This window comes from Chamaea fasciata, unplaced genomic scaffold, assembly GCF_029207755.1.
Source record: "Chamaea fasciata isolate MVZ Bird 193981 ecotype frontalis unplaced genomic scaffold, bChaFas1.0.hap1 SCAF_5, whole genome shotgun sequence".
Taxonomy (NCBI): Eukaryota; Metazoa; Chordata; class Aves; order Passeriformes; family Sylviidae; genus Chamaea; species Chamaea fasciata.
Genome location: NW_027094090.1, coordinates 72,562,847 through 72,634,935, shown reverse-complemented (window position 1 = coordinate 72,634,935; position 72,089 = coordinate 72,562,847). Strand labels below are relative to the sequence as shown.

General features: G+C 38.5%; 1 protein-coding gene and 2 long non-coding RNA genes across 3 annotated transcripts; 1 reads left to right on the top strand and 2 right to left on the bottom strand.

Annotated features, from left to right (window-relative positions):
• Positions 1–18,899: 18,899 nt before the first annotated feature.
• RERGL (RERG like) lies at positions 18,900–27,041 on the bottom strand. The gene is made up of 5 exons (XM_066184439.1): positions 26,756–27,041; positions 26,595–26,651; positions 24,284–24,357; positions 22,229–22,377; positions 18,900–21,121 (listed from the first exon to the last, which is right to left on the bottom strand). Exons 1-5 carry the CDS (start codon positions 26,871–26,873, stop codon positions 20,839–20,841), a joined length of 681 nt encoding a protein of 226 aa, XP_066040536.1. The 5' UTR covers positions 26,874–27,041; the 3' UTR covers positions 18,900–20,838.
• Positions 27,042–36,011: 8,970 nt separating this feature from the next.
• On the top strand, positions 36,012–43,819 carry LOC136290316 (uncharacterized). The gene is made up of 5 exons (XR_010721087.1): positions 36,012–36,378; positions 38,361–38,436; positions 39,262–39,367; positions 39,877–39,944; positions 40,753–43,819. It is a non-coding gene; the product is annotated as an uncharacterized lncRNA (long non-coding RNA).
• Positions 43,820–54,719: 10,900 nt separating this feature from the next.
• On the bottom strand, positions 54,720–55,676 carry LOC136290315 (uncharacterized). Its single transcript, XR_010721086.1, has 3 exons — positions 55,644–55,676; positions 55,501–55,565; positions 54,720–55,393 (listed from the first exon to the last, which is right to left on the bottom strand). It is a non-coding gene; the product is annotated as an uncharacterized lncRNA (long non-coding RNA).
• Between the last annotated feature and the right edge of the window lie 16,413 nt (positions 55,677–72,089).

The window sequence follows — 72,089 nt, the reverse complement described above, 5'->3', positions numbered from 1 at the left end:
GGGCATAGTGATCTGCAGCAGCTAGGGCCATCAGTCACCAAGACATGACAGGGCTTTGTAAATTAGGCATTTTGGAAAACTTTTTTTTTCTTTTCTTGCTGTATATAATTTTTCCCACTATCACATTATTTTTTTGTTGGGAAAAAAAATAATCCAAACTATCCACCCTTTTCATTTTGGAAGACTGCTTTGCTACTGTATATGGGTAGGTGACTACACTGAGGAATTTTGTGATGTCCTTAACACTGATATAATCCTCTCTGCGGATATGCTTATTCTGCTGTAGCAGGCTCCACCTGGAGTCTTACCTGCCAATAAAACTCCTAGACAAGAACAGAGTTGGTAATGTGCCCCAGTTACCCATCTATGAAATGAAAATTATGGCACCTCCATCCCTCACAGAGATGTCATTAGGATTAAATGCATTATGGACTGCGAGGCACTCAGGTATTGTAATGTAGTCCTGGAAGTATAATAAGGGACAGAGAAGGGAAAACGTGTGCCTCTGTAAATCATGGCACATCAAGCTCATGGGATGCAACCAGCTGAGCTCAGAATGAGTCTTGGATGTCACTGGCCCTGTTTTCATGGGAGTTTTTTAGGCTTTGAATCCTTCTCAGAGTTTGGAGAGTGAGGCAGAAAGAAAGTTGGGATTGGCTTCCACCTGTATCTGATGCTTTTATTTTAATTCTTAAAGAGGGTAAGGGAGAGAGTAGAAGAATTTCTGATTGGCATATCAGTTGGGTGACCTATAAGAAAGTATAAAAAGCTTTAGAGGAATATTTTTTAATTGAGGGATATTCTAAGGACAAATGTAAATCTTAGTGACTCAAAAGTTTCCCAGCCCTTTGGGTAATGCACTGGAATGTTTCCCACAGGAACTCCAGTAATTCAAAACGCACAAATTCAGAAGAGATACGGAGAGACCAGAGAGATAACAGTGTGTATCCCTGGGGGCCTTGGCTGAGCAAGCCACTAACAAACAGATCCAAAAGATAGGGAATGCCACCATTCTGATAGTAACAACATTGAAAGAAGGGGGAAAGATTTCCTCTTCTTTCGATGAGGTGAGAAAACCAGTCAGCATCTCAGGAGGTGAGGGTTCAGACAAAGAAAGGATGGGAAGTTAGAAGGCAGAAGAAATTTGACTTCAGAAGAGACAGTGGGTTAGATGATTCTCCTCTCTGTAGTGTTTACCAAAAGAAAGTGTTTGTTGCTACATGTAAATCCCCACTATGATATCCAACTCATTTGCCCCCAATTTTCTCCCCCTTCATTGACCTGACTTGATAACTCAGTTAAGATGAAGATGTTGGCTGATGGCACTTCTCTTTGGGAGCTGCTCTACTCTGCCTTGGAGCTGCAGAATAAAGCACTGTGTGTCAGATGAATAACTGTAATTATCAAAGGCAGATGAGAAAGCAGGAGCACATGAACTTTAATGTAGCCTGTTCTTCTCCACTGGTGTCACTCCATGAGACTTCTAGATTTGAGACTCATCCTAGTTTTAAGGCTTTCAAGTGGGTAAGGATTTGCTGGTTGAATTTGGTTTGAAATATTTTAAAATTAATGGGCACCAATTATTACATAAAGGAAAAATCTGTGAGACGCTAATAAAACAGGATTGCAAATGAGCTGTCCTTTGCACCATTCACTGGTCTTAGTGGAGCAAAAATACAAGATATGTAAGCTCACATTGCAGAGGAGGCCTAACCCTTTATGACCTTCTCATCTGTCCTTGTTTTCTTCTTATTTTGTTATACTCTTCAGCTGCCTGTTCATATTTAGATAACTTCATATCTGGATCTGATCTGCATAAATAAAAATTTCTGTCTCTGCTTTCTCTTTATTGTTTGTATCAAAATGGAAAGTCTGCTCTAAGTGCACTGCAGTTCTGGCTCTCACCCCCTACTTGGGCAGATGAATGCTGAGGCTCAGCCCTCCTGCCTGTCTCCAGCTCTGAGGATAATCCTTTTAAGTCGGGTTTGAAGAGGCAGACTTACTTCTAAAGTGTTTGCAAGTGAGGGAGAGGGAAGGAATTTCAAGGCACAAACAAAGGAAGGCACCTGCTTGTTGAGAACAGCAGAGGGGTTTGGTGCTGCTCTCCAGCCTCCTGCAGCAGCAGTGTAAAGCCTGGAAACTCTCATTCTGTTTTATCACAAAATCATGGTTTTGGGTTGGAAGGGACTTTAAAGACCATCTAGTCCCAATCCCCCTGCCATGGATATCTCTCACTAGACCAGGTTGCTCAAAAAGCAGATTTCAGCCATAAAGGTTTTCCCAGATGGGAAGTGCAAACAGAGATTCAGTCTCAATAATTGCAGAGGGAAAGTAGTTCCCATTCTGGCACTTTGGGAAGACTTAGGGAGTGTGCAGCGAGAGCTCACCAAGACCCTTTGCAGCGCAGGTGGCCAGAGCATGTGCCCTCTCTTACTGTTCCTAAGCTTGTATGAAATTGGGGACTGACACTTTAAGCAGGTTTGTTTTGTTTTGTTTTGTTTTGTTTTGTTTTGTTTTGTTTTGTTTTCTGCATGTCAGGAGTGGCTTAATTTCATTATATTGTGAAAAGATTTTGATCGTTACATCCCCACTCCTGAGTTAAAATTCGTGAGAGCAAGTAAGACGCTGTTCAGAAAGTGGTTCAGCTCTGTGTGTGTGTGTGTTTGTTTCGGTGCCTGGACACGACTGTGTGCTGAAAACAGGAATATAGCAAAACACAGGATGTTTTAGCCTCAGCAGTTTTGATGCAATAGTGTTAAGCTTCTTTTATAAGCTCTGTTTACGAGTAAACTGAAAAATGAATTTTCATCCTGAAAAACATACTGCCTGCAACTCTAAATTAAAAAGACAGGCAGATTAACAAAGGAGATTTGTTAATCACCAAACACTTCTCCTGGGCGGAGTTTGACACCACTAGCCCTTTCACCAGTGATTTTTACCACATCTTGCTTCTCCAAATGCTCAAGATGCTGTTTTGGGGGTGTTCTAGAACACAATGAGCTGTGACAGACAAATCAGCCCTCTGGACTCGTGAATTGTTTGTTTATGTTCAGAATTCACCATAGTTAGACAATTCAAAGTAACTGTGAGCATTTGCAGGTATGAAAGGTGTTGGGTAAGACGTCACGGTGTGAACCAGATATTCTCATTTTATTTATGTCACAGAGTAACTGAAAATGTCATTGATGTGATGTATGTAATGTGGGTAGCCAGGACATCTAGGCAATAACATCTCATATTAAGGATGTGTATTTTTTCAGTTAATCAACCAGCAAGATGTGGGTATACCTCATTTTTATTAGCTACTCTTCTCTTTAATACTTTTTTCTTTTCTATTACAATGCAGGACAGCTTCAGTATACTTATGCCTTATATGCAGGCAAATGTACATGCAGCAGAGAGAGTATATAAAAGTGATAAATTGTTAAGTGCTTATATTTAAGAAGAAGGAAAAATATCCTCATCAGTTTCACCAATGGTGTCCCCTCTCTTGAGGGGATGAAAATGAAAATGAAAAATACAGTTTAAGAGGTTTTCAAAGTAGCCTACTGATGTTGCACACACAGATCCTGGAAGGCAATTCCTCCTGTAAGTTCAGGGATCCCTTCAGCTGCTCATCTTGCTTCCACTTTTAAAATTTATAAACCAAATCAGGTGTCTGGCTCAGTGCTTCGGTGTGCTCGGAGTGAACCATGCCAAATGTTTGTGTTTTCCTTTGTCTCTGTGGTTTGGCCCAAAGTTTCACTGAATCAGGAATGTGTGGCTCCATTCAGCCATTGTTTCTGAAGGACTTGGTGATCTGTTTTGGGGGTTTTAATACTAAAAGTGTGAAAGACACTCTTTTGAATTTGTGTTTTGTTGATTTTCGGTCATAAACTGTGTGTTGTCATGTCAGTTCTGAAGAATAAGCATGTTTTTTCTTCACAATGAGGAAGTGCATACCTTGAAATTATTTTTTTAAAATGCAGCCAGTTACTAAAAAGACTGAAAGGTGAAATACTAGAGAGTATAAATATGCAAAAGATATTTTCCCAAATATTTGTATTAGTGTTTTAAGAACCTGATAACTCCCATGAACTGCGCCAAGAATACAAATTGTATAACTAGCGTATTCCAACCTCCAAATGCCTTTCATGTCAGTATGAGAGATACCATCAGGCACTTTGAAAGCACCAACCTATTTATAAAGATACCATCAAAAACCTGCCTGATGCTGCTGACTTATGAATCAATTATCTGGACTTTGCCAATGATATATCTGTTCTGAATTTTAGAGCCATATGTTTAGAGCAACACCGTACACAGGTAGGCTATTCAGCATCCCAACAGGGCTCTTATCTTCATGTGTAGGCCTGTCAAAAAAAGGGAGAAAAATATCCTTACTGTAGGACCTGTTTCCCAGAAACACTTTGTTAAAAAGGGAAAAAAAAGAAAATTGTGGATATCAAGTTATACATAACTAGAGGTAGAAGAAAAAGATTGATCAGCAGTGTGTATGGGGTTGTTGCTGACAGCAGACAATAAATTTAATTTATTTGGAAACTATCGAAGATGGTCAGTCAGATTTGTATTTAAAACCAAGTTTGCCTGAAGTGGTTGAATGACTTAAAAGAGAGGAAAGGTTTTTTAGAGTAGAATTTAAGCTGCTGTGGAAAAGTATAAACAATCCAGCTTGGACACTGAGGTGAATAATTCTGCATATATTTTTGTGGGCATTGAGGCCCAATGAAGAGTTTCAACAACCATCTCAACAAAAATGTTGTGGCTCTTTACCCTTCAGGCACCTTCATTTCCTGGGTCCCAAATCCCTTTCCCTTCATAGATACACTTGTGAATTCAGAGCCTTTATATTGCTGTGCTTATGCTCTGTTACAGTGATGCCTTAGGATTTTTGCTTTTATATTTTTCATCTATTTGTAATCCTGCAGTTCTTTAGTGTATAACTCTAAACTCCACATAGAGTGTTGACTACTGCTTTCCCATTTTGGTCAGACACAACAATTCCTCTCCAGGCCTGGGAATGAAGGACACCTCACTGTCTCAGGCCCTGAGAAATGTAAACAAAATTAGCTGGCATGGAGCAAACTTGAGGTAAATTACTTAATCATCTGAAGCTGTAATTGGAAGATTAACCCCCAATAGTCAAATGGTCCAAACGTATGAAAGTGTGAAAACCCGTAACACGTTGTCCATTTTTCGGTGTAGCCCCTGTTGTGGCTTTTATATAATAATATAAAATTAGCTATAAATATAATTCATTAATTATATAATTAATCATATAATCATTTATATAATTATTTATTAATATATATTAATATATATTAATATAACTGCTTTTTATTAGCTTGATTTTGTCTGACCTCTGTTTTTAAGTAGTCCCAACAAGGCATCAAGAGATCTGTTGCTGCTTTGACAAGGTTGTGTTGAAATTGTAGAGAAAGGGTGTTTGTCAAACCCTTTATGTGCAGGAGCTTACAACATCACTTGTTACTTCTTGCACTTTCCTTAAAGCTGGGGGCTCTGAGTTATGCCTGTTACAGATCTGAGCACCTGACCCTGGGCTGCCGAAAAAGAACAGGCAAAGCAGCTGAGATTGAGAGCAGAGAGTGGCACAGGCTGCTGAAGCGACTCATCCAAGGTCACTCTCTCTCTCTGTTTCAGTTTAATTTGTTTACTTCTCTGAGGAGATTACGGTGTTGAGCTGTTAGACTGAATATTAACGTTTCCTGAGTTCTCCTGGGAAGTCTGAGTCGTTACACACCAACAACCAGAAGTGACAAAGCTGGCGCACGGTACCAGCCCACAGGAGCCTCAGCTCATCTCCCCTCCTGTAAGAGTCATGTCTGCCCTTTATCAGCCAGGAGAACATCCTGCCGTGGTACCCAACACCACTGGTGCTGTTTGCTGGCAGAAAATGAAACTTGGAATTTCCCTTGTTTCAGAAGGAAGTGCAGGATTGTGGGTAGCTGGCAAGTGAATGTATGAAAACCTGGCAGGTTTTAGATTGGACTTTCATGCATGGCACCCAGCTGCATTTTTCTCAGGTTACTGGAGATAATGACTGTACAGTTTGAGACAAATTTTTCAGAGAACAGGTGTTTTGTGCTTTGGAAAATCAAGCCTCTTGAAAAGTATAGCAATTTGTATATCAGCTTACTTCGCCCCCCCCCCCAAAAAAAAAAAATAGACACATAGAAGTTGTATCATCAGCTCTTTCAAGATCTGAGTTACTGCTTAGGCAAAACTGGTGAGTTTTTGTGTATTTTTATTATTGATAACTATATTTGGGATGAGAGAAGAAAATTACCTGAAAATAACCTGTAAATCTGAATTTCTTTTACGAATATAACAGCTAATATTATAAAAGGCACATGGGCTCATGCTTGTAAATATGAACTTACTGCTAATTTGAGGCAATTGATATTTGGATATGAATTGGAAAATGCGTCTTGAGTGAAACTTGATCTTTCTAATCAAACTAAGTGATCTTAGTTTCCTGGAAGTTTTATTAATTTGATACTGGAGATGATACTCTCCTTATCCCCACAAATCCTGAAAGGAAAGACATCATATAATCCTATCCAGATAGCATAGTCACAGTTTCTGTTTCAATTGCATAAAATATTCCACAGCTGGGAATTTTAAAGGTAACCTCTTGCTAAAAACAAAACAAAACAAAACAAAAACAAAAACAAAAACAAAAACAAACAAAACCCAACAAAAAACAAAACAAACAAAAAAAGCCAAAAACAAAAAAAGGCAAAAACCATCCAACTATAAATGTTCTCATCTAGTGACATTATCATATATACGCAATTCATCATTTATTTTGAAATAAGATTCTTCCTAGTGGGTGGAGATTGTCCACCACAAAATCTATTGTGGCTATAAATAAACCCTCTAAAGGGATCAGAAATGGTCCCCAGGTCATACCTTCAACCCTTCTACACAAATATTATGTTTTGCAATAATAATGATGAAATATTATGATACATATTATAACAATATTTCATTATAATGCATAATATAATAATATTTATTATTCTTATAAATCACTTTGGGTTTTTAAAGGTATGCTTGTTGTATGAGAAAACAATGAGTCCTTTTGCTGGGTGCTCTGTAGCTGAGCTCTATCCAGAGTCAGCAGGAAGCTGCAAGGGCTTTAGAGCACCTCTGCAGTCTGGCCTCTTAAGCACTTATGGATTTGAGGAATTAAACAGCATCAAGCATAGCAAATATTGACCTCTCCTCAGAAAATATTTACCATCTCATTTATTGTTGTATGTCCCCTGCACTAGGAGGATATGTTAACATTAGCAGCTATGATTTGCTAGGTGAACTAATGTTCTAAATTGACAAACTCAGCTATTTGTTCAGAGGCCCCTCAGATTGATTTCTAGATGCTTTGCTCATTGTCAAGGCATCTGTTGCAAATGTTGCTGTAGTTTTAGGTACTTCTGATTTTATAGAATAATTCTGAGCCTCATTTATTTTATATGAGCAACTTGACAATTTTGTGAGTAATAATATGGCAAGTGTTTGTATATATGAGCTATGTTGTGAGCTGAACATTTCCAAGCCTTGTTTAAAGAAACATTTTAATTAGCACACAAATGTTGCAGACTGGGAAACTGAGGCATATAATTGTGAGGGATTCACTGTAACAGGTTTTCACAGCAGCTAAAATCCCCCTTTTCATAAAGGAGGACTTAAGTCACTTGCAAAGTGGGTGTTGGGCTTCCATGCAGTCAGGATTTCTGAAACACTTCTTTTCTGCATGGAATATGTGTTTCCTGATTTCCAGAACCTGGACCTCCTGTGTAACTAATATATATTTCCCTCATCTCTATCTCTGCACGTTGTTAGAGCTCCTACATAATTCTTCTGTAAGTAGTCAGAAAGCAGAAGAAAAATCTTCCTGTTGTAACTTTTTGTTCTGAAAGAGGTGTTCTGAGTTTGAAATTGGAATAAGCACCTAGTTCATAATTTAGCATTCTTAGGTTGTATTTTGACTCATCTTTACCGACCCTTCTGTGGGACTTAGAGAAAGCTGTAAGAAAGAATTAGGAAGAAGAGAAAGGGTCAGTTGATGGAACCTGATCAGGCCAATTCCTTTGCTGTGATTTGAAGTGAAATGTAACCCAAATGCCAAAATCATCTTGCATTCTCATGCTATCAAGCTTTGAAAGCCTGACATAAGAACTGGTCAAGATATCTCTCATAAAATGATTTATGCTTTGCTTCATAAAACTTGTCTGATAAAGAAAAAGAATGCAACAAGGCTTAACAAAAATATTTACAAGGACGGAACTATTTAGACTTCTGTTTCTGTCCCAAAGTCTTCTCTGAAAAGAAAAAGGGTTGTTCCCCTCAACCTCTCCCCAGGTGCATGGAAAAGGCGTTTTCTTCCCTAAGGAAGAGCTTTGAAAAGACTGTTGAAGTGATTCACAGAGACAGAATCAAGAACAAGTTGGTACACACTGCAATTATGGAGAGCACATGCTTAATGGTGATAGACTATTAAGTTTTATTATCTGAAATCAGTGACATTTGCAATAATGATAATTAATAGCCCAGTTTCTTACTCATAATATTTAAATGGAGCTTTATGGCTCAACTATCTAAAGTAATCAACTTCCAATTGTGCCTAAATCAGAAGACTTGGGTGATAAGATGTGCATTCAGCACCTCTCGCTTACTACATATTATTATGCTGTAAATAACAAAAAAACAAATCTGAACATGGTTTACCCCAAATTACTCAGCAGTCAATAATGAAAGCCCCACTGAAACCCAGATAAAGTTTTCCATAATGTCGAAGGAAGGACTGTAGCTGTTTCTGAACCTTCATTGAACCTGAGTTGTGCAAGCCAAAGCACAGCACCTTTACACCAGTTGATAGATTTTCAGTCATCCCAGCACCTGGGGATTGAGTGTCTCACCACCCAAACTTTGCAGAACACCTTTTCTAGGTGTTGTGCCACCAATAATTTCCTTGGTGCTCACATCTTTGCTGGGAATCCTGCTTTCAGTCAACTGAGAGGGGGAAAAAAAATGAGATTCAAAGCTCCAAGAATAATTCAGGTGAGAAGAGGCTTATGAAAAAATGGGTACAGCAAAAGACAATTTGGAAGAGTCCTCTCAGAAAGGAATGGTGGGCGGAAGTGCCTGTCTGTGTCCTTGTCACATTTGCTGGGGACTTGAGAACTTCATGTCATTTTAAATTGTCTGAGGAACCTACAAAAGCTCTTTTGATGCAGCAAAGCTGATATGTTTTAAGAAGTCACTGGGAATGCTTTTTCTGAATAGAAATGTGACATTTTAAGAGCCCCTTTTTTCTTTTTAAACTGCAATCATGCTTTTATCAAAGGCTTCCCTTAGAAACTGTTTTATTTCTTAATACTCACACAGACAGCATTAACTGGTTCTTTTAAATAGTTTAAAAGTTAATTTCAAAGGAAAAAGTGTTCTGGTTTTTGGGAGGTTTTTTTTGTTGATGTTTGGGGTTTTTTGAGAACAGACAACATCCAGAACTGTATATTCAGAATTTACTGAAGACATATCTGGATTTGATGTAAGCAGAGAATATCATTGAAAGAGATAGATAAGACCATTTGTAAAAGTAAATGAAATAATTTTTAAGAGGTAAGGCACTAATTGACTTTTTAAAGCCATTTTTCTCAAGGGAGTTAATATCCACAGAATGCATGAAAAGAACTTTATTTTTTTTCCCTTCACCTTTAGTAACCTGGCATCTTTTTCATTGTAACTTGCCTGTGTGTTTTACACCTATTTTAAGTAAATTAAGGTGAGCAATTCACAGAAGTAATGCATTTTCTGTCAGGCCATTACCACTTGTTTTCTCAGCATGTTCTGCAGATCCATCTAAAGATGTCATTACAGAAATCAATTGGTGTGCAAGGTGGTCAGCATTTACTGACAACAGATAGTTAGAACTACAGTAAATACAGGGTTTAAAGGAGGCACTGGAGGTATGTCTTTGCACTATATCTGGGTCTGTTAGACAGTGCTTTGTGTTATAGGTAGGTGGTGAATGTCAAGGTTTGCTTTCATTCTAGATATTTCATGCTACAGTGCCTGTTAATAGCTGTGTGCTTGGCACTCCTGTCAATTTTGTGTATTGACCTCTGGGTCTGCTACAGAAAATATGCTATATGCCAAATGTAAGTGGGGTGGGACAAATGTCAGGGCTGAAGTAAAAGCAGAGTTACCCTACCACAAAGGATTTTGAATATCATGCAATAACAGATTCCTATTTTTGCACTGTTTAAGAAATACACATTTAGACAATTTTCATCTGGCCATCTTTAGCTTCCATTAAGAGCACAGCTGAAATTCTTTATAAATATCTTTCCAACATGAAATTGCAAGGAAGAGAAAGAAATTTGTAGCTGTCATATGGCCAGACACATCTCCATGATTATTCCTAAGGACTTGGCAGTTTTTGTTGGCATTGTCCAGCCAGGGGGCGCACAGAAAATCTCCTTCTGTTACTGGCTTTCTTTTAGACAGGCAGAAACTTCCCAGCAGCTCAGAGCTTGGAAGCTGTGCTATCCCTATGGCAGCTCTGAGAGGTAAATAAAGAGAGAGGGTGTATGGAACAGAATCATACAAGACAGGAGAGGACAGGTTGGACAGGAGAGATGGAAATCCAATCTCTCATCTAGTCCAATCCCTGCTGCATCTGAGGTTAATTTGGAATCATTAACCTCCATCTGAGCTTAATTTGGAATCATAAAATGGCCTAGGTTGGAGATCATGTAGTTCCAAACACCCCCTGCCATGGGCAGGGACACCTTCCACTAGACCAGAGTTAGATCCAGTTGCTTAGAGACTTTTGCAGCCAAGTTTTGAACACTTCTAAGAACAGAGGTTCCAACCTTTCTGGAAAACTTGTTTCAATGCTTTAACAACTCTCAACTTATTTCCATGCCTCCCACTGGAATTTTCCTTACTGTCACCCTTATTTGTTGGTCTGTATCCTTCCACTGTGCATCCCAGAATATGCTGATTCTCCCTAGCCCCCTGGCTGGTAGCTGAAATGGGCAATTGAATCCCTTATCCTTCTCTTACCCTTCTCTTCTTCAGGTTAAATACTTCCATCAGCCTCTACTCACATGTCCTGTGCCTTTATTAATCATCTTCATGACCCTGTGTTGAGTTAACTCCAGCCTATTTCTCTGGAGGGACACAAAGTTGGTTGACTAGTTGGAAAATCTGGATTCAAGTGGGCAGTGCCATCATCCTTGAAGGAAATAGTCAAGGTGTACGCAAGATATGAAATCAACTTTAGAATGTCATTTAAATTTCAAAAAGAAATATTCTCCAGGTTTACAGCTTGTCCAATCTCTTTGTTCCCCTCTTCTCAAGTGCCTAGGAGGAAAATGAGAAATCCTGGGCATCAAAAATTGCAGGTTCCATTCCTAACTTAGCTTTCTCTGCTCACAGAAATATCTTTATAAAATGAAGATCCTTTAGTGACAGTGAAATGGGGACAAGTTGAAAATTTTAATATTGAATAGTTAGAAAAATTGCCACCAACAACTGGTTATTTCAATAGAACATTTTTTTTCATTATTAAAAATATTATTGATTTCTGTTAGGTTTTTTTCCCTGCCTTTGGAAAGTACAAAGTCCTTAAATAATTTGAGTTTTCACTTATTTCCTCAGAATTGCGGCATATGACTGATAACTGCCTTTAGAACTTCTAATAGCTAAATTACAATTATTATGCAAAGACCTACAATAGACAGTTATATGGATTGTTAAATGACTTTGCCTTTTTGGCAAACCATAATCATTTTCCTTTATTAGCTGAAGGATTTCATAATTTAAGGGAGATGAGAACCTATAAGTCACACTTTCAAATAAGGAACATGGATATTGCAAACATTAAATTCTCCCATAAAAATGTTAAGGCATCATTAAACTAGGATCAGATTAATACAATTCAGTCAACTCTAGATAGATATCTCCTGTAATAGGCTGAAACAATACCTAGTGATATAGGACGTACAAGATTTTACTACAATCAATTTATAAACCTATAAAACATACAAGTATCACTCAAAGCCACCATTAATTTTGCAAGCCCTGTATTAAATCAAGTGAATTTGGTAAGGGAAAATATTCCCCGCCCTTACTGTAACTTCCTTTCTATTGTTAGCTGCTATCACAGCGTCATACTTCCACCGTAAGTCAGATGAGAGATGCCTTCTGGTAGAGGTTGACCTGAGAATCTGTGCTTGATTTATCCATCTGTTTAAGTGTCTGAAAGATTTTTAAATGAATTCTCAGGGCATAATTTAATTCTCACTTGTAGCAGTGTAAACCTGGAGTCATTCTGTGTTTGTTCCAGAATAACAGCAAGCAGGGTTTGACCCTGGGTTTAATCAAATTAAAAACAAAGACTTGCATCTCCTCTAATCAGCTGGGTAAAGGGAGAGAGTTAGCTGAGGAAAAAGAAGGTTTAGACTAAAGGCTCCCCTCATGTTCCTTCCAAAGGTACAAGGTAGCTCTGTGGGTCTGGAGAAATGGCAATTTCAGAAAAGCAGGGCAGAGCCAATGAGACAGAACTGGAAATAGACAAGTTCCAAAGCATGATCTGTTTATCTCTACAAATCTGACAAGTCCTGGTATGCACAAATAAAGTGTTGTTTTATATATATATGTATGTACGTATACATATATATGTATATAAATATATATATATATGTGTATATATATATATATATATGCACATACAAAGTGCTCCCCTGGTCGAACCCCTGTTTGGGGGTTCCTGCACTGGAATATTTTAGCATGGATTTCCAAAAACACAACTGATATTTTATTGCAAGTGCATATGGAAAGAGAAGAGAGAGGGAAACCTTTCTCCCATGCCACCCCACTGCCCCAGACATGTATCAGTGCATTATGTCAAACAGGGATCGGGACATGATCATAAACTGTACTGTATCTGTTTTATGTATAAATAATCAGAGTCTACTACTAAATTCTTTTCAATAAGACTCAGGGGTTGAAGCAGGACTGAGAGGAAACAACGGAAAGGAGGAAAGAGTGACTTGCCAAGCTGAGCAGAGCTATTGTGACTTCTAGGAGATTTACAGCAGAATAAAGAGAAAATTTCTTTGCAGAAATTGCACAAAAGGTGATACGAGGAAAAAAGAAAAAAAAAGAAAAAAAAAAAGAAAAAAAAGAGTTTAAGTCATTCTGTGAAGCCAGACTGGACCATTCAGGACAGACTAACTTGCATATACTGGCCTTCTTTTTAATATAGGCACCCTTTATGCTTAGAAAGAGAAAAAGCTCCATGAACAATAGTATAGGTTTGTAAATCTGTATTAATGATCCAAAATGTAAGCAAACAGAAGGAGATGTCAAATACAGTAAAAGATGAGTATGGATTAGGTTCTTTGTAAAGCCTTCCCATTTGCATTTAAGATAAGTTATGTGATTTAGTTCAGTATTTGCAGTATTCCCTAAGGTCTGTATAGGACAGATCCCAGACTGCCTCAGTCATTTAGTGAATCATCTAATGCAATTGAATTCTGAGTGACAGCCAAAATTATATGTAGTTAGTAAAAATGTTGTTGTATTTAATCATATAATTGTGCATCCATTTAGATCAGCCCAGCAATCACAAGAACCCTTATCCACAAGTACCTTTACCTATGTGACTCGTGGTTAATAAGTAGGAAAGCTCACTCAGAGGGCATTCTCAGGCAGAGAATCTGAAGAATAAGGCCTAGCTATATGCCAGCAAAAGATATTGCTAAAAATCCATCGTTGTAGATGAGGATTGTTTTTAAATTTGGCGGGTTTTTTGTATGCAGCCACCTCATCGCTAAGTAAAAGATGCTACCCAGGTGACATCTTATGTGAAAGAAACTATGAAGCAATTTCTGTTATAGTTTACCCATTTAAATATTTAGGGGTGGAAAAAAGTGGAAAATAGCATTTCAAACTAGATACCCACTATACATTTTCTGAACCGCCCTGCCAGCACATTCTCCTCCAACAACTTTTGAACCTGTGAGTGAAACTTGAAAGAGGAAGTGAAGTTTCAAAGTGCATTTTCTTTAAGATTGTTGAAAAAAAGTCTTGGAATATAAGGCAGAAACCCTGCTTGGCATTTCTAGTAAGGCAATCAGCAGCATGCATCTGCTGGGCTTCTCATTTTGGTGTTTGGGTGTTGTAGTGTTGTAATAGCTGGGGATGTGTTCAGAAACCAGTGTCCTTGTGGCCTCACCTCACTGTAAAGGAAACAACTCACTGAACTCTCTGAACAACTTTGTTAGTATAGTTAAACTTCCTGTTTAATGGAATAATGTGAATTAGAGCCACTTGGTGCCGAATCCTCCAGCTGCAGAGAAGGACATGCAACAGCAAAGGAAGGGACAAGTGGTGCAGAGATTTGGTGCTGTCTGTTTGCAAGTAATGAGCTTGGTTCATTCCATATGGCTGGTAATTGCTACCAGAATAAGTCACAACGTGAGCTAATGGCTTTGCTCACACACAAATTGTAGAAACATATTTTCCAAGTCAGAAAACAACCGATTAGTTGAATCATGAGCTTGGAAGTCGAGAGACCTGATTCAGCTTTCTGCTCCACCTTAGGTTTTTGGAGTTACCATAGTCAAGCATTTAAAATATGCAGACTGCAGTGAAGCATCATGGTCCGCTAGTTAGTTTTTAATGAGCTAGCTTGGAAGCAGACTGTGGCAGTACTCAGTTAACTTATCCTCAGTTTCATTTCCAGTTCATCCATTAATTTAACTTGTGACAGTTGGATTTCAGGGTGCTTCATGAAGTTCAGCAGGGATCAAATAAAATCCAGCACTCTGATCAATCATATGAAATAAATTTAGCATTAAATGACCCAGTGGTCATCTCAAGTTAGATGTTAATTGTCTAACCATTGGGACTCAATTGACTTTGTAAAGTAGGACAGATGGGCTCTGTAGTGCAGAAGATGAAGGACAAAATAACTGGCAAAGAGCCCCAAGAGGCTGTATTTGGAACATGATTCATCTCACCTAACTTTAGAGATCCCCAACCCTCATTACCTTTAGAGTTGGTGGAGACTTTAATGCCTTTTGGAGAGTGACTCATCTACATGATTTGAGGCATCACCTTGATAAAGTAAATTGTTTGGTCGAAAGGCATATGGATGAGGGGGGAATCTAGAAGCAGATCTATGTACTGGGCTGGGCAAACCCAACCTCGGGGTCTTTTCAGGAAGTGACCTTGCTTATTTAGAGGTTGATGCAGTGTATCTGTACTACAGCTTGCAGAATAAGAGAAGAAACACTCTCGCCCAAGCCCAGCTTTGCTCCCTGTCATGTCTCTCTGTCATGCTCTGGGGATAACACCTTCAGGAAGCTGTAGAAAGGCAAGGTGGAAGTCAAACCTATGCTCAGACCAATAGTTGTGTCTGGGAACAGGGTAGAAACTTTGGATATGCCACTGGATATCTTTCTTGAGGATATTAACATGCATGGAGGGTATGTTAACAGGAAACCTTTCAGCACCTTGGATAAAAGAGCTGAACTCTATTTCAGTGAAACAGCCGAGCTCAGGAGTGTCAGTTGTGAAAAAAAACAAACTATCAGCACCTGCAGTTTTATTAATAAGGATTCTCTCAAATGAAGCCTATGAGATGTCACGTTGTTAAGCACAGAAAAATCGATTGCAAAATTTTACAGTATTGGAAGGCAGGAGGGGCTTCACCTGTATTTTGTGATCAGTGCTCTTGGATTTATTAACAGGGATGTTTCAGTCGAGGAGGGATGAAGTGTGAGGAAAACGCCACGAGAGGGAGCAGGAAAGCAGTCAGGTATCTCAGCCTTATACAGCTGGTTACTTTTAAAAGGTACTCCACAAAAGTTTGTTGAACTCTCAGGGAGGTCACAGCATCTTTAAAATGAAGTTTATTCTGGGAGGGAATTCGTCTGGAAAGCTAGAAATTGCTTTGGGGGAAAAGAAAAACATAATTTAAAAAAAAGACAAACCAAACAAAACACACTGCAACCAAAAATCCGTGTGAAGCCTACTTAAAAAGCTGTGTTTATTAAAAACGAAATTGTCACCCAGCACCACAATGCCTGCCGTTTTAAGGTCAGGTGTTCTAATTTCCTCTTCTTTTATATTTATTTCAAGTGATAAAATTCATTATATGGTATAGATAGGATGATACTTTACTTCTCTATATAAGCAAAGGAGTGTACAAGGAGAAAGGCCTGGTCAGAGATCGCTCTTCTCCAATTTTCTTGTTTGTGGTATGTATTTCTCACTACTGTTAGGACACCTCCCTGGAAAAAACTTTGAATATTTCCCAGAGGTCGGCAGTAATTAAATGCATATCTGAACTCCTAGCCAGTCTTGAAAAATGAATGTGGCAGTAAATGGCTCAAGTCATGTCAAATATATAGGGCTAAATGTGGATATTAATTATATAACCAGAGAGACTCAATTTACTTTGCAAAGCAATTAAAAGAAGACAGAAATTTACAGTCTGTTTCTGGAAAAGAGTAATGCCTGTTTAAAAATAACTCTCTACCCAGAATAGTCTTCCTGTCTCTCATAATATCCATTATGGAGGGGGAAGAATCCAAACCAACACAACAGAAGACTTTGGCATGCACAACACTGCTTCTTTACGAAAATATCAAGTTTTAAAACAATAGTTGACAGTTAGGTGCCCAGCTGCACTTTTAGGGATGTAAACAAAGGCTTTGCTTTTCAAACTGGCTGAAGAGCACACCAAAACTTATCTTCCCTTGTTTTCATTCCCCATGGGCACATTAAGGATATGAAGATGCCTGAGTTCCTACGCACAGGAGGTTTTTAACATACAGTTTAATATTGCTCTAGATTTTTCTAGTAGTCTTTCTGTCTGTCTGTCTCTCACACTTTTCTTTTTTTTTAATGTTTTTCTTGCTTCAGTGTGGATAGGCAAGGGTTATTTTCCAGCTGAATCAGAACTGGAGTTTGTTCCCCTATCCATAAACAATGCATGAAACCTCATTAACCTAAAGCACTTGTTCCAACAGGCATCCTGACAGAAAATTAACATGTTCTTGGATACTAACTGCACTATAGTTCTGCTTTGAGTGGTTTTCATATTCCTCTTATTTTTGGTGTAGGCTCTGAAAATACCATTGAGTGATTTGGGTCTGGCTGATGGTGAAAGAATCACAATTATTCAAGCCAGTGGCCACAACATCTGCCCCTCTCTCTGCCTCAGAGATGGAGAGAGTGCCAGGATCAGACACCTTCAAATATCCTCAAAGCAGTGTAGTCAGAGAAAGAAAAGCATCAACACTCCCTACAGGACTCAATGTTCTCCTGTCCATCACTTCAGAAACCAGATTCTAGCAATGGGCTAAAAAAGCCTGTGGTAGTTACGTTTGTCTTCAAAGTACAGCATGTTTGGTTGGCCTACTCAATACTGCACTTAATTATTCCTTTTTTCCAGGAGTGTCATGCTCTAAGTTTTCTTGTGACATTTTCCCCTCTGCCCTGTTGTGAGCATGACTACTGTGGGATTTCCTGAAAGAGTTTCATGCATACAGACAAGACAGTGGGAAAAGGAGCTGAGGTGGTGTTAGTCTAAATTGTTTATTTCAAAACTAGAGTGAGAAAGAGCTTCAAAAATCCCTGGAAGTGCTCTGAGAGACAGCATTTGGGATCCGTGAACTATTACTTTTATACTTCAGTAGAATCTCCTTGCTTCTATATCGCTGTTTCCAAAGTAAAAACAAGTTGAAGACAGGGAGAAAGAACATCAATTCTGAGTGCCTTTCTCAGGCAAAATTCTACTGACACTAGGAAGTTCATATAAGCAAGGATTTCTAGGCATGGCATCAAGGAATTTTCAATTCTTGTAACTGAAATTACAATTGAAAAGAAAACAGCAATTTCAAAATCTTTTTGTGAGAAAGGATGGGGTTGTATGCTGAAACAATATGTGGCAATACAAATTGCTCCACTTCCATACTCTTCAGTGAGTCTGATATGCTCTAGGTGATGTCACTGTCAAAGCTGAGAACCAGACATCATTTGCATCATTTACTGTGTTATATAAGCAGGGTTCTTGCTAATTTCTTGTTTGCAATGTGGCTGTGCCAGTTAATATATTTCCTTCTCTGTTAGAACTCCAAGAACACTTAGAAAAACATATATATCTCTATCTATCTCTATCTATCTATCTATCTATTTATATATATATATATCTCAGTCTTTTAAGTATTTTTAAAGGTCTTCATTTTAAAAAGTTATTTAGAAGATACATTTAGAATGGGAGAATTGTGCATCAGCTTTAAAATTCTGCATTCTTGTAAATCTGCACCTAACAGTAATAAAAGACAAGTGAAATCCCAATGCTGAGAATACCAAATTAGTCTGTGCTGGGTGCTTTAGTATGCTTAAGTCTTATCCATCCTGTTTCTAACTCATCCAGCTGCTTCAGGTGGTTTGCAGGTGAGCACATGGCCCAGATGGCAGCTACTCTCTGCTGCAACACTTGCTCCACACAGCCAAAAAGACTATGGGCTGTACCACAGGTTCCATCTATCTGAAAACCCACATTCCCAGGAATATGAACAAAATTAATTTGCCTCTCTGTAGCTGTTTTGTAGTAATTTTTAAAGGATAAAGCTATTTTTTAAGGGTCTCTTCACTGCTTAAAGGCACATGAGGGCTTCTTCATTGTGCTCAGCAAACACAGCCAGAGGTTCCCTTTAGTGCAAGTGGCTGATTCCCAGATTTACCTTCTCCAGTTTGAATTTCAGATCTGCACAGTGGTTCGCTTTCACAGCAGTCAAAACAAAAGTCTGTTGCTTTATACCAGAGCAAAGGGAAAACAGAAAAACACATCCATCTTATATCCAGTTTATTTAATACCAGAGTAGTAAATACAAATAAGACTTCTGGAATCTGGCAATGCTAGAGGAAGATAAAGCTACAAATGACTTTTAGTGCTTCTGGAATCCTGTGTGGGCTGGGAAGCTGGAGGGTGTACAAGAGTAATCTGCACCTTCAGTCTCACTGATATTGACCATACGGTTAAAATACAATGCCCCTGATATGGCAGAGCAGCATCTGCAGAAAAACAAAGCAACCCTGTGCCTGTCAACTGAGAACTATGGTCCAATATTTGTAGTCTTATAACAAGTGAAATAAAAAAAACAAGTGAAATAATTTTTTTTTCTTAAAAAAAGAGAATGTGATCTTTGGTCAACACAATAAAATGTGCTTTAGTAGTATTTTGCAACCCTACTGCTAAGATTATATGTTTTATGTTGTCTTATGGGTGAACACTAAGAAACTGAAAGTAATCTTAGGTAAAATTTCAGAGCAGAGGTAGGCTTCAACTCAGCATCCTACAAAGACTGAATCCCAGCTGTCCCCTGGAGTGGGTAGGAGGCAGCAATTCATCTTCAGATCACTTCCTTTTCATAATTTCTGTATGAGCACAGCACTTGCAAACACACTGGGCTAAGCCCTTATTTAGCTGTCTAGAATAAGAGCTCTGAATGTCAACTGACAACATATTTACACCCATCTGATGTTTAATATCCACCTCTAAAAAGTGTAGCTAACAGTACTCAGTGCTCTCTCCAGTGGCATTTCAATACCACAGCGATGAGTAGTTGTGAGGACATTGGTTATTAGGAGAAAACACCCTCTGTGAGCACAGGCCTCACCAGCAGGCTGACCTTTAAATACAGGCAGACATCCTAAAGAACTTGTGCTCTTTGCCAACCCATGTGCTTTCCAAGCTTCTGCTGCCATCTGAGATTGAACAGTCACATCCACCTGACAGATACTGAAACTTTTGTCAAAGCTCACAAAAACTGTTCTGTGAAAGGGATCGACCCAGGCCTTCTGCTGGCCCTTGCTGTAAAATTATGTCATTCCAAAACGACCTTGCCAAAACAGTCCAGTGCTCACTGACTAACATTTCACTAACATTTCAGTTCCCACACTCCTCAACCCTCTCAACTTTCTGTCATCACTCATGGAATAAAAAGAAAACAGATTCTGAAGCAGGAGACAATACTGCTTTATATATCTGCATCCCTACTTCTGGTGACTCTGCAAGGCAGCTTTGCAGGTAAATACCTTTTGTAGATTTGGTGTCTAAGCACTTAATTCATATGAATTTCAGCAAGTGTAAGGCACACAAGGACCTGAGTTAAATACAAATACATTAAGGCATGAAGCCACAGTATTTTGCTTTTCTTTTGTGCAAATGTTCTTGCACACAGACACACACACACCAAAAAAAAAAAAAAAAAAAAAAAAAAAAAAAAAAAAAAAAAAAAAAAAAAAAAAAGAAAACCCTACTCAGAATTCTGAAGTAAGATTTTGATCAGCAAGGCTGAGTTTACTGGATATTATGTGGCACTTAGGGACATGGTTTAGTGGTAGTCTTGGTACTGTTTGGTTAATGGCTGGATTTCATGATCTTACGGGTCTTTTCCAATATAAGTGAATCTGTGAAATAACTGTTTATACTTCAGTTGCACCTAGAAGCTCTATCCAAGACCATATTGGTGTTGAATGAATACAGACTAAACCTTTCTTCTGGAGCAGCTTACAGTTTAAGTGGCACAGGCCTAAACAGCAAATCTGTAGCAGAGCTTGAAATAGAAGGTCAGGTCTTCTAGGTCTAGACCATTCTATCTCTCACCTTTGGTTTCTACTGTCTTACTCCTCCAGACAGTGACCTTTGGAGGAAATTCAGTGAATCCCAAGAGCTGCCTCTGCTCCATTATTTCAGCTAGTTCCAACTTCAAGGCTAACCATCTCTTACACAGATTTCCTTCTCTTTCCAAACACGTTGTTGATTAACTTGGCCATTGACTTGGAACCACTTGGCCGTCTCTTTTCCTTCGCTTTGAAATTGGAAGTGATACTCCTCAGGACTTTGGTGAACATTGCCACAACTTCCTGATAATGCTCTGCTGCAGACAGTTCACAGAATTGGCACTTGTTATCTATTGCCAGCTTCTGTCCTTCATCCCAGCCAACTTCCCTCATGTGGCATAAATCCTGTTTATTGCCAACCAAAAATATTGATGACTCGGCCATTCTGAAATGAAAAAGGATCCAGTTAGAGAAAAGATATGTGCAACACTGTTTCATATGCTGTGCTATATTCAGTGTGTATGAAAAGTATGTATGTTCAGGATAAAAGACATTGCAAAAAAACCCCAAAATGAACTAACCAGCCTCTTCAACTTGTCAGGAAGAATTCTAGTTTTCCATTTGGCAAAGGATTTTCCAGACAAGCTATTCTCTACCAGTAGATTTTAATTTTGTTTTCTCTACTAAAAGAATTAGTGCATTTTTCAATCCACTGCTATTTTCCTTCTCTGTGCTGCTGAGTATATTGTCAGCACCTGGACTTCATGAAGAAGCAACCTGACCATTATCTCCATTTGCAGGTAACAGAACAGAGTCCAAGAGATACATCAGTGTCAGTGGCATAACTCAGAAGGAAACACAGGAAATCTAATTCTGAGTTTCTGCTAAAATTATTCCTTTCAGAAATTAACCTTCATTAAGGAAGGTCAGCAGTAAAACAGACAGAAAAATGGGGAGTTTACTCCATTTCTGATATAGGTAAAGGATTTCCCTCTTTTATTTAGAAAGAACCTCAGCTGACTGATGCAGGATTACACACCACCATCCACCTGCAGTTCTGGCGATTTTTTTTTTAAAGTACTTTCTTTCTCACCATATGGTCACTCATGCACACAAATGATGTTGGGGTCACTGCTAAAGGCAGTTTAGGAGATATTTGTGGTATTACTTTCCTTTCTTGTGGGAAATGCTTTCTTCAGCCCCTATATTTGTGCACCTCCATTGGTAATTGAGTGGGAGAGTAAAAGCACAGACTGACTATTCCAGATTTTTTTACCCATGTAAATCACAGCAGATTATGGCAATAATTTAAATATTAATTTTGCAAGAAAACAGAACACAAATTCTGATGTACTTGGGTCTGGATACAGTAAAATAGATTGCAATTTGCCACACATTTTACCTTCAGGTACCTTGTTGTTGGCATTTTGTTACATCACTTCAATGCTGCTGGATTTCAATTGCTACTAGGACGGCCTGTAAGCTCACAAAAGTGTTCTCAGCTTTTCTCTATGTTTGCTGAGGGGAAAAAAAAAAATGTAATGCCACTTACTTTTTACAAACTCCTGTGTGAGATTCTCGGATCCTGTACAGCAGTGCTTTAGCAAATGCAAATGATGCTCTGTCGCTGATGTCATAAACGATGATAAATCCATCAGCCCAGTGGAGCTCATCTGTGAGGGAGAGCTTCCCCTGCTGTGGCTGAAAGAAGTTCAAATGCACAGGGAAAAAGAGTGTTACTCTGGTCACTTCATAGTCTTTTCTCTGTCACTGTGAATGCTAGAGCACAGTAACTTTCATTGTAAAAGATATTTAATAGGTCTAGGTGCTGGCATTGAGTTCAGGCTAGTGCTGCTCCAAAAGCCTTATAAAAATAACCAACATCAAAGATGGCACTTTGGACCACTGACAGGCTCATTATGAAACATTTACACTTTGTTTAGGCAGTGAAATTCCACAACCTGTACAGTCATTGCTTATGCTTAATTTTCTGCAGGGTTACATGAAAATGAAACACACAGGAGCCATCAACATTTGTGTGTTTTGTGGTTATAGCTCTGGTTTGCATGTTCCTAATATTCTGACTACAGTTAGCTTAATGATTTTCTTCATGTTTTCCTTCCTCTTTGAATTGTTCCAGTTTCAAACACTAATTACCCATATGTTAAATTTCTGAAGAGCTAGGAAAAAAAATCTTCTTTCAGTCTGCAGTTGAGTTTAACAAAACTAGTGACAAAAGTCACTTGAGTGATAATAGGGTTATACTAATCCTTGACTCTCTTCATACCAAGAAACTGCCACTCTTCTGATTTCCAGAAAGCAACAGCTGTAAACTGTCCCATTAAGCAAAGTAGTGTCATTTCAAAACTATTTAAAATTAGCTTATCCCTGCACATGATTTGGCAGCAGCTAGCATCTATCTAAATAGATATCTAAAATAGATAAAATACTGGAAGCTGATCAGAAAAAAAAAAAAAATTACTTTGCTAAACAGCTAAAGTTAGGCCGTGTTCCTAAGGAAAAAACTAGTACAAGACAGCTCAGAGAGCACTAGCACAAATGTGCCCAAACTGTAGCAACCAAAGTCTCATAATTTCGGTTTAATCTGTTTAACCCTATCTAGCTGCCACCCCCAATGTTCCAATACCTTAATAAAGAGTAGCCCCCGTGTCAGGGGATTTAATATGACAGGAAGTGGAAGTTGTAGGCAAGCTCAGGAAAGGGGTTTTAAGGTGGAAGCAAGTCCAGAAAACAACCTCTGAGAGGAGTATGGCAAGGGAAGACTCCATCCCGTGGCATGACCCAGTGGCTGTTTCTGGATCCTCACTGCACTGGGACAAGCAATGCTGTTTGCCCTAACACTGGTTAAGTTTTTAAGTCCCTGAATTGAAGTGTGGGTCAGACTTTCTGTGGTTTGGCTTTCATATTAGCATTCTCTACCCAAGTTTGTAAGAGGCAAAAGCTGCCCAAAAGGGGGCCTGGAGAGCCAGTGTGATCAGTCAGACCTAGGTCTGCGTGTGTTACACAGTACCTAAACTTCTCTATTCCTGGAAATTGAGTAAATTAAAGCAAAACTTTATTTCAGAGTGGTTTACTGTGATCAAATTTTAATTGTCAATGTGTACAAGCTTCATTATGGCTTTCCTTAGAAAAGGAAATTGTTCTGTGGATGCAGGCCTCTCTACTTTGACCATTTGTGAAGCCATTTAATAACCTGTTTGCTTTATAAGCTAAATTTTATTCATTTAGGGTATTTGAGAAAACTGCATCCATGTAATCCAAACAGTTACCTGTATATACCTATGTAAAGCAAAAGTGATAAGTTATTTCTGTTAGTATTATTCCAAAATACAAATGCATTTCCAGAAAATTTTCAACATTCCACCCTTCCAGCAATGAAGGGTTTCTTTCCTTGAAATAAGAAAATACTCAGTAGTTCTGAGCCCCAGTAGCTATAAAATTTCAGTCTCAAAAAAACCCAAAAAAACCCCAAAAGAGCAGGCACAAATTCCAACAACCAATAGTTTGTAAGCCCTTTTCCCTTTTTACCATATACACAGGTAATGAAGAACAGCTTTTCTTTACCTTCCTCCTGCCGAATTCTTACCTGTGAACAAGGGTCATAAATTTCCAGATGTAGCTGCCTCCCATCCAGGCACAAGTGTTTAGTGTAGATGCATTCTAACCGATAGATATCCAAAGAAAATCAGTGTTACTTACAGTGAAAACAAAAGAAAAGGCAACAGTGAAATTTGATAATACAGAGGATTCCTTGAATACTGGTTATTTGATTGGTTGCTCAAGACATTCAGAATTTTTTGTCTCTGATCCTTTTTTATTATTATTATTTTTATTTTATGTGAGGAGGGTTGTTAGGGAGAGAATTTTTGTTTGTTTGTTTGTTTTGTTTTGTTTTTGTTGGCTGGTTGTTTGCCTTTTTTCTAAAAACACACACTGGAAACAAACCTATTCAATCTTGCACCAATCAATCCCTTAGGCAGACCGATACCATTTCACTGTGATGTTCCCATGGAAGTTTTGGTGAATGAATACTTTCAGACCCTTCTTTGCCTCTTCCAAAATGGAGGTGAGGGGAATTCACAATCCTCACAATCATCTACATGCTGATGATCATTCAGCTTGATACCAGGGCTCGGGTTTATAAAAGTAGTCAGCCAGACTATGTACAGTTCTGATTCTGCACAATAGTAGTTATTCAGCAATAGTACTTATTTACCATGGCTTCTGGTGCTTTAAGAGTTCTCATATCAGGCAGCATTAGACCAAGAGTACTTCCAGAATTATGTCCATAGGATCTAGTCCAAAAATATTTCTGTAGCATCTCAGATTTAGAACTCTCCACCAGCACAGGCAACACTGGGAACTCTACTGCAGACACACCATCACTATTATTTTAAGCAAGTACAACCAGTTTGTGGTTGCCAACAGGCTTTCTACACTGTCATTTGTCATTTTCTGAACTACAGGAACAAGAATTGGTGTTGACACTACAGAAAACACACTTAGAACTGTGTAATGAGGGATAGCTCTGTCATCTCTGGAACTCAGCATCTTCAGCATTTTTCATGCTCCTCTTAGTCATCTGATGATAAACTACCAAGCATCTCAGGGTATAAAATCTACAGCCCCTTGTTTCCTTAATTAAACAAACTTTTAATTATTACTTTGACTCCACTAGTAGTGGCAAGATCTTTATTTTACCGCTTTCCTCATCTCTAGAAATAGTGTTAGACTTATTTTCCAACATTTTTTTTTTTTTTTTTTAATGAAAATGTTCTGGGCGTTTGACATGCCTTTTACAGGACTTGCAGTACTGGAGGCTGAGAACAGAATCTGGTTTTGGTTGTAGGTGGCTTGGAACACACCTAGAGCAGAGAGAGCACATAATTTACCTGTGGTAGCTTAGACCTAGAGCAGCAGAGGGACAAAAACTGTCCGCTCAGTCTGTATTTGTATAACAAGTAATGGTAGAGCATACATGTACAATTTAGCTCTTCCTTCAGAATAAGCTCATTTGGATATACTCAATACAATTCAGCGTAGTACTTCCTTTTTCTTTGTTATTTACAGATCACTAGAAGCTACTCTGATTCCTGTGGGGGGCAAAGGAAACTGGAGAGAGTCCTTCTCTTAATAAGGGAGAGTGAGGTAGATGGCAATCTCTGTGCCTCCTTAAGTTTTGGGACTTCTGCCACGTCAGCTGGGGTGGCAGCACACTTCCAAAGTTATTTGTGCATCAGCTGAACAGTATTTCCACCCGGGATGTAAAAGTCCAAGCCCTGCCTTGCCACCTTCCAAGACTTAGAAGTGTCTTAACCATCGCCATTATTCGTTCTGGCACGGATGTGACATTCTACCCTGTGTGCAGCGAGCCTTTGCACAAAAAGCCCCCAAACCAGAGCTCTCCTCCTCCACTGGGGGCCTCGATTTATGCTTTGATTAACCACCTGTGCCAGATAAACATTCTGTTTGGAGCCGAGGAGGGGATATTCAGTACAACAGGTGTCGTTTTGGTTTTTTTTTTTTAGTCTTATTCCTTCACTCTCTCTCCATCTCCTCTCTGATCGAGCTGACCCACCCTCGCAGCCCGGTTCTCTGCCCGTCCGCAGCCGCTCTGCGAGGAGCACCTCTGCCTGTGCGCTTCGGAGCGATCCCTCCCGCGACACCCCGCCCTCCCTTTCCCCTCCCCAGGCCTTACACCCCACCAGGACCGAGCGGAAACCTCACATCTCCCCGCAAAGTTCTGCCACACCGCGTTTTTACCCAGTTTCTCCATCAAAGAAGTGCTTGCGGCGCGGCATCTTGATCTCCGCAGGGAGCCCTCCCTCCCTCCCTGCATCCCTGTCTCCATCCCTGCCTCCATCCCTGCCTCTCTGCCCTCGGAGCCGGGCTCTCACCGGCGCTGGACGCGTACTCTCCGATGAACCTCCGGGTCAGGAACCGCACCGCCAGCGCTGCGGGAGGAAAAGCAGAGCCACGTTCAGCGGGGCCGCGCCTCCATCCATCCCTCCCTCCACCAAACCCGAGGCATTTCCTTGCCTCTCCCCCTTTCTCTTACCCGACTTGCCGGCTCCGCTGCCGCCCAGCACGGCCACCTTCACCTCGGTCATGCCGTCGCCGCGCCGCCCCCGCCGCCTGCCAACCTTTAAAGCGCCTCGGGCGACACCGCCCCGCATCCTGCATCCCTCATCCCTCCTCCTCCCGGCTCCCCGCCCGCCGGCGCCGAGGGAGGTGCAGCTTCCCGCGGCGGGGCCTGGCCTCTTCAGCTTCTGAGAGGCGCCTTCCTCTTCTTCCTCCTCATCCTCCTCCCCTCGAGTGCCCCGGTGCCGTCCCCCGCCGCGCAAACTTTCCGCCGGTCGCCTTCCTGCCGCCGCCTCCTCCTCCTCCTCCTCCCCCCCTCAGTGCGCTCAGGAACTTGGGGTGGGGAAGGAAAACAAGAAAAACAAAAGGAAAAGGGAGAAAAACACAACCTCTGTGTGTATGTGTGTCTGTTAAAAAATCTGTGTTGTTAAAAAATGAAAATGTTCCGGGGGTTTGACACGTCTTTTACAGGACTGGCGGTACCAGAGGCTGAGAACAAAACCTGTGTGTGTGTTTGTTTGGTTTTGCTGTGAGTTTGTTTTGTAGCCTTGTCATTGTTTTACACCAGGGATATGAAAGTGAAGACACTAAAGTGATTTTTTTTTCCCCTAAGTGATTCTGAGGGTAACTTGCTATTTTAAAATAAATAAATAAATAAATAAATAAATAAATAAATAAATAAATAAAAGCTTGCACTTGTCTGTTCTCCACCCCAGGTTTCAAAACTCTCATCTAACTTTCCCTAAAGCTCTAATCTTGTAAACAAAACTTCTGTGGGGTTGCCTGTTTGTGCCTGAGAGGTTTTTTGTTGAGTTTAAGTTTGGATTCATGCGGTGCACCGTGCAGTACACCTGTGAAAAGGGAAAATGTGAAATAGCAAAATACTGCAGATGTGGAAAGTGAGGTAGAAAGGGCTTAAAGGGCTGAAAAGACACCCTTTGTCTGCTGTACCTCCTTTTTTTTTTTTTTTTTTTTTTTTTTTTTTTGAGTTCCACAAGTGCTCTCTAGTGTCTGTTTTGTCCTGAGCATAGACACAATACATCTGGGCAAAGATTTACTTAGTCCACTGAAATAAGAGATTCCTTTAACATCCAGGTTGGTTACACTTTTATACTTCTTCTGTTCATGTTTATTTTATTTGGTTTATATAACAGCCGTGCTGCTGCAAAGGAGGTGGAACTGGGAGTATTTAACTCTCTGTATTCTGTGAACAACAATATTATTTCCATCCAAAAAAGCTCAGCTGGGAACCACTGGCTGAAGCAGGTGTCTACTGTTTTCTGTGTATGGCATGGAATTTCTGTAAATTTCTGAGGTCTATGTCCCTGCAGAATTAGCCCTTTTTTGGCTTAGAGAGTAACATCTTCCAGGTAAGATCTTTTAAAGTCCACTTTCCACCAAATCTTCAGGTGGAGTACTTTAAATTTTAACATTTAATTTCTAACATGAAAACATGCCTTGGGCAACTAGGCCAGGGTGTCTGAAACCGCAGCAAAACCTAACAAAACCAGAAGAACAAGATGTTCAGCTGAATTTGATGTTTTCATCATCTATAGGCTTGGATACATTCCTCAGAGGTATTTATTCATGACAGAAAGAAAACCTGGTAGCACACAATCCCAGTTACTTCTCTTTGTGTGGTGCAATGGGATGGATGAAAACTGCCATTTTCCTCCTCAAAATGTTGGACTGCTCATAGACGTAGGTTGTTTTATTAAAGGACTGAAATTTTATCTTGCTGGCCATGGGAAAGTGCTTGGTTTGGGGTTTTTGTAGCAGAAATTACAAATTTGCTCTATGATAAACTACTGTTAGCGCACAAGGTAAAGTGTCAAGTTGATTTTAAGTTTCTTACTTTTAGTACATACCTGAACCATTTGTTTGACATCAGTTCTACACAAACTTTAGGACACAGATTATCTCTTGAATGTATAACCATGAAGGGACTAGCACAAGATAAAGGCCTCAACATTTCACTGTAATGCAAATATTACAGCATTAAATTAGCCTCATCAGATGGCTTGGACTGCTTTAAAAAATCCTTCTTGAATAAGTAAGGTGTTTATGACAAGAGGCAAGGGATTTTAAATGGTATCTATGTTCCTTATATATAGTTATTGTACCTTCTAATTTTAGACAGAATTCTGCTTTCCTTGAGTCTCATACAATGGACTTTTCCCAGAAAACAGAAATCCTTAAACATTTAACCTAATCCAAGATCAGAAAAATGTGAGTTGCCAGACTAAATGCTCACAGAGGGTGCTTATATCCAAATCCCAACATAAAGAAGACAATTTTTATTTTTAGTCCCTAGGGGAAGGTAATTTCAAGTTACAGAACTCTATTTGTAACAGAACATAATTTACTGTGTTCTTTAATTATGTTCAGTGCTAATTTTTTTTTGTAATTTACATTAAAAATTAAACACCGTATACAGAGGAAGCCATTGATAATCTCAGTAGAAATTAAAAAATAAAAGAAATCTGTTTCTGTAATGGAATTTTCCAGAAAGGAATATTGCTTATTGAGATAATTCTAAGTGTTCAAGATTTTTTACCCCTCTTTTGGCATTGGAAGAAAAATAGTTACTTTCCAGATATGCTTAGCAAAAGTTTTAAAATAAGACAGGGAGTATCATCTTAAAGTAATTAAATAGTCTTGTGATAGAGAAATATTTATTTAAGGTTTAAAAAACCCAGGCTCAAGTACTTGACTTGAATCAAATAACCATTTAAAATTCAGGTTCTTCCATCCCAGGTGATTGCAAAACTCTTAAGGGATGAAAACAGTTTTTATTCTCTGATTTTATTTATACAAGAAATTAAAAACAAACAAACAACCCCCACCCCAAAAAATTTCGCAAACCAAGAACAGCTGTGGTTAAAGAAGCCATGACATTTCAGGGAAGATTAACCTTTGCCACTGGCTTATTTGGTACATTGGGTTTTTTTGGGGTTTGGGTTTTTTTATTTCTTACCTAAATTCTCATCTCTGATTTGATAAAAATTATGACCCAAGATGATTTCTGGTAGTTTGCCCATTTGGATGTTCATGTGTGGGGGGGAAAAAAAAAATTTAAAAAAAAAAAAATAATAAAAAAAGCACAAAAACTACAGAGCTGTGTAGAAAAATGACACTCACAAAAATACATAGTGGAAGAACTTCTATCATTTCCATCAACTGGAGAAAAATAACATGAACCTGCATTCTACAAGCAATTAAGACTTGACTTCTTTTAGGAAAGAACAAAAAAAGTGCTTAATTTAAGTAATGATTTTTAATTTTTTTAAAGTAGTTAGGAAAAAAATATGGGGGGTTGTGATATGAAGAGGATCTAGTATATTAAAAAATTAGTACAAACTGTATTTATATTTTTTTTCCTACAATCTAGAAACATGTGTCCCATGTATAAAAATCGTGGGAACTACAACTGATGGCTTTTCCCCAAAATACAAGAAAGAAACAGGGTTTCTCTCTCTGGAAAGAGATGATACAAGCAAAGCAATAAATTAGAAGTTTTCCCCGACTTCGAAGCAGGAAAAACAGACCACAATGAACTTTACAATGGATTGAAGAGCCAGTCACTGCTAAAGTTTAGGGATGAAAATGACACCCATCCTTATTTCTGCTGTGATGGAGAACGCTTTTTAGTGATCATTGATGTTTGTTCAGTCTGCATCGTGATGAAAGTCCCGCTGAAAGTTCTTAAACAGGTTGCAGGGAGATAACCCAGTGTTTGAATTTGCAGCGTTTTAACTGTTTCGCAATAAAATGCTGGCACAAATGTTCTTATCTCAAGTGAATGTGTGAGATAAGCTGATCTGCAAGGGAAGCCAGATCTTTCTGCACGGGGCTTTAGCTAGGAGTGTTGAGCTCTAATGCCTTGCCCTCTGCTCAGGTTTAATGTCAGCTCTTTCAGTAGTTAGGAGAGGCTTGAGGTTCCCTCCATCAGTTCAGAGATGAAGGCAGACTCCAGCTGAGCTTGTTCCTTGTCATTGTCAATTCTCCCCACTCTCAAAATCAGATCTTGTGCATTCTTTGATTGTAGATATATTCTGAAAAATCTTTGAACAGCACATAAGAAGCGGAGAATTTTTTTTCCTCAGCAAGGCTTATCTTGCTATAAATCCATTACTTGAATCATTCTGGGATGTGAGAAGGAGGGACACAGTTTCTCTTTAAAGATTTTATGTTTTCTTACTATACACTTCATGTATTTTTTGATGTTTGCCTGTGTTATGTGTTAAAATATTTGTCTGTGAGTTATATGGAATCTCATGCCAGTATATTTCAGATTAGGCTTTTATTAGGTCACAACATAAATAAGCAACTACTAAACTCTTAATTTCTGCTAGATTAGTACGGCGAAGTTCAGAGTGTAGAAGTTGTGTCATGGCCAATACATATTAGAAGAATAAACTAGAAAATTAAAATAGTCAATGTTTATTCATAACTTGTTCTGTGGGAGATGTTCACTCTCCAAATACAATATGCTAAATGTATCAGAATCTAAACATTGCAGGAAAATACAGAGTTGTTTCTAGCTCTGTGGTTGCCATGGTTTGCATCCAGGAAAACACTCAAGAGAAGATTTCATGTTCATCTTGAGCTGATAAAATGTTGTTTACATCCAACTCTACCCTCTGGTTCTTCCTGTGGATTCTTGTGATTCCCATAGAATTCAATCCTATGGTCTTGTAGCCTCTTGACTGAACAGATCAGTTTACTGATATGATATAAAAATAGATGGAAAAAAAAAGTTTTTGCGTTTGGTTTTATCTTGAATCACTTAACTGAATTGACCTGGGACTGCCTCCCAAATAGTGGGATAGAGAAGGATGTGGGAATATGTAACCATGAGCAGGTTGAAGGACACAGCTGCACCTTTCAAAAGTAGCCTGCAGTTGGAACAGATTTAGAAGAGCTGGGCAAATTTTAGTTCAACAAGTCTCTGGGAGCAGCTTTTCTGCATCCCAGGCTTCTGAAACCATCTTTGAAAGATCATGGAGATTGATATCAGGGAGTCATTGATGACTGGGAAAAGATGTGTTGTGCACCCATCCTCAGGAAAAGCACAGAAGGGGCAGTAGCCTATGGGATCATCTCTGCTCAGCATTCATTAGACCATGCCTGGAAAACTACTTTTGGTTTTGTCATCCCTTTCCCCTGGAAGAGGGTCTGAGTGACTGGAGGAAGTGCAGCAAAGCCTGCCAAGAAGACAAGGGGCCTGGAACACTTTCCTGTGAGGAGAGGGATCTCTCAGCCCCCCAGAACATCTGAGGAACTTGTTGAGAAGTTGAAACCAGGCTCTTGATGTGGTGCACTGTGGGAGAACCAGACATGGCAGGCTCAGATCAAAAAAGGAGAGTTTCAGACTGGATAGAAGGGAAATCCTGCCTGCCACGAGGACAATCAGACAGCCTAACAGATTGCCCGTCCTCATAGGCTGGCCAGGGAAATGGCCAGTGACAAGAAGTCAAAACTGGACCATTGTCAGGGTTATGATGAGTGTCACAAAGTCCAGAAGAGGTCCAGTCACCAGTGGTGTCCCCCAGTCACCAATAATGAGGCCAATGTTTTTTAATATCCTCAATTCCAGCTTGGATGATAGGACAGAGTTTCTTACTGTACCCTTATTTGATGGTAAACTTCGTTGAATGTCCTTTAAAACCCATTCCCACTTCACTTATGATTGAGCCACTAAAAACATCTTTAAACGATCTTGGAAGTTCTTTAAGGTACTGCTGTTGCAAGATGTTACCCATGTGAAAAGGTGCTGAGCACTCCAAAATCCATCTGCCAGAACAGGCAATTCATCATACACTGTGTGATTTTGCTTACATTCTGTAATGGACTTGTATTCTTTTAAAACTGTCCCAGGGAATTCACAAGTAGAATATAATTAGAGTTATTTATTAGTGTATTGTGGTGTGTCATTCTAGTGAGAACACCAGTGGCTCTGAGTAAAAGTGCTCTTGGAAAACTGGCACTTACAATCCTGAGGTTTTTAATAAGCCTCTGACACTAAAGCTATGACTTGTCTTAAGATTTTATGGTCAGTTTTTCTAATTAAATGCACCATATTTTCATTTAATGCTACTTAATGTTTTACTAAGTGCAGTTTCATCAGAATAAGGTGCTTATAGTCTGTGTGTTCAGGCGTAGAGTTCTACTGCAGATAAAAATGGTAAGAAGTAGATATTTTGGTTATGTTTTTTACATAGATTAAAAAGTGAGATTCCGAAGTGGTTTTTATAATCAAAATTCCTGCTAATAATTATATTGTTTATGTATTTTTTAACTTTTCTCTGTTTGGGCAATAGAAACTGTTACAGTTGGGAATGGCCAGTGTTATTTCAGGTTCTCACTAAGGGTTTTGTTTTGCTTGATGCAGTAGATAATGCAAACTGTTCAGACCTAGAATTACTAATTTAGAGGCATTGCTATTAGAAATAAAACAAAAGGCATGGAATATTTTTCTTGGCCTCAAATCTAGTAGGAGCTAGTCTGACCCAAGTTTGTCTTGATTGTACCACACTAGAAGTCTATCTGGCAAGGATCTATTTACAGTGTAGGAGATCTTGCACCTTTCTGGTTTATAAACAAAAAGAGAAAAATACAACATATTGACAGAAAAGCTTTTGGGTTTGGGTTATATTTAGTCGGTTTTGTTTAGGGTTTTTTGTTTTGGTTGGTTGTTTTTTTCATTTTTTTTTCTTGAGGGCAATGTGTAATTCTATTACTGACATTCTTTAGACTTTCTTTGGCTGTGAGATGTTCCTGCAGACAGGCTCTTATGAGAAATTTTCAAACGATTTCATTTTCATGCACACAGGGAGGATAATGGTAGTTTAGGAAAAAAAAAAATCAAAGGTAGCTGTAGGATTCTGGAATTCAGGAATAGAAACAAACCCCAGGTATATAACACTGCAAAACATATTGTGGAGGCACTAATGGGGATCACGACTGTGAGGAAAAAAATACCTCAGGGTTTAACATCTGAATCCTGAATTGTTTTAGATGCTTTTTGTGCCCACAGCTGTTGACTGCTGCTGAAAGAAGCAGGAGGGAGAAGAATAGAAACACCCGTTCATCAGCAGGTATTTTCATGTAAATCCCCAGTTGCAGACAGTTTATTTCAGAATCAGTTTATTGGAATTTTAATTAGCTGAGGTTCCATATGAGGCTTTAATTAGTGTATAGAAAACTGTAACAGCTCAGATCACACTTATATAGTGATGGCAACTCGGTGTGTGGAGTGGGAAGAATCTCTGTTTCCAATAGAGCTAAACAATTTGGAAAAGATGCATTGAAAGCCAGGAACCAAGCAGACTCTTACTGAATGGATTTGCAAAAGCAGTCAAACCAAACAGGGGAAAAGACATCCATTTTTAGCACGTTCTGCTGGGGACAACTCTTTGTGGTAAAAATGCTGCAGTGCAGGTAATGGATTTTGGATTTGAAACTCTCATACAGCTGGATTATGTCTTTGCTTGTCTTTTTGTTCTGTTTCCCTTTGGAGGCCTGCCGGTGTCTCAGAATCAATTGTTGCCCAGAGGGCAATGAAATAGGAGAATTCTAATGGTCCTGCACCTTGATGATTTGCATTACAATGTTGCTGCTCCATTTAAAGGGCTCAAATACTTTCAGAGTAAAAGTCTTGAATTTGGTAAGCCCAGGGTGTTTTGAGTGGGGGCCTATCACAATTTATAAAATGCAGCCTTAGGCAGGAGAGTGTGCTTACCTTCTAGATATGTTTAAGAATCAGAGATTTTCCACTTTATTACAAAACTGATTCCATCAGAGATAGAGTAGGTTTTGTTTTCTATCATATCCATATTTATTAAAAAAAAAATCATAAACCCTTCTGTTTGTTGTACTGAAAACAAATGGATGTAGGTCCCCAATGATCTGAGCTGGGTCAATAGGGATATTTTCTGCCTGTCTAAATCATAGTGAGATTTTTTTATGTTCACTTTGTGTGTCATAAGACTATCATTTATAAGATAAGAGCCTCATCCTGTTCCTGCTGAAGTCAATGGGGGTTTTTGCAATTGCTTTTCAACAGTAGTAGGATTGATGACTGCAACTGAGCAGCTGCTGAAAGGTTAGTTTTAAAGCAGAATTGTGGTCAGAAAAGCAAAGTGACCCTGTCAAGCTGACATGCTGAGAGCACTACATTTATTTTTTCTCAGTGACATCCGAACCAAATCTGCTCAGTTTACAAGTCAAACATTTTTTATTGAGTTCCAGAACTGCAAAGTCAGCCTCAGTCTGGAGAATCAAAACTGTTACTTCTGCATCAGTCTGCAGAAAGGTTCAACATTTAGAGCTTGGTTGACATGGCACTGATGCATGGTTGAATCCAGCCTGCCTTTCTATGCCTGCCCTAGCTCTGGAGAGTGAAAGCTGCTACAGGAAAAATGTATTTGTTAGGACAGCAAACCGACATGGCGTGCAGAGCTAAGGAGATTAACTGGAGAAGTAAGGGCCATTTTTATATCTTGATTCTAGCTGTACCTACACTTTAGTCCTTAACCTCATGCCACGATAAGGTTTTAATATTTTCACATTGTTTTAGTGTGGGGCTACAGCCTAAACTGTCTTCATTGCATAATATCTTTTCCAGAAGTGCTTGCTTTTTATGATAAAGCTCATTTCAAGGTCAGTTTAAAACTTCAGAAGCCAAATCTGAAAGAGGTGACTCCTTCTGGATCATGCAACTCCTTGTTTACTCTCAAGGGTTCACAAAGATCAGGAATATGGATTGGAGAGGTAATTCAGTTTATTATTTAAGAGATCTTAACATTATATAATTGCAGGCTTGTCAAATCTGTTTTGATCTGACCCTGACCTCAGAATCTTGATGTGGCTCACTGATTTCTGCCATGCTTTATACCACACATACCCTGTTGGATAATGTTTGATGGAAGTCTGCTGTCTCAAACTGTAGCTATTTGTTGGGCAGTCAAGTATTAATGACTCTTCTGTAAGCATGAGCACACACTACACTTCTTGAACTCAAATGGACTCCTTGGATGCTGCAAAACTCATCAGATACTCCAGCTACTGCTGGAGATTTTTCTTATGCCTTCTCTAGGTTTGGGGTTTTTTATCCCACAAATTCAATGAAAGGTCACAAAAAATATTGCTGATTGCTTTCATCTCTAGAATTCCGCCTTTCATCTGTTGTTTGCAGTGAGTTTGTTAATCTGCAGGTGAGACTTTTCTTTTTTTTTTGTGAAAGGAGAATTTGGCTGGATAGGGGAGGAGCTGCTTGTTGATCTCTTTTTTCATCCTTGATCCCTGATAAGTCTTGGAAGGGCAGGGGAAGATTGCTCCTCCCCAGAGAATGACTGAGCATGCACAGGTGAGGAATGCTTTAATGAGATGCTGGAGAGGACAAAGAATGGGATGGAGGATGTGAGAGGCAGGTAGAAGAGTGAAGAGTGAAGAGCTGAAGAGAAGTAGGAACTGCTGTGCTGTCTTGGAGGTGGTAGAAATTGTGAAGATCTGGAGGTTCGTTCCAGCCAGCACTTCTGCAGAATAAAGGATTATGGAAAAGTTTCAGCCATCAGGAACACCATTCCAGGACTGCAGGTGGGCTTCAAACCTTTCTGTTTAGTGCCTTGTTCAGTAAATCCAAAATTACTCTTCTTGAGGCTTTTAATTTTTGCCTTTTTTGGTTATCCTAATTTTCCTTTTTTTTTTTTTTTTTTTTTTTTTTTTTTTTTTTTTTTTTGCGCGCCTTCAAGTGCCAGTGTCAGGAATTAGAAGGTTTTGGTACTTGTCAAAACGCTCACTTTTTAAAAAAGTTAAGTGATTTGTTCTTACTTTTTGGATTATGTAAGATGTGATCATCATTCATACAGATCCAGCTTTCTCTTTCTCCTGAATTGTGTAGGTTCTTCAGGAACTGTGAACTCTTTCCAATTATGTAAAAAAGCCTGAGTGGAAACATAAAGTAAAACTGAACTGTGTGTGCATAGAGATCAATGTTTTGAATCCAAAAATGCATTGCTATTTTGCTGCATGTGCATAGCTCATATTTCTTTGTACAAGCAATTAAACTTATTTTCTGGAAAAGTCTGGGTCTTAAAAAAAAAAAAAAACTAAAAAAAAAAACCAACCCAGTGGGAAAACAAAATCCTCTCCCATCTCCCATCTGAAAAAAACAGACAGACCAACCCCTGGAATGTATGGAACTACTCAAGTTAATGACATAGGAACCTTAGCCCTGCCTCTCTGGCCTTGCAGGAGTAGAAAATCCAAGTCTTCCTCTTTTTGCCAAAAGAATCCCTGAATCTTTCAGAAAACAGCTCATGATTTAGAGGCAGCCTGATAGCAGAAGGTGCTTATTGACTCAGACTCTGTCAAAGAGAGATAATGTGTAGTTGGTCACGTGTAAGTAAAAACATCAACTGAGATGTGTTGTACAAAACTGATGTGTATCCTATGTGCTCTTACAGCAGTGCACAAACCGTAAGAAGCTATTTTATGCAATCAGAAAATTAAAAACAAAACAAAACAAAACAAAAATATTTTAAGTTGTCCTGGAAAAGGCCTTCTTTTAGCACTTCATAATGACTCATCCCCTTGTCTGTGCTGTTTATCCAGCTGTGTTTACCTCCAAGTTCTTCTGAATAGGTACCATGAGGCCAATATGGGCTCATGAGTATCTTGCAAAATCATTTGTTTATGAACAGGGACATGACTCTAGTAAAGCTGAAGTATCATCATAGTTTAGGAGTGAAGACAGACACCCACAAATTTCTCTTGAGGAACAGAATTAAACCTAAGAAATCAGTGCTCTTTTGCATTTCCATGGATGGCATATCTCTCTTCCTTTCTCATAATGTACATATGTGCAGAGCTTGGACTAGTGATTGTGGTCTTGTTCATGTTTATTTCCGATTTGTGTGTCATGACAATAATATGCTTTTTTATACAGTAAAAAAATGAGTTAATACCAATTTGTATTTTACACCTTCTTTTATGTTTTGTCTATGTTCCAAACTCAGCTGAATACCATTAATATACTAGAGTTTTAGAAGATGTGGATGAAAATAACTCTATTGATAAGCACTTGTTATAGAAACAAACACTTTACAAATCAGTAGGAAGTGTCCCACTTTCTTACTAGAAAAATATATAAAACGTAACTCGCCAAAGTCAATTGATATTTTTTGCCTTATCCTCTGTGGTGTCCTCCATGATGAAGCGGCCTCCATTTCTGTCAAGTTCAATTGGATTTATAGTTGTTCAGGATCAGTTCTGTGAGAGCTTTTGTAATTTCAGGGCATTCAAAACCAGAAAGAGTCCTTTGGTTAGCACAGCTTTGTCTATATTTAGTTTATAAATGATGCCACAGTCCCATGGATTTGACAATGCTTACCTGACCCATGAGCTCCCCTGACTTCTGTCAGTCAAACAGAAAGGCTTTCTGCCTTGATTTGGAGATGGCCAGAAATGGAGCTCTCAGTATTTATGTGACTAGCTTCCTCAGATATACAAATCTTTAAAATTAAATAGCAATAATGATGCATTCACTGCCGTCTGAACCTGACTGTCTGCACTTCCAGTGGTCGATTCCCGGGAGGATTTTGGGAGCACCCGCGTTAGCGTGTCACCGTTGAATGGGAGTGCGTCTTGAAGCAGGTTTGCTGGTCCTTTTTCACCCCTCCAGACCCCTGAATCCCCCTCACATGGGACAGCCTCCTGGAGCTGGTTGATCCCTGCACATTCCGGCGGCGGCGGCAGCGCGGCTGATGCGCTCCAGCTGCGGAGATACATCTGGGGCTTGGGATGAAATGTCCCTGTCTTCACCTCCTTCCCTCCCTCAACCCTCTCCTGGCATCAGGCACCCTGCAAAGCCTTTCCTAATGGGGCCGTGCTGCCTCCCGCTCGTGTAAACAAAGCCTTTGTTAAAGGTCAGCTGAGTGCACGCTGGCTTCTGCCTGTGAAAGTTGTTTGCATGGTGTGCTGTAGCACTGTGAGGATCTAAAAAGTCTTTTAGTAAAACAGGTTTGGGGTTTTTTTTTCAGTTTGTGGTTCTTCTGAGCAGTCTTGCTATTCAAAGTTCTTTAACGATGTTTATCTCTCTTTAAAATAGCCTTAAAAATCAGAATATTTTTATTTAAGAATGCTATTATTTTTAGAGAGTGCTGATCAGAATACCCTGGGGTATTAGTTCAAATGTGATGTGAAAGTAAAGGATATTCAGTTGAAATCACAGAATTGATTCAGTTGGAAGGGACCTTTAAAGATCATCCAGTCCAGCCCCACTGCAATGAACAAGGGAATCTTTTACTAGATCAGATTGATCAGAACCTCCTCCAATCTGACCTTGAATATTTCCAGGGATGAGTAATCTACTGCCTCTCTGGGCAACCTGTTCCAGTGTTTCTGCACCCTCATTGTGAAAAATGTATTCCTTGTACTGAGTTCAAATCTTTTTAAAACTAAAAATCACTTTTTGTTTAGAACCACCTCTTATCCTACTGAAAAATCTGCCCCATCTTTCTTATGAGCGCCCTTTCAATATTGGAAGGAGGCAATGAGGCATAAATTGTGCTATATTTGGATACAGGTAAGCATATAAATAATCTGTATAAATAATCTATATTTAAATAATATTTCAAGTATTCTCTGTGAGTTATCCAGGAATATTAATACTGTGTTTATATTTCTATGCGTTGTTTAACATATTCCTTAGTTACTAATGGACTACAAAGTATTTTGTCATCTTGTTGTGATACAACCCACCATCCTGCTTCTCTCCTAGCATACCAGAAAAATCTTTTGCTTTCTCTGTTTCATTAAAAATATTTTCACATAGGAATTTCCATATCGGAATTCTTCTAGTTGGTAGTAAATTCTACATTTGTCAGCCAAGCTATAGCAGCATAAACGTAAATATTAAGAGGTCTGCAATCTGTGGCTCCTACTCAGGCTCTTAGGCTTAGGCAATTAATTTAGAGCCAAGGTGCTGCAGATCTGGGGGTCTACATATTTGTATGGATTTTTGTTTGCTTCAGCTTCTTGCAGTCTCGTTTAAAGAATAATTCTTCTGCCATTTTCCTTAAAAACATATAACAGAATATTGCTATGAGAGTAAAAGAAGTCCAGCCTAAACCACTACTGAGACACTATCACAGGCAACTTTGGTAAGAATTTTTTTTATTTATAAATACATGCTTAAGAAATGAAAGTTGACTTTGGAGTTACCAAAAGTAGGGGAACAACTGTCCAAAACTAGCAGAGTTGCTGCACTGAGCAGGAACAGATCAGGCTTCCTTTTCTGTCCATATTGCACTGAGATGCATATTTTGTGTTCATGTTACTGCTTCTTGAAAGTGCATTTTATGTTAAGTTATTAATTCCCTTAGACGTACACTTTACAGTCTTGGGAGACTCCTGTGGATGACAGAACTCAAAAGACTCACCAGAGATCTAATTTAGAGTAACAATTGCTTATTATCAAAAAGTATTTTTAAAAAATCTTGGCCGGCAAGCAGTCTATCCTCTCTTAAACTTTAGCAAAAAAATTGTTTGCCTTTCAGTGTGTTTGATTCCTGGTTTTGAAGAAATGCTACAAACTGAGAGCCTATTCTGTTTACAGCTGGCATTTTTTCCCTGCAATTAACAAAATTGCTTCTGCCTCCTTTTAAATACAACTTGGCCACCTCCTCTGTATTGTTCTTTCATGAAGAGTATTCTTGACTTCATTGACATTCAATAATGTTGAGGTATGCTGCTAATTATTCCCAGCATGAATGCCTGCTTATAATTGCAATTTATCCTGAATGCGTAAGATTGGTTAATGATTTTTAAAAATATTTTATTTTTTTTCCCTTCAAGTCTTGAGGGTTTTATTGTTTCTAAAGCTGCTGAATAACCTGCTGGCTTGAAAATAATAGTTAATGCATACCACCTACTGGTAATAATTACATCAAAGCTTTTTGCCCCTTCTAGGGTGCTAATACTGAAGAGCCTTTTGAATTCTTTCCAGCCGAAGAGCTGATTTTTTTTTCTTGAGTGCATCAATGCTACAAGGAGACTTCTAGCAGAAGATGACTGACTTTCCCATGTACCAAACAGGTGTGCGTATTCCACATGGACCCTGGGAAATCCCTAGGCATAGGAAGAACATTCTCAGATGAATAGACTTCTAACGTAACCAACTTCCTGATGTGGTGTAGGCAATAAAGAGCCCTGAAACAGTTTTGCTGAAGTCAGAGCAGAAAAGAGATGGAAAAGTTGACTTGTCTAAATCTAATGGTGGCAATTTACTTATGTTCTAGATAAATGCCTGGCTGTGGGCTCTCTTATAGCTCAGAACAGCCCTCTGCTAGATACGGTTTGGTTTGAGCTATTTCCTGGAGCAGTTATTTAAAGCGTGCTTCTCTCACACTGTAGCTCTTCATTTCTCCTGGGACTGACTCCAGTTTGGTGGGTGGCTCCACTACTCTGTTGTTTTGTGCCTGGAACTGATTGCTTTTGAGGCTGGGAGTCATAATTTCTGCCTTGGAAGGAACTATTTTGTATAGTGGCAGAGTATTGAATTTTATTCCCCCGTTTCTTCATGTTTCTGGGTAGAGAATGAGTCCTGAATGAAAGTGGCAACAAGTAGAATATATATTCAGTTAGTAAAGATTAGCTTTGTGTATTTTAAACTGTAGACATTAAAACAAAATTCCTTGGCTGTTCATGATACTTATTACAATACTCATGGACTTTGAAGTGAAGTAGATCTTTCAAAGGCTAACCAAAAGTGTCACTCTGGACATTATTATTACAAAGAGCAGTCCTCTTCCAGAGGAGGAGAAAGCCAAAAAAGAAGGTATTTGGGTAGGACTTGATTCATCACTAAACCCCCAAGTAATCCTATTATATTTTTTGGACTTGCTGCTAACTACTGGATTCTTGATACTGCTAATTGAATTTGTGGCATAGGTTTTCAAAGAGCTTTAATTCCCATTATATTGTCTGTACTTGATATTGTGTGTGAAGATTCACTGAAATGTGCAAAGCAGCAAGGCATATAAAAAAGGGAAATGATAGCATGAACTCAGAGTGGCCAGACAGATTCAGAAAACAATTATGAGAAGGAAAGTTATGTTGTTTCTGCCCTGTGACTTCTTATCTGGACTGTGACCTTGAAAGAGCAGCCGCTTTCCCTGCACTTATCCATGCATTGATTAGCAAAAGAAGGGGTGGGATTTGCAGAGCAACCTCTGTGTAGTTTGAACAGGTCTCTGAATACTTTAGCATGGAGATTTTCTCTTCTCTTTTTACACTACAATCAAATATTTATCTTTGGATTACGTGTTCCTTTAGTGGAGGCAGGTTTTTGAAGGGTGAACCTGTGTGAGCCATGAAAATATTTAGCATCTGAAGCAGTGTAAAATGCTGAGAAGTAATTCCTGCCTCAAAAACCAACAGCTATCTTTTTCAGGGCAGATTTGAGTCACTTAAAACAGGTGGAATGGCATAATTTTTTTCTGAAGTGACAGTCTTGGGATTGCAAAGGGTACCAGTTGTGGCTCTTCCTTTTCTTTGTGGTGTTTGTTTGTTTACAGTTTGGCAGCATACAGTAGAATTTTCTCCCAGAGAGTAGCTGCCTGATGCAATTCTAAGTAAAGGAGGATAAAAACTCTGTGTCTGCCTTGCTTCCAGAGCTGGGCATAACAGTGTGTGGGCACAGGGAAAGAAGTAGTGTCAGGACGATGGGAAACTGATGAGCTGTGCAGGGTGCACCCTTCCTGAGAACTGGAGTTCCAAACCAGCACAGAGCTAATCCTGTCCATCTGATGGGCCAAATGTGTTCCTGAATGACCCAGACACAAAAATCATGTCAAAATTGCTTTTCTTTCCCTTTTTTCCTTCCTATTCCAGCTGCTATTGGATGGATGAAGGGAAAACGGCACAGTAAATGATTTATTTAGGGGCATGAACAGCCAAAATTTTAAAGCAGATTTATTATCATCTTAGAAAAACCAAAACATTGAAAACCACACTATTTTTAGACAGATCTGTCTGCTATTTTAATCTGATTACGATTTTTTTTAAGAAAAGAGGGCCTGTGTTTTCCCAGAAATTATATTTATGTTGATACATATCTGGCATCTGTTGAGGCAAAATGCAGAGAAATAAAGCAGCTAGTACTGACTGTATTCATGTAAACCCTGTAGCAGTTCGGTAAGGAATAACGCTTAGGTAAAAAATGGCTTAAAAGTTAACCATCTTGTACTTAGTGTTTTAAGGGGCCAAAGTAATTCCCACTTTTCAGTTGCAATAAGAGATTCAGCAGAATGTCAGGTCGCTGAAGCTCAGCTTGACTAGGAAAAAATGCTTACTAATTTAAAAACAAACAAAGCCAGAAGTGATCAAAATAAATATTTTGCATTCCTATTGCCACTTCAACTTACTAGTGTCGTGGAAAAAGTTGGTCTGTGGTTCAGGTACAAATTCCTGGGATAGACAAGGGCTTGTTGCTGTGGCTTACATGAGATGGAGGGAGGATGGAGGGATTTGTTTATCTCCATCAGGAATTCCCATGGCCTGCTCATATAAGTATCCCTTTCAAAAGCTTTTTATTTTGTTTGGAAACATCCATTGTACATGGTTTAATTTCACCAAACTTTATTTTTTGTACTTAACAAAAAAAAAAAAAAATCATCAAAAATGCACTCAAGGAAAAGAAAAAAAAACCTTTTGCTGCTTCTGATGTCCTGCTGTTACTCCCCAGTGTTAATGTCTGACTTAAAGATTAATTAAAATAAATATCAAGTGCTACTGAAATAATTAATAAATTATACAATTTACATTCGATTGTAAGTGGAAGAATGTCTTTCACTTCCCTTTAAAAAATCAGCATGGTTCCAGCAAGGAAGGAAGCATGTTAATTACAATGCCTCCATGAGGCTTTACAATTCGTGGATGAGAGTTGATCAGAAGATGCAAAGGAGGCAAAGAAAGTATTTTAATGTTTGATACTTCAGTGCTTCTAATCCCAAAGGTTGCTATTAAAATACTTAAGAAAATCTGTTGTGCCTTTCCAGCAGTTTGATATTTCCTGAACTTTTCTCTTTAGAAGAGTTAAAGATGTTTAGGACTGGATGCTGGTTCCATGCAACTTCTGGCATTGCAGTAACAATGGAGTTTCTCCTAACTTATCATGTAAAAGCAGATTTAGCTTCTTTTGCGTTTTACAAAATATCCAAAAGTTTCATGGTTTGGGGTTTTTTTTTTTCTTTTTAGCATATGTGTCATGAGCAGCATTTACACACATTTTCCTGACACACAATCATAAGAGCAGAAGATTGAACCAGCAAATATAAAGTATCTAAGGCACAGGCAAAATGTCTGGTGTAGTGTATAAAATAATTTGAAGATGTCAGTGGAGCTTTGAACGCATTTATTAATTTGGAAAGTAATAGCATCTGTTAATAGGACATTGGCAAGAGGAAGAAGAATAGACAAGTATCTTCTACAGGGCTGGCTATCAAATTATCTACTTCTATGAATTATAAAATCATCTTGGATATATACAGTCACAAAACCAGCTGTGCAGGGTCAGGTTGAACACATTTTGGAAGAGGGGGAGCTACAATTCAAATCTGTAGAAAGTTGCATGGGAGCAAAACTGCTTCTGAATTGGAGGCCTTTGCTGTTTATAGCTGAACCTTAATCCCTCTTTGATAGCACGGCAGCATCACAGCCCCCATTAAAATGTTTTCACTTGGTGTTTTTGTTTTGTTTTGGTTGGTTGGTTGGTTGGTTGTTTTCCCCCTTTCTCATCTTATTATTTGAAACTGTGAAGAAGGCACTTAAAAGAAAAAAAAAAAAAAGGCAAATACCTGGAAAACACAAACCAAAATGGAAAACTTTATAAGGAATGAAGACAGGATTTTGTAACTGGAGATTTGGAGCCAGTAGAAGTAGTGCTGCCTCTTCTGCCTGCTAGAGAAGAATATTTCAGACTTTCCCTTCCAGGACTAGCTCCAAGTGTGAGGTGTGATCCAGTGTCCTGTGCCTAATCCAGTCTGGATTCCAAATTCCTGGTGTTAACACGGTCCCATCTGGCAGCGTTTATCCCAGGATTATTGCCCTTGCAAGTCCACGGAAAGCTTTTCCTGGGAGATGTTTCCTTGTCACTGTGAACTGAGCAGGGAAATTCATGCCTGCCTAGCACTCCCAGGCCTTTTTATTAAATCTTGTTCTGTCCCATTCCCTGTAGTATAATTTAATGCTGCAGAGCAGTAGGAGACAACTGAAAATAGTTGTGTTTGTGATGCAGGCATTTAACAAATTATCTCAGCAAATCTGGACAATTACCTAAGTGCAGTGAAGAATGTGTCTGTTAATTGTGATGGTCATTAGTCACTTACTGCCTGGAATCCTGAAGTCTTGGAGCTATTCTACTCCTTAATTTCAGATTTACAAGTACTGAGTTTATTTTCTGTACGTGTTTTAATCACATCTATTTCATTACAAGTGCCATCTTTTCATTTTAGTTGCAAAGCTCTTTTCTGAGGCAGGAAGGATTGTGTCTCTTGTAAGTAGATAACAAACTAACATTTTGATTATAGTTTGGAAAAATCAATCAGAAATGTATCTGACAAAAAGGTCTGTGATTATAAAGTATTCTGTGTGGATAAAGCATTCAGGCTTAGGAAAAATTCTTTGGAAAGGATTTTTTGTTATTTTGTTTTGCTTGTTTCTAATTTGTAATAACAACTTCTTTTCTTTTTTTTTTTTTTTCCCCCTGGGGGAAAAAGTGGGGAGCACAACAAAAAGAATAGCTGTTTGATTTGATAATGCTGATTACTATTGAGTTTTGACCTAAAGGCTCATTAACCTTTGTCCCAGAAAACTTATCTAAATAATTCAGCGTTTATATTGGGAGTGGGAGAGCAGAGGATGTGGATTTTTGAACTCTTTTGGAACATCACTGGCTCTGCATTTAGAACAGACTTGACCTTTCTCAGGCTCAGGTCCTGGGCTCAGTGTTCACCAGCCTTTCTCAATGACTTCTTGTTCTTAAAGAGGGGGGAAGTCCATGCTTGTCTGGCTTGAGAATGTTTTTAACACAGGTTTTAGTTTGCAAAATTAATGCCTTCAGAATACAGGATGTTTGAGGTAGATGTCATGGTAAGAGAATATTCTGTTCCATGATCAATTTTGTGGAGTATGTGCTGTTTCTTGCATCGCTTGGGGAAGACAGACAGATGATGTTGATCCTTGAGAGACTTCTTGGAAAGTATTTAAATATATTTCACTGCACCCTTGAGCTGTGAAAAAAAAATAGCAAGATCAAGTGAAGGGAAATACTTCTGTCAATTTATAGTACTGTGCATCTATCTGTTTTTGCAGTTGCCAGCAGCATGGCTGACCTTTTTTATTCCATTTCCAGAAGAGTGGACATATCCATTGTGACTTCCATTAGTTAAATCTACATATTTGTGATGCATACAGGATGCAGTTAAGTAATTTTTTCTATAGAATTTAGTACTTTATCTTAACTTTTCATATTCTGTAGATGCAGATGCTTTAAACGAGGTAGCAGAGGTTAGTTAGTTAAAGGGTATTTGCGCATATTAATTTCTCTGATGAAAACCTACAAGGAATTTTGAGAAGCTGAGATCATCACAAGTTTGGAAAAGGAAGTTTGTGTCAGGAACAAATACCAGCTTAATTTAAATCCTCTAAACAAAAGTCATAGAGACTTTTGCTCAGTTCTTGGCACACATTTTGGGGAAGTTTAGGAACTATGAAAGTATAAAAAGCAAAATTCTTAGCTCATGTCTATAAATTCCATATAAAGGATTACAAGACCTCTATGGAAGAAAATGAGAGAACATGAAACTGATCATCTAAATAAATAAATTTAGGAAAAATTAGCCACAATTGTATTGAATTTTGGACAAATTCAAACTTCAAAACAAGTTGCAAGAAGTTTGTCTAAGAAATAAAAGTATTGAAAAACTAAACATTTAAAAATATAGGTGGTTCAAGTTGTTTCAAGGTTTTCTAGACTGGGTCTTGTGATCGTATTCTATGATATTAATTGGATGTACAATAAATTTAAATTTTAAATTCCTTCTGCCCGATTTCAGTTGCAAAGAAGTGTTGAATCAAGCCCTCACTACAAATGAGCATCAAGCCAACTACAGCACAGTTGAAAATGAGTGAAACAACCAATTCATCTGAATAGCCTGAACTTCAAGAGGGAAAAGTCTGTTCTGTGCCTAAATTAGGAAGCGTCCACTGTATATTCCATTCTAAAGCTGAACCGACACTTTTCAGAAACATCAGTTGATTACATCCTTTTAAATGCTTAATTTTGGGGCAATTTCTAGACTGAAATACTCTAAGGCCTTTATAAAAATGCTGCACACTTGAATATTTCAAGTGGATGTGTGCGAACTGGAAGAAAATATCCTGTGCAAGTGTTAGCTGGGAGATTCATCTTGCCTGAATTAGCTTTGTGTTTCCCTGTGGTGGAGGCAGAGATGGGATTCTCTCTGTACTCAATGAACACTAGACTGTGTTTACATTTGCATGCCAGGATTCCAATCCTAAACTGTCTGTTTCTTTCACTTGACTGAAGGAAGTCTAGACAACCAGATCAGAGCAGGATGTAGTTGTCTGAAGCTGGCTCAGCAGAGCCCTTTTTTCATGCTCAACTCGAGATATCTGAAAGTAAGGTCTCCAAAATAGCCATTTTGTTTTCAATGTTTCCTTAAAATGGTTTACCGTGCTTATCATAAGGATTCATTCAGATTAGTGGGAAAAGGTAGTACAATAGAAATGAGAACAAACTATTTTCCTTGACAAAACCTCAAAGCACCTCAAAGGCTTGTGTTCACTTTAAGAATGCTGGTCAATTTTTTGCTTCTTTGCTTTCGGTTTGTTTTGGGTTTTTTGGAGTTTTTGTTTTTGTTTGTGGGGTTTTTTGGGGGGGGGTTGGTGTTTTTGTTTGTTTGTTTGTTTGTTTGTTTGTTTGTAAATCTGATGTTCAAAGCTAAGTAGAGAAGTCCGATGTTGTGACTGTGGATGGGAGATGAGGAGCTGTTTGTAGTATGAGGCTTTGGGAGCTGAGCTCACACAAAGAAAACCAAGTTCAGGTGATCCTGTTCTGGTAGGATGGGACTGTGCTGAACTTTCTGCCACTGAAGGATGCTTAGGAGGAGCTCTCCCTGGAATGACTGATGAAATGTGAAAACTGAGGAATAATCCTCTTCTGGTTGGATGTTCCTGGCTGCTGTTTACCCAGCAGTTGATTTTCAGTGTAGGATTGGCTTGGAACATTTGTGAAGCCTGTAAATAAATAAGTGTTGTTTCACAACAGCTTCACAGCTGCCATTTGGGCATGGCTGAAGTTCACCATCACTGTTTCCTCTCAAAGCTGGCACAGCAGTGCTTTAATGAAATGAGGGCAGCTTCTGGGATTCTCTGTTAAGGTGAGACTTTTATTATATCTCTATCCTCAGTAATTTTGATGTTTGTTACCCAAAATAATTTTTTGGTTACATTGCTCTGCTACATAAGATGGTAGCCTGATACCCTCTACATTGTGGGTAGAATTCTGTAATTTGACAGCATAAGTAAAAAAAAACCAAAAAAACAAAACAAAACAAAAAAAACCAAACAAAAAAAAAACCCAAAGAAATCTGACTCAGCAATCCGCTAAACTTGATATTTATTGTGTTCACGTGATCCTCCATGAGGAAAACTGGTGGCTTTAAACCAAAGCTATGGTGCAGGAACCTTTATGCCATGGCTGCTGACCAGTAGCTCAAGTCAAGACTAGTGTCAGATACTCTGCATAAACAAGCCTTCATTTAATTGTGTGGTTATTTGGGTTCAGCCAGTGTATTTTATGAGATGGCCCAATGCTTTTCCTTTGGGAAAAAATAGGGAACACCCTTTCCCTATAGGGTTGTTTTCCTTTTCCCAACCCTGCAGTGAAAGTCACAGATAAAAGATAGAGACCTACTGCTTTTCGCTGTCCACAGTTGTCCCCCTACATCAGCAGATTGCCATAGTTTGACTGTCAGGATTGCAAGGCAAGAGAAAACTAAAGGAAAACTTTGTCCTAAACAGAACAAAGGGATTATAAAACCATAAATGCATGCAAAACCATCACTGTTTATCTCTGCGTCTATAATCCTTGGATTGCTGTGAAAAACAGCTATATTTCATCTGCTTCCTAATACTTGAAGACCATAGCTGGCAAGCTGCAGTCTGCCGCCAGGAAAACAGACACCTCTGTGCTTTGATAGTTTTTTCACACATATTTGCAGCATCTTTGAGACCAGTAAATCAGGGGAAATGTGGGTTGTCAGAGGTAGATTTTCTATTTTGGGTATGGGATTCGTACTACGACCTGACAAGACGGGCAGAAGCAGCACAAACATTTCTGGACAGCATCAGATTCTGGAAGCTGTGATTCTTAATAATTTATGGCTCAATAGATGAGTGTTGGTAGGTCTGCCAAGGTCAGTGACTCAGGGAGGTCTTGAAGCTGCACCTCCAGTGGTCTCTGGGCTAGTTGCCATCCAAAACATCCTGGCCAGCTCTGTGTTCTAGATCCAGTGTGTGCAGAGGCCATAGATGGGCACAGTCAAAAACACTGTGTTCAGATTAGAATCGGGAGACCAGAGATGTGCATGATGGATGTGTTCTGGGACACCAATGCCTGCCTCCTGTGTCCCTTCCTGCTCCTTTGCAGCCACAGGCATGACCAGCCATCAAGATGATTAAAGTGTATGCCTCAAAAATTTATCCCTCTTGCCTTTTTCTTCATGTTTTCCAGAATCTGTCTGCATCAGCTCTGGCACAGGTCTCTGTCAACTTTCCAGTGTAGCAGAGGTTTGTGTTTGTTGATGATCAATGACAGTAATCACCTTCTAGTCAAACAGGTTTGAAAACCTGGTTCCCCTGCAGATGCAGGCTGCCTCTCACCTGTACCTAGCTAACCCATGGAAACATATCATCCAACAGTGTACCTACATGTCCTGGCTTAGTGTTCTGTGCCCAAGAGCCAGAGATCCTGGCAGTGAATCCCATTCCAAAGTTCACCACTCTTTCGTAAGTGCAGGTGCAGAAAAGCACTACTGCTTTGGTGGAAGGAAATTTGCTGGAAAGGCTTCATGCTCCACAACTAGCTCCACCGGCATACTTCATCCAGAGGGGAGGGCACATATTTGGACACTGTACATAGAAAATATGTCTCTCTTCATTGCCTCTTCCACCTTTTTAGTTTGTTGAAGCCGATGGAAGTCTTTTAGAAGTCACTTGGATCAAAAACGCTGCTTCTGTTGGCTCCTCTGTGCTTCTATGACACAGTTTATACAGACAGAGACAGAACATAAGCACCAGCCCTTAAGGTAGAAGGAACAAAACAAGAAGGTATTTGGCAGGGCTGTTATATGTCCTTCTGTCTATAGTAAACACTGAGTCAAAGTCATCAAGTATTTTTGCTGCTCTAAACCATGAGTCAGAACATTTGGCTCACTGCATCTTCATAAAGGAAAGTATCCATAGAAGTAAGTACACTGAAGAACAGCCTTTTTATAAAATAGAGGGGAAAAGAAAAAGTTGGGGAGGGCAATGGAAACAAAAGACCTAACCATTCTTAAGATTATTGCTTTGTTGTTTGGTTTTTTTAATAGTCTGTCTTTGGCAGCCAAGAAATGGAAACTTGAGCTATTTTCTTAAAAATAATAATTTCTCCAGTGAGAAAACTGATCTGAGAGAGTTCTTGGAAAATTGGCTTTGCTGCTCTGCCATGGGTTAGTAGAGCTTTCTCTCCAAGAGCTCAGAGGTTAGTGTACTTTATTAGGACCAATCCCAGATTTTTTAAAGACCTACTGAAACAGCTGTCATGGGAAGAAGTCAGGCCTGCAATATTTCCCTAACTTCTTACATAGAAAATTTACTCTGGGTATGGAAGAGACAAAGAAAGATAAGACAATAAGCTATAAAAAAGTGAGTAGAGAAGAAAAGAAGAAGGAGTTCAAGTAATAATAGACGCTCAAGATATGGTTGTGAACTGTGAGCAAAAATTGCCTTTTAAGCTTTTTAATATCTGTCTTTTAAGAGAAATTATATGTAAGTGTGGTGTTTTGTTTGAACATTTTATTTTGAGTCCTTTCTGGGCTTTTAAAATTCATTTACTGAAAAGGTTTTCCAAGCCAGAAATGTATAAATGTGTCTTCCTATAGCAAGAAGTTTAGCAAGGTGTAGGGGTAGACTAGGGACACAATACTGGTATATCAGGACTAATATGTGCTTTTCAGAATTTGGAAACCAAGATAAATGTTGATGTTTCTGCAGGCAAATGATCTTTTGTTCCTCTGCAGCCTCTGTAAATACAATAAAATTACTCAGATGAAGATGCTGGTAGAGCATTGTCAAGCTTGTGGATTCTTACTTTACCTTAAAGACAGAAGAAAGTGAAAGCTGGGGACGAGGAGAAAAAATGTTAAAAGTTGTTTGTTTAAATTTTTTTGCCCCACTACCCAGACCTGTAGACTGATTCTAGAAAGCTGAAATTCTTAAAAGGGTGTGTCTGTGTGTAGATGGGCATATATCTACTTGTACTTTAGTTTCAGGTGCAGAACCTTCTCTCCTGGAAATGACTGATTTTTTGATGGCTAGAGCTTTTATTGTTGAGTAGGATGTTCTAGAAAAAAGTAAACTTTTATTCCAAGTTTACAGTTGGCTTTCTTTTTGCAATGAACTAAAAAAAAATGCTTGTAATTCTCTGTAAGCAAGACATATTGGAATGATCTAATGGTATGTAAGGAGTGTTGAGAAAGTACAATAGATTGTAGAAAGGCACAATAGATGAAAAAAGTGTTGAGAGGGACATGAAATATTTGTACACTTGTTTTCCAAGTCTACATCCAGTTGTGCTTCTGTCAGAGTGAATTGAAACTCCTGGTTATTTTCTTCCCACTTGTAGCTATTCTGGACTAGGCTGTGCTGCACTGGCGGTTGTTGCAGCCTTCGGATCCCTGCTGTGCATCTTTAGCACCTGAAATTAAAAATAATTTGAGGTACTGAAATGAAATTTTAGTTGTGTTCAAGTCGGGCTGAAAAAAAGAATGTTGCTGGAGAGGATGGCTGGAAATGCAGAGTGCTGGAGTAGCTCCTAACTTTCCAAATGTTAAAGTTTTATTGCTTGGTACTGACAAGCCAACTATAAATAGTAGTAATAACAATCATTTTATTTATTGGGCACCCTTCTGCCGTTAATATCCTGTTAGATGGCTCACAAAAGGTGTAATCTGCTGTTAATGTCCTGCTAGGAGCCTCATAAAAGAAATAAAATAGAAAGGCAGTTTAATGCTTAATGGTTTATGCTTTTTCTTTCATGTTGTTATAGAAGATTACAGTAAAAAGGCCAGTTTTGCATCTTCATTGAAATTAATGGAGTTTCAACAACTTATTTTGGATCTGAAATAGGCCCAAAATAGGTTAATGCTTGTTCTTTAGATTCAGTCAGGTGATGCCTGAACACTTGTGATTGATTTGCGAGGTACCCCAACTGGATTAATTAGAAGAGAAAAATGCTGTTTCCCCCTGTAAATTCTGCTTACTGCAAACCCCACTTGCTATAAAATGCCATGTTCTGGAGGCTCCTTTTCCCCGTCTTCTGATTAAATTGCCGTTTCTCGTGCTCATTCTATTCATCTTTTATGTTGCTCATTAAAGATGTTACGTTTTATGCCCCGCATTGTTCACAGTCTACAAGGTTTTTATCACTTAGATAAAAGCAATCTACTTGATGCACAGCTGGTCTCCAGAGTGATCTGATTGCTTTTGTGATAGGCCTCAGACACCTGACGCTGTGCAGAGCACTTCTGTGCTGTTTGCAAATATCTAAATTGAGTTACTTGCAGATGAACTTGGTTTATAACAGCATATTCAAAGGAGATTTTCAGATTTAAGGACAGTCTGTAGAGCTTTCTAACATTCTGTGGTCTTTGAGTGGCCTCACTGATTTCTTGAGGAATGAGGTCCAACTCAGTTTGAGCATGACTTCCTTTATCTTACCCCTGTGGTGGAGTGGGAGAAAGGGGAAAAGCAGCTTGGTCCTGGAGAGGAAATACATGGTTTTTTACTAGTGTGGACTTTGATGCCTAATTACTTATAAAGTCTAAAAGTTTATGTGGGGCCTCTGCACTGGCTGTGGTGTACCTGGCCCAAACACTAGTATAAATCCTGTTGTGAGTCCCTTCTCCATGTCTCTGAGACAACGGGCACTCTGAATCCCAGCTCAAGGTTTTTCTCATTGTTTTTGGCATGATGCCTGAATTTTCCATGGTGATTTAGCCCTAAAATGAGACTTGTGGCATCCAGCTTCTCTCCATCGTGGTTATGTTTTTACCCTACATAATCGGCTTGTTCTGAAACAACCAAAAACCTCTTGCTGCAAACAGGCATTACTTTTGCTCCAACCCCCAACATATTTTCACATAGGGTTAGCTCATAGTAAAGTGAACAGGGGTTTTTTAAACAAAACTTTTATGTTGTTTAGTGCACCTGCCGAAACCAGCTTTTCTTACTTAACAGCTTTTCTTCCTTTTATTGAATATTGGGGGTGGGGGGGTGGAGTGGGTATTTTTTTTAAAAGCTGTCAACCTGCTTCCAGATGGTGTCATACATAGGTGGTAACAGTCAACTCGTACCATTTACATCCACACTTCCCTAGGAATATATTACTTAGCTGGCTTTGGTCCCAAGATAATCAAATAGTTGCAAATCCTGGGTTATTAGGTTTCATCAAATTCTAGCTAAGGTTAGCCCTGGTCACCACGTTGCCAAGCCAAAGTCATTAGACTTTTTGCTCGTGGCAAATATAAATCCCATTTAGATTTGATTAATTTTTCAGAGTTTTTAAACCTATTTGCTCTAACAAGAAGTGTGCCATCCTCTGTGGGCTTGAAACTGTTTTACAAAGTCTCTTCTGTGGCTTCTTAAGCACTCTCTGGCTTTGTCCACACTTCATTAAAGGCATGTAGTGGCTCAAGAGGATTAGGATAACTCAAACCCAGCCTTTCTGCTCCCAGTGGAAATTAATCTCTTGCAAAGAAAGCTGTGCAGGTTTTGTTCTTGCTTTATTTCTTAAACTGCCTGTAGCTCTGTCATCATTTCAGACAGTGTTTGAAGACCCCAAGCGAGGCCCTGTGTAGTGAAATATTTGATTACAGCTCTCCCTGATAAAGTCTTGTATCAGCCTAATTACTGTATCTTTGGGCTTTTAAAATATTTCCTACACCAGCAATGCCCACTTCTCTAGATATTACTACAGACTAAAACTTTCAAAACTAAAAAGACTGTGAGATTTTGCATGGCTGTGCATGGTACAAGGTGAGTTGCTTTTCCCAGCACTGTTGGCTACTGCAGTAATTCAAATATTTCAAGGCCAGTTTGAATGGGACTTTGAGCAACCTGGTCTGGTGGAAGGTGTCCCTGCCCTTGGCTGGAGACTGGAAGTAGATGATCTTTAAGGCCCCTTCCATCCCAAACCTTTCTAGGATTCTCAGTGGTGGTGAAAGGTGTGGCAGCAAACATTTGCACTCTGCTTCTAGCTGCTGTTGTAATTCCCTTTTCAATTTCTTTCTCTCTCCCCTAGCAAGAAATACTTAATTTAAAAAAAAAGAAAACAAAAAAAAAAAAACCCACAAAAAAAAACCAACCAAAAAAAAAAAACAAACCACCAAACCCAGTGGTTCTTTAATTACTTCCAATTTTCATAAGTAGTACTGGTACACCCACAAAGTGAATCTTCATGCCTGTTGTAAGAGGAGCTATTGCACTGTATCTTTAGTAGCCATAGATGAAGATTTAAAGGGAAACAGGAAATAAAGAGGAAGAATTAGATGCAAGTTTTGCCAGGTTTGTGAAAATAAAAATGTCCAGGAAATTGAAGAGTGATAGTCTAAGAGCCAGCAGCAGGCAGTCCCCAAATCTGTAATGTTAGTGTGTGTTGTATTGCATCCCCACACCCAATAAATGTTTCCATGTTACAAAAAGAGTTTAGGTTACATCCCAGAACTTTTAAGGGAGAAGAACCAGAAACTTCTGTGCTTCCCTCATCCTAATTGGTCCAGTGCCAACACAAAGGCACCTGTTGAATCTTTGAAATGTACCCCAAAACCTGCAGCTGTTTCTATTGGGCAGCTTGCCAAAAAAACCCTCCTCAATCATTGTATACCTAAGGACGAGCACCAAGTCTCTTTTTGTGGTGTCTTAGCAGGTGTAAGGGGCTTCCTTGCACTATGCCCAGCTTTTGCTTTTTGTTTTCTATCATTTGTTATTTTCTTTTTAATTAAAACCTTTTTTTGCTTTTCAAAGCACTCCAAATCAGCCACCTCGTTAATTATTCACAAGCCGTTTCTGGGAGGTTGCTAGACACCTGTTGGAATTCTGGAAACTTAGAATTTGGGGTTTTAGTATATAGTATTACATGTAGCTCAAGATGAAGGATTTTGGGTGTTGTCTAAGTCCTTCTTCTTCACCTTCTTCTTTCTTCTTCCTTCTTCTTCATGGGTTTGGGTGGTTTTCTGTAATTGGTTGATGGAGTCCGCGTTGCAGTCTTCAAGTAATTAGTTATTGGGTTTAAAGTAAAAATAATTTAGGTGGCATTTCATAATTAGAGGGATTGTCCTTGAAAAGACCTGGTTGAGATAGGGAATGTTTTACCTTCATTTACCTTCCATTTCACCTTTGTTTTCTGACTTGCTAGTTGGAGTTCACAGCTCGTGAGACTGTACATAGATAAGAAACAACAAACATCCAAGTCTGGACTCAAAACCCCACATTTCCCATGTATTATTCATCCTGACCTCAGCAGAGAAAGAGAAAACAGAACTGCAACAGACACCCTCAGAGTGTGTTAAACCCTCATGGGGCTTATAACACACTGGCCCCATGCAGAAATTGAACAAGTGTGAGTCTCAGCTGAGCCCAGAGTGGTCACCTCGGTCTGGACCAACACGTGTTGGCTCACACTTGTGTGGCCTCTTTTCACGTGGAGGGAGCAGCAGCAGCAGCAGCACTGCTCTGGAGCAGGTCAATTGTTGAGACTTGTTAGCTCATTATCTGATTGTAAGCCTTGCAGAATTCTCTATTTCTTATGTTCATGAAGCTGAAATAAAGTTCTTTTTATCTTATCTTTCTAATCAAAAGAAGATGCCTGACAATTCCCTTTGTGATCATACTGTAAACAACTGTGGGTAATTGTTTATTTTCTTTTGCTCCTTACTTCGTTTTAGTCTTCTCCACTGATCTGTTATGCATCACTATACCAAGTAGTAATCAAAGAAATAGAAATACATTCAACATTTGCACTTCGTTTTGTTTTACAAATAAGAAATAATTTCAGACTGTATTTTGGCTTTGCCAGTTCATATTCATTTTATTCCTGAGCATCTCCTTAACTGGAAGTTAACTGTACAGATTTCTGGGTTGGAATACTGGAGCATCTGGGAACAGGAGCCTTAATTGAGTTCTGTAATGACACATTTTTACAAGCTTACAGAGAATAGATAAAAGCTGAGCTTGATAAATATTGAGGCTAGACTTGAGACTCAGCTGGCAAGATAGTAAAGCTGTGCAAACTTTTCTTGTGAAACTTCAGCAGGCACTGGGAAGCAGCGTGTCTGAATGTGAAAGTAAATATCTCATAGTTTTGATGTCAAACAAACCTTACATTTTATGTGGATTTTTTTCTTTTTTTATTCCCCAGCTGTAAAACATTAGGGCTCTTATTCCTCATGAGGCAGGACCTAGAGTAAGATGCTTTCATTTACCATAAATTGTCTGGGTTGTTTATGTGAGTCCTTCAACTCTGATAAACCTGTTTCTTGCACTTTTCTTATCACATATGTATACACATACATATCTTCCTTATCTTACAAGAGGACTTCAGGTCAGCATTATCTTTTTCAAATATCTTTATAGTAACTGCTTTTCACTACTGCCCCAGACACCATCAGACAGCAAAAGCTACATCATTCATTCACAATGTATGGGAATTTCATTGCAGTTTCTCATGCTGCTTTGTTTTGTTGGGTTTTTTTTTTTCTTTTGAAGAAATATCTTTTAACAGAGAAAGTTGGAAAGGGTGGTGTGCAGGTTCATCCTGCCTCTCATGGCCCCCATTAAAAAAAAAATACACAAGCAAAAACCACTTTATTGTTAAAAAAAAAAGCAAACGACAAAAACACAAACAACAACAACAACACGTAAAAATGCTTGCATTCAGTAGCATTTTCATTAAGGATGGTTTACAGGTCTATAACTGCTCAGCTGTTGCCAATAGCATTTTCATATTGCACCTTCTGGGGGTTACTATCTTGCTATTTAAAAATAAATAGACTGATATATAGGCAGACACACCAAAAAGAGGCAGCATTACTGACAACTCCACTATAACTTTCAGCCCGTTAACATAAAACTCCACCACTAAATCTCTCAGGGTAAACTATGCAGAGATAGAAAAGCCCCAAGGTATTAAGAGTGATTTTGATATAAATTCCAATTTTATTTTATGACTATTTTACAGCTGCTCCTAGATATCTACTCTCATAAACTACAAGGTACAAGGCAAATGTTACGTCTTTTTTCTTTTCCTTCTGCAGAGTTTCAGACAGTTGGTTTATTGTGACATGTTAGCAGCCTTTTCTCTGCACTGCACGTTCAGAAGAATGAATTTTAATGAGACTAAGCCAGCAGAAGACCCATAAAGAAGATGCGATTATGTTTTAAGTATTCATAAAAAAAGTTACATTAAATTTACACATTTTGATTTTTGTCTGTGACAGTCAAAAGAATTAGAGCACATTGCAGAATCACAAAATGATGAGGGTTGGAATACTCCAACTCCAATAATACTGGAGATACTCTAGTCCACCCTCTGTGCTAAAGCAGGGTCACAGTACTTACAAGGGGAAAAATTGTTCTTGTTCTACAAGAAATATTCTCACTCTTGCTGTGAGGATAACAATGCTACAGTGTTTTTGATAACCATGGTGTAGTTTTGCTATGTACCAGAAGGTAACTTTGCATCTTCAGATAAAGACATAATTTATTGACCTCTTCATCACTCTAGCAGGCTAGTAAACATCAAAAATGATTAAATAAATGTTGTGTACAAGCTGTGTGAAAAAGTTAGCAGCAGATATCTGGATATTCTTAGATTCCAGACATGCCCAGAACCCTTAATGTGCAGGGGGAAAGCAATTTTTATTTTGCTTATATAAGTCTGTGATGCCTAATAGACGTTTACCCCTGTCCTAGCTGATATCATGCCCTACTAGAATGTTTTAAAAATGTGAGCTGAAATCTTTTCTTCTTCCTTGCTGGTGTCACAGGGGAGCCTGTCCTTTGGCAGGCCTAAATAGCTTTCTCCTCGTCAAATGGGTATTTCCTGTTTCTCCCTGCTAAAGGTCTTTAAAATATCCCAAAAGGTCTTTTTTTTTTCCTCCTCCAGCTGTGTATTTTTTCATACCCTGAACTTGTGAGGAACAAATAGTTTTGCTTCCAAGTCTGTGAAAACTTCCCCTCTTGATCTCTGTTAATGACTTCTAATTTTTAGTATGGGATTAATTTTTCATCAGTACAAATAAGCTCAACATAAATATAGCAATCAACGTTACATTATGAAAAGCTCCAGCTTTGAGTTTTAATCTCAAAGAACTGGAAGAATTTAGAAATGGAATTTTACATGGCCTGGTGTAAAATTCCAGCTTTACCCTAAAATTTAGTTGTTCCTTTCTAATCTGAGTGTCTACATGCATAATTATTTCGAAGACAAGCATCTATAAAATTGGATCTTGTATTTTGAACACAACTCTGTTTTAGGCTAAGGACATTCTTGATGATGTAGTCTTTTTACAACTTATGTGGTTGTTCCCTTTCAGTTAATTTTAAAAACTATCTTTCATATAAAGTTGATACCTCTGGACAGAAAACAAGGCATTGCAGTGTTACAGAGGCAACAATAGAATAGAGTTTTCCACAGTAAGTGGTCAAAGTATACACAGGTTACATCTTGGATATCCAAATATTTCGGAAAAAACTGCTGCTGTTGTATTTCATTCCTACCTTTCAGAAAGAAAAGGCAATCTATGTAGTGCATCAAATCACAGCAAGTGATTATTGATGAGTTGGTCATTAATTTTTCAATGACTATCAGACTAGGAAAGCGCTAGAGCAATATTTGTCATTGCAATAAACCAAATTAAACAAGATGTTTCCTAAAGTGCTTTATCCTGAAAAACAGGAGCCTGTGAAAAGATTCCACAGAGGAAGGGAATGTTCAGTGCTTTCGCCCCAGGCTGAGGTGCCACTGATACCATCTCAATAAATTGATGTTGTTAGAGAGCACAAACTCCCAGGGGAATGCTTACTTGGGTTTAGAGAGTTGTTTATTTTGGTTACAACTTTTGCTGTTTATAGCCAGTTTAAGAGGAGCTGAATTTTATTATTTGAGAATTGGGAGAAGATTGTCCATAGCAGAATCTGTTTCCATTGTTTTAACCAAACAAGGCTCTAATCTCAACTGAGTATTCAGCTACAGCACGTGTACAAAACAGGGCAGATAAATACTCTGAGTTTATGGTCTATTTGCATTTGGCTGAATTTCTCATCTAGGTTTTTAAGATACTCAGTAAATAAAGAGCAGCTTTCTTCCCTCTTCTCTCTGATCATTGCTGCCATTGTTGATTGAATAGGTGCTGTAATTCAGAACAGAGTTTGAGGAAAGCATTTCTATATATCCCTATTGTGAAATCAGAAATAGCTCCTGGGCAGCAAGCTGCAGTGGTTTTCTTATTGTAATTTTGGGGGGTTTTATTTATTTTTTTTTTTTTTCAGAGAAGATGAGCAGACAAGCACAGAACTGTCTGATCTTCTTTTTGATGAGTTAGAGTTTGCATGTGTTGTTCACTTGGGTCCTTCTACCACCAGTTCAGTGCTGTTTAGGTTTAGGGGTATCTGTCATGAAGGATTGAACAAAGTTATACTTTATTTTAACACAAAGAAACAAAATCTCAGTTTGAATCACACAGAGAGCAGAGGCTGGCCTCCCTGTGAATGGTGTGAAAACACCAGTGATTTGCTGAATGCCGCTGAACTTAAGTCCAGTTTGCATTACTTTTGTCATTTTGTTTATTCATAGCTTTGTGGTTTCCAGGCACTGTTTTAATTTGAGCCTCCTGTGTGAGATGCATATTCTGCTTATTCAATAGCTGATCTTCTGAAGCTGTAAAGTGAGGATTTCTGGTTTGGTTCCCCCCTCCCTCTTTGTCATCTGATATTCTCATCACCTAAATCTGGCTTAGCAGCAGCTCAAAAAGAAAACAAACCAAAAAATAAACCAGTGTCTCCATAGATTAATGAAACATCATTGCTGGAATAAACAACCCAACTCATTAAAAAAAAAAATAAAAATAAAAATCCTGATCTGAAGATGTAACTGCATTCTTGGTCACATTGGAAAAGCTCAGGTGGAATTTACTGTGCATCACTTTCTGCCCCTTCAAGTTCATAGAAGCAATTATAAGTTCATTTAGGCTATCCAAGTTGCTGACAGTTTTGGGGGATTTTTTGGGTTTTTTTGGGGGTTTTTGTGGTTTTTTTGTGGTTTTTGGGTTTTTTTGGGTTTTTTTTATTTGTGGGGGGGAGGTTGATTTTTTTTTAATTTAATAATGAACAGAACTTTCAAGAAAGGAAATAAAATTTTTTAACCTGGATGCACAAGTTTGTGCTGTAGATTGCAAGGGAAATTTTTTGTGTTTTTCCACAGGAATGTGGAACATGCAGTGAATGCAGTGAAATTATAGTAAAATAAAAGCCTGTAAAGACTACAGAATTTCTGCAATAATTTTAGTATCACAGTCCTGGGTTTCTCTTATTAGTGTTCTCTATGCAAAAAAAAGTCTACCAGAAATATTATTACCTATTTCTTTTCTAATATGTCTTTTATTTTGTTTACCCATCAGACCCACTGCAATCTCAGCCTGCTAACTTCTGTTTTGGAGTAAATTGAAATGTGGATTTGATAAAAGCTGTCAAGTATTTTACTTGAACAATAGATCAATCGAGTAACAAGGACTTTTTAATGGAAATTTTTTTGTTTTAGGGAAGAAAGGCCTCTTTGTCAGAGACAAAGCAGAAAGTTAACTGAGAAAAAATTTCACGGATAGTGTGTTAATATCCAGAAATAAACAATAGGTAATGATGATTTATTCAAAGATGTGAAGACTAATATCAAAAGCATTTTATACCATAAAGCGAAAACATGAAATAAAACTTTGTCACTCTATCTAAATGCATTATTCTTAATTTATTTTATAGCTTTGGGCACAATACTTCCTTATTAATGCAGACATACAGTGTCATCCGACGGGTCACCCTTCATATCCCTGCTGCACTATATAATCACACAGAATTATCTGCGTGCCTATTTGTGTGCAAGCATGCTTTTATATAAGGATGGAAATTTTCTGGTGCTCTTATTAAATGCATCATGATAATTATGACCTTATTTTTAAAATTGTGTATCTTTGCTGCTTTCTAGTCCAGCTAAAGGAGAGAAATATTGATTGATCTCACACAGTGTTAGAGTGAAGGAAACTAATTCTTCTTCTGTGATAGAAAAAAAGAAATGAGGGGTGTCTGTGTGGTGAGGTTTTGTGGGGCTTTTTTGGTTGGTTTGGGGTTTTTAAAATTAATTTGTTTTGTTTTGGATTTTTTTTTTTGCTTTTGTTTGGTTTTTTTATTTAATGGTCACTCTAGACTTCTAATTTGGGAGTGGATGGAGAAAAACTTGCAGAACGTGGCAGCATGAGTAATAAATATTATGAAATTGATACATATAGTAGAGATAAAACACAAATTATCTCTAAGGATGCTGAGTCCAAACATCAATAATGTGTTTTTTGTGAAGAAATGCCAATTTATGGGTTGTTTATGGATTTTTTTTTTTTTTTAGCATGGGCAAACACTGTATAAAATGCTAATTCTGGATTGTCCCTAAAGTAAATCTTCTGAGATAATTCTAAGCAAGCTAATGGAAATCTATCCTGGTTTTCATCCTGGACAAATTCATAGCCTGTCTCTCCATTTGTTTTCAGTAGTTTTTCTTTCAATAATCTGTAGAAATATAATGAACTTTCTCTTAATTAGGGAGAAAAAAAACACCAAAAAAACCCAGGAAAAAGCAATGTAAGCAATGTGCAGTTGCTGGTGATTCTGTTATTGTAAAGCTGTTGATAAGAGGCAATCTTTGGTTTTAATTGTTTTATTCTGGTTTTAACCTTTGCATCCTAGTCAGTTTCATTTTAGAGTCACATCCTAATACTGGTGCTCTATTTCAGTTAGTCAAAGGACAAATAATTGATGAATTACAGCCCATGTCAGCAGGTCACAGAAGAACAACACTTATAATTATGTAATTATGTTTATAGATAGTAACCAAATCATGGAAGAACAAATAAATGTACAGATTTTAACACCCTGGTCAGAACACAATTACTTTATAGTATGGCTGATAGTATAAATAACATAAAGAAGTATTTATGAACTTAGTCTGTAAATTTTATTTGCTAAATATAAGCTGAATTAAGGTTTTCACTTTTCTTTCAGGGTGGCATTGAGACATTCAGTAAGGCGAAGTGAAGTACCTTGAACCGCTGGGTACTGAACTGCTGTTGAATATCCTGCACTGTTTTTCAAAGTATTTATTCAAGTTAGTGACTTCTGCTGATAACTGAAAATGAAATAACTACTACTCTTCCTTCTTGGTACTCCACAGAAAAGCACAGGTCTGAAAACTCCACAGGTATGAAAATGATCCCAAAGTATTGCGTCAAAACAAAGAACTCTAGAGATGAAGGAATCTGTGATTCTGTGGATCTCCTGAGATGGTTTTCATTATTTCTTTATTTTTCAAGAAGTAATTAGCTTTATAAATAATAAATAAGCATTTATTTTACTTGTGTTTTTTGTGCAAGCTACTTTCACACCTACTAGATTGTCTATTTACCTTACCTTGACTTTCAGGAGAATTTGCAGGTGTGTTCTCTGAAGAGGAGAATAGGTGGCTTGGTCCAGTTGTCCCACTGCTTCTCAACAATATATCTTTTCAATAATTACAATGGTTGGGGTTTTTTTATCTTTGAAGAGGCCTAGGGGATGGTGTAGCAAATAATGTAATTTAAAAAGTAGGGTTTTTCTTTGAGTCTGTAAATCATGCTCAGTAGCAGCTCTTGCTTCTGAGTGAAAAGAGAGAGAAGAGTAGAGATAAATGAAAAGAAGGGGGGAAAAAACAAGATTGGTATCTTGTCAAGAAAAGATCCTTATGCTTTCCCTTGTTCAGGTTAGAAAATTATGAGCCCTATTTTTAATCCCCAGTTCACAGTAGCAGAACACCAGGTAGTTATTTCTAGCATCTGTTTGACATAAAGTAAGGTATACCCTAAAGAGACACTCTTCATAAACACTGAGCACCAGAAATACTGTTCATATTAAATTGGACCACATGAATAATACAGGAGTCATGAATTTAAATTATTACTGGCATTTGGAGAAAATGGCAGTATTTCAGCCATTAAATAACAACTTCGCTTTATTTCTGGAAACAGAAAGTTATTAAGTTTTAAATCATATTGATGCCTTGGCTCAGATACATTTCTGGTTCTCCAACCATCCAGACATTCCTTGACAGTGTTGTTAGAATTGTTTTCTCAGGGGTCTTCAGCCCACTGCTGTGAGACAGTTGAGCTCTACTTGTGGAGTTTTTGAGGTGCATTGTCCCACCTATGTCGTGTTTGTTTCTACAGCCCTGGGAAAGGGGACATCAGAGCAGTTATTAAAGCTAAATGGGGTACAGCACACTGAGAATTATTGTCACAGGAACTTCTCCCTGTTCTTTGTATTTTGCCTGTTTATGCATCCTTAACACAGCAGGATTAAATAAAATTGGTAGATGCATATCTTTGTAGTCTGCAGTGCTCAAGGCTTCCCTCCCCTATTCCTGCTCTTCCTGCACCCCTCGCCATGCTTCCTAACTAGTGAAATTAGGTTCAGGTGAGTTGGAAAAATAAGTGTAGAAAAAAGTGCTTGCTTGTTGATGAGGTCTCTAAAGGGCTTATATCAGAATGCAGAGGAGAATAAGTTTGAATCAGACGATTTCAGCAGAGGAAGCCAAAATCCTCCCTTTTCTGCTTTAAGAAAGATGTCCTGTATGATCTTGAGAGAAATCATTTAGTCTTTTCTTGACTTTGCTTTGTAAAGTTTATTTAAAAAAAGGGTGCTGTATTTGCACAAGTGCCAAAAAATAAACACAAAAAGGGTAAACTCTTTCAGTTTGCCAGAAGTCTCTCTGGTTCATACTGGTTGGTAAAAAAAACCCCTGGATATGGTGACCATAAGAAAAGAGGAGATTTCTTTGGACTTTCAGGCCACTTGCTACTTTAGTTGTTACTTCAAAAGGGGAAACCCAGGAGAAGATAAAAAGAATTGGTTAGAGAAATGGCCTGACATGAGAAGCTCAGAGGCTTGAATATGCAGGAATTTCACATTTCTCTTCATCAGAGACACAAAAGACAATCAGAAACCAGAATACCAAGCAGGGGAAAACACAGCTATAGAAGAGTTGCAAATCCAGCAGAGCCAAAATAAGCTCCAAGAGGAAAACACCTTTGGAGATTGAAAGAAGCACTGAGCATCACAGGAAGCTGTGTGATGGAGCTCAGGCACAGGTAAGACTTGACAAACGCCAAGCTGACTTACACTTAGTGAAAGAAGTCAAAGCAAATAGGCAAAGTTATTTTCAGGTATATGTAAAAAAAAAAAAAAAAAAAAAAAAAAAAAAAAAAAAAAAGAGAGAGAGAGAGAGACCATCAAAAGAAGGTTTTAAGTTGGAATAAGATGAAGAGGCAAAATGACAAAATAAATAATGTGACTCACAATTGGTAGGGATGATGAGGCTGAGTGTTGGGCACTCAGATAGGAAAAGACAGGAAAGAAAAAGGGAGAGAGGGAATGAAAGCTGAGATGCAGTATATTTTATTTAAATTTATTTACCTTAGAGTGATAAAAAAATTGAGGTTCAACAGTACAAGTACCGGCAGTTATGTCTTTTTTTTTTTTCGAGTATTAAAAACATCCATTTCTGTTGACATGTGCAGGCTGCTACTTTAGAAGAAAGCTGAGCTGAAAAACACATGTAGGCACTCACAGAGACTTTCTGAGTCACCACTGCTGTGATGTGTCTGTGGGACAGGAACACACAAACTGAAAGTGAAATGGAAACAATCCTTTCCACAGAGGCAAGGCAGGTGTTCCCTTCACATGACCTGTGCTGCAAAAGACAGCTGTATTAGAGCCTACAGCTCTGATCACTGTTCCTCCAGTAGAAGAAACCCAACCTGGGCTAGAAGTGCAACAAAGAGATTGAAATTACTTTTAGAGAAGCTAGAACAGCTCTGGGGTTTTTTTACCATCTAGCAATACTAATCTGAAAAAGGTTGTTGTGGTAATGGAGCATTGAAATAAGAAACATCACTGACACAGGAAGTTTTTGTGCAGGGTGGAACTCTCGTGTCACTGAAGTGGTTTTGGTTTGGGATGGGGGAGAAATTGAGGCTGATTCAATCCAATCATCAGCAAACAGTCTGTCCATCTTATTTAGAGTCACAGGGACTTTTTCTTTTCTTTTCTCCTCACACAAATATTCATATATTATTCCTATCCAAATCTATTAAGGCCACCAGTGCATCACAAATCGTGTTAGTCTTTTTTTCTGCTATGAGGAGTGTTTTCATTTAAGAAACCTGAGTAATCTCACATTCCTAGAATAGCTTGCATCTTACCCCTTTCCTCCTTCACACGTTCCTGAAAGTCTCCTGGCTTTTGAAAGATAAGGCTTTAAAATTAACTTTTTTTAAAAAAATTTTAAATTCTTCACTTCATCAAATACATTTGTATGATCCACATGAAGACAACAATAAGATGTGGCTTTTTCTTCCTTCTGTATAGGGGAAGATAAAATGGAAATAATGGTTCTTTAGGCTAATTAAATCAAAGCAACAGCAAGGCAGCCACAGTCCAGATTAAGACACTTTTCAGAAAATCAAATTAAGAACAGGTTAAGGCCCTCTCTTTGTGTCCCATGTAAAATATTGTTAAAGCCCTACTCCTCATCCTTAGCTTTCTTGTGCCATTTTTCAATTAATTTTCTCCTTACAGAAATAAACATTTTAATCAGCATGTACAATAGCACCAATCACTGATGGTAATTACTCTAAGTAAAATAGCTTTCTCTATTGTAGCAAATATAAAATGACAATTCTAATTAGGTAACATCTCTAATGCCTTAATGATTTTAGCCCATTTTCCATGTTTGTACATGAAAGCTGGCTCCATATTTTTACTGTTACCAAAGTTGCACAGAGATATTATTGGGCTTTAAATGTTTATTGTCATCTTCGCAAAGTGGCTTTTATTTTTTGTTTATGTTCTAAAAGCTTGGCAGAGTAGTGGCAATCCACAGACTAATGGCTAATCTGGGTTTGTGCCAAAGGAGCAGTAATAGCTACAAACACAGAAAAAAAACCATCAGAAGAGTAAATGCCAAATTAATCCCTGATGTAACTCTTTTGCCTTAGTGCAGTCGTGCTGGAAAATGCATCTTTCACAGTGTGCATCCCGTTAGAACCCATTATTTTCCAGGGGAGATTGAACACATCAGGGTAGTCGAGCTCACAGGGTTCAGCCCCTTCCTTTTTGTCTGAAAGGATCCCAAACCACGCTCCAGCTGTGGCCTGTGTGCCCTGACTTTGGAAACAGATAAACATGCTCAGTCTCCCACTGAGAAGCCTCAAGGAGTTATGCCCTCACAAGTGAATTTAGCCTGTTATGACTCTGTAATGCCAGAAAACCCTCAAGTGATAAGTTTTGTCAAAGACAAAAGGGTTGTATGTTTTAATGGTAACACTATGTCTTTTGTTGTTGTTGTTTTTATTCCTGAATGCTGTCATTTTGATACTTGCAGCATTTTTTTTTTTTTAACTATTAGTACACTTATTTATTCCTACGACACAGGAGAGTTTTTTTGGAGACCAGAGTTCATAAACTTATTGTCATTTTTTAAGTTCTTTAGAGAACAGCAGCAAGCCTTTGCTGCCGTTGCACGGGTTTAAATTCATCATGCTCCCCCCACCCCATGGCAAAAAGAGGAAAGAGAAGGAGGGTTCAACCTCCCTAAAAGGAGGTTTGGGAAAAAAATGAGAAGTGATATTTTATTATGATGTTGTACTGAAGAAGACAGTTGCTACAGGCTGAGCCACTCACCTCTTTACTTTGTCATTAAAAATAATTTGATTTATTCAAACAGAGGGACACAATGTCTCACTGATTTAAAATGGATGACAGCAGAAAGTACTTTGGACTTTTTTCCCCCCGCCCTGGTATTTTTTCTGCGATCAGGAGGGTATTTCTCCATGGCTTCTCTAGCCAGCTGTGTAGTCAGACTGTAGTGTGAGGAACACATGTGAGGAGCACATGATTTATCCACATGGGCTGCTAGCCCTGAAAATTGAATATCTCTGCATGGTTCTCTGTTCACTGCTTGTGGACGTGGTGCTTCCCTGGCTAGGTGAATTCTGTTGGATCTCTAGCAAGCTCTTCTCTTTTCTTCTTCTATCTTCCTAGTCTGCTTTTGATGAATTTTGTCAGTAGGACTATCATGATTATCATGTCTAAACAGGGGCACCAGTGCCTGTAGTAACTGGCCAAATGTAACACGTTCACTGTTTCTGCTTTCTGTCTCTGCTACCAATTACTGCAGCAGCCTTATACATTATCTCTCAGAAGTTTTATCCAGTTGTAGCCTAGTCTTAATCCATCAAAATCCTGGCCACATTCGTGTCTGTGCTTGCAGTCATCCCTGTTTGATTTGTTTTTTATTGGAGCCTCTCTGCTATTATTTACAGAATTTTTGTGATCTCCTCATCAATCATGGGAGATCATGGTGTCATGCGTGCTTTGAGCTGCATGCTCTAGGTGGGTTGATGAGTGTTTCAGCTTATCAGTGCTGTTATTTTCCCTGTGTAAGTGAATAATTGTTCTGAATTCAGAGTCTTCGTAGTGTGAAAAAGTTTTTCTATCTGGCAGAGATATCTGCCAATACCATCTGGTTCAAATGCCATTGTGAACTTAGATTTCTATGGTTGTTCTAATAATTCATCAGGTCTATATCTGCACTACTTGGGGAATGAGATCACATTTATTCTCTGTAAATCTGTACATAACCCAGTGACCTGCCTGGTCTGGCAATCTTCATTACATATTTTCCCAAGGTCTGTGTCACACTATCACCCCTTGTTTAAGCAATTTTTATTTTTTTTTAAGCTTAATTCATCTTTTTCAGGTTCAGCTGGTTTATCTGCAAAGTATTTACTCAGATATGAACAATATGGTCATGAAGTAATTTCATGCTTTCCATTAAGCCCCAGCAAAAAAAATATCGTTAATTATTTCCAGTTGCATTCTCTTACATGGGAATTTTTTTTTTTTGTTTTGCCTGCCCCTTTGCTAGCAGTGATGTTCTTGATTTCTTATATTTCAAGATTTCTGTTCACCTTTTACTGTTTAAACATATTAACATGTCAATTGCAGGGAGTTTACAGTTCTAAATTCTCGTTGATGACTGTAGACTAGTCTACTAAGCCTGACAGGCTCATTGCAAACAGCAAATGGTTGAGTGGAAAATACTGGATTTAGACAGGGAAATGGCAGAAATGCTAAACAGCCCTTTGTTTTTATGGTCTATATTGTGTCTTACCAAATTGTTGTATTATTGTGGATACTGCTCTGTTAAAAAAAAAAAAAACAAAAAAAAAAAAAAAAAAAAAAAAAAACAACACAAAAACCAACCCCAAACCAGGTTCTGGAAGATGATGCCAAAGGTGAGAAGCTTCTGGTGAGAAGTTTCTGGTGACACCAAAATAATACATTTTGAGTTTGAATAAAACCATGAGGATGCACAACTCTGTGTGGTGAAACCCTGTCCCAGTACTCGGAGTGAAATAAAAATGGTAATTGAGAGGTGAGTTGGTGAACTTGCATCTGTTTCTTTTGCTTTATGACTAAAACAATGTCACATCAGAGATTTAAAATATGTCCTGCTGAGGATATTATTAGAAGAGTCTGCATACCCTTTTCAGAGCAGCATAAGCTTTACTGCACAGCTGGGAAAGACTGACAGTGTCCAATCTGCTTTCCACAGCTGGAAGAATAGCTCCAGAATGTGTACATTGAATAGCCCCAAAAACAGGCTTGGGAATTGTTTCTCTGTTTCCTCTTGGAGAACAACTTCCTTGGGCTGATAATCAGTAGGCACGCAATTGATTCCTCAAAAAAAATTAAAGAATATGTGATAATATTGAGCTTAAAAATCTTCTCTGTATGTGTTGTTTTTCTGTAACACTTTCCATCAAAGGTAACATGAATGGTTTAAGACTCACATAGAACTGAATGCCAAAGAAAGTGAAATAGTGTCAATCCTTCCTCTGGTTTCAGTGAGCTGCGGGGAAGGCACAGAAAGTGTAAAATGTTGTTCTGTGTTACAACCAAACAAAAGAAAACAAAACTTGGGCATGATTGTTCCGATATTATTTTTGGTTTTTTTTGTCTTTTCCTCCCATGTGTCTACAGCAGATTGTTTTGAGCCAGTAACCAGCAACATTCCAGCCTCTCACACAAGGTAAGTGTGTGTTTAATGTGTGTTTGCAGGTTGCACCACCATACCCTGATAATATGTGATGAAATAGGATCAGCACTAGAAGGAAGACACCTTTTTAGGGTGGCTTGTTGGTCATTAAATACTCATTTGAGTATTTTGCCCTCAGCCATCTACAATAAACTCTCACTTTTGTTACAACTCGCAGGTCTGTCTAGAATAGCTTACTTCTTAGTCCTTCATAGTTCTGAAGTCAAAACCTCAGACATTTTTTAGCACGTTCATAATTACAGAGATTTTTTTTTAACTGTTATTAATTTATTTTCTTAAATTCTCTCTGTACCTCAGTATGCAACTCAGGTCTCCAGCACTGTAGGTCTGTCATGTAACGTCAGTGACCTCTCACACTGTGTTCTCAAAAATGAGCTGTATTTGCTGTAGGCCTGATATCAAAGCCTGAAATTTTTTCTTTTAGTGCCAATTGCTTTTGCAAATGTATTTCTATCACTGTCTATGACCTTTGCTTTCTTATTCTCTTTGCTGTTTTTTTGATTAATGAATCACACATGCTATTCAGGTTAGTTGTCCTCTCTTCTAACACTGTGCAAAGACACTTAATGTCCATTAAGTTCCTCAGCAATTTCTCTGTGTGTTGGCCCTATAAAGGAAATGTTGAACCTGAAAAAGGAATGCTTCTTTCCACTCCATCTTCCAGCACTTCCAGTTTACTGATCTCTTGTGTGAGAACACAGATTGACCATCTTTGATCTGACTGGCTGCTAAGCTTTGTTGATGGATAAACTTGTGTGGTTTTTGGGAAGCAGTTTTGGGAATGTCTTATCTTTCTTGATGTGAAAAAGACGAGGACTCGTTTGTCAATAGTTTCATGGCTCTGTTCCATGTCTCACCATTACCTACTAAAATGACTCCAGTATCTGCAGTTATTTTGTAGCTGTTCTTTTCCTTGAATTTTGAACCATTGTTGTATCCAAGAATTTTACCCCATCATCTTTCAGTTTTCTAGAAGAAAATCTCTTTTTAGCTGCTTGAAACACATGAAAAACCCATACATTTCCACTACCTTCAGATACAGATGGTACTACATCCATGCATTAACACTTAGTTACTGTATTAGTCTGGGGTCATTCTGAGGTCTTTTGAGGGCACTTGGAGTGAAAGAAGAGTTGTTATCTTTGTTCATCACCATTTCTGTTCTCCTGGAACCGCAGACCATGGATTAAGGATGGGGTTTTTCTTAGTTAATTGTAGTACAACTTTGTTTACCAATTCGGGAAGTGTAGGACATACGAGAACAGGCTGCTGTGAAATGTTTAGGTTTCAGGTAGAATTAAACTGAAAGCACATAGTTCTAGCTTATGTCCTTGCCCATGGCAAGGATCTTTAAGGTCCCTTGCAACCCAAACCATTCTGTGGTTCTACGTCCAAAGCCACAGACACATGATGGGATGCCCAAAATAAGGCTGCTGAAATGAACTGGAGTGGTTCAGCTCACAGGCTCTTTTTACCATTAAAGTGCACTCAAAGCACTATTGACTGTCAAATTTTTAAGAGAGTAGTTTTACTTTCTCCCATCTTGCTGTAAAATATCTGTGGGCCTAACTGACATGAGAAAGCATTGCTACTGCTCTGAAAGAAGAAAAGAGAGCTAAGCTGAAAAGCAAGCAGAGTTGCATTTCCTTATAATGATTTCTTCATTGGCAAGAAATTGGCCAGAAAGTATTCCTGGAAGTCTTGGATAAGTTTTCCTTTAATCAGAGATCACAACACAGGGAATGAGGAGTGGGAAGAACACTGTGGCTTCTCTGACAATTTGATTATGTATTAAGCTGAGTTACTAATTCTTATGAAAGCAGCGAGCATTCTGGGGAGCTTCATTGTTAAAGGCTTGCACAGTTTAACACAGAAAAAAAACAAACCAGAAAATGAATTATGATAGGATTTCTCTTTTATCACTTTAATAAACTTCTCTGGGGTACATCAGTAATCCACTCCACAACTTCTCCCACCCCCTCATCCCTTCAAATCCATGTATTCCACACTGACTAGTATAACGTGTGAAGAATGATACTACAAAGAGACTCAGAAATATGTAAAGATCCCTGTGCCTTCCCTGAATATGTTAAAATAGTCAACAAAAACATGGTAATTTAAACTCCAGTTCATTTGATCTAATATTAAATTAGCTCCTCTTGGGATATCCTCTTTTTAATCAGTCAGAACACTTTTGTATGCTCACAGTTTTCTGTGGGGTTCATTAAGAGTTAAGGAATTGAACAGAACTGCTTCAAGTGGAGATGAGAGACTTCTCCATGTTTTCCAGATCATTTTGACTTTGTGATTTTTGGGGCATCAAAAGGGTGAAACATACTTTACTGTTTAGAACCAGGGCCATCATTGATGTCAGCTCTAAAACATGGGGATAAAAGCTCCATTATTTCTCAAAAATCCACTGAGTCAGACACATGAGATCCAAAATCAGTTGTAGGGTTTGGTTTGGAAAAATTAGGTGTAAAGGCTTTGG

Excerpts from the sequence above, each read along its gene's own strand:
- RERGL (XM_066184439.1), bottom strand. The coding sequence starts at position 26,873 with ATGCGGGGCGGTGTCGCCCGAGGCGCTTTAAAGGTTGGCAGGCGGCGG. Across the intron at positions 24,358-26,594 it reads AGAGTACGCGTCCAGCGCCG|AATGCATCTACACTAAACAC; the intron begins GTGAGAGCCCGG and ends TCTATCGGTTAG. Across the intron at positions 22,378-24,283 it reads TTTATGACCCTTGTTCACAG|CCACAGCAGGGGAAGCTCTC; the intron begins GTAAGAATTCGG and ends AACTTCTTTCAG.